This window comes from Pleurodeles waltl, unplaced genomic scaffold (genome assembly GCF_031143425.1).
Source record: "Pleurodeles waltl isolate 20211129_DDA unplaced genomic scaffold, aPleWal1.hap1.20221129 scaffold_37, whole genome shotgun sequence".
In the NCBI taxonomy this organism is placed as follows: Eukaryota; Metazoa; Chordata; class Amphibia; order Caudata; family Salamandridae; genus Pleurodeles; species Pleurodeles waltl.
This window is the reverse complement of record NW_027150076.1, coordinates 2,891,692-2,963,320: the sequence shown is the minus strand read 5'-3', so window position 1 is coordinate 2,963,320 and position 71,629 is coordinate 2,891,692. Positions and strand designations below refer to the sequence as shown.

The window sequence follows — 71,629 nt, the reverse complement described above, 5'->3', positions numbered from 1 at the left end:
TAATCCAGCAAATGCAAAGTCTTGTGCCCCACCGCTGATCCACCAATGTAGGAAGCTGTATATACTATTTCAAAGTAAGAAATAGTGTGCACAGAGTCCATAACTTGGCATCAGCAAAGGCAAAACGTCAGGGGGTAACCATGCCAAGTAGGCATTTCCTTACACTGGACTTTACTCCCTTGGAGTGACTCCGTTGCAGCACAGGCTGTAACCAGAGATACTGGACCTTACTCCCTTAGAGTGACTCCATTGCAGTACAGGCTGTAACCAGAGATACTAGTCGTCTCCCTTAGAGAGTGTTAGGTGAAGCACTGGCTGCAACTAGGGAAGCTGGACTTTAGTCCTTTAGAGCGACTCCATTGCAGCACAGGCTGCAACCAGTGATACGGAACCTTACTTCCTTAGAGTGACTCCGTTGCATTGCAGCAAAGGCTGTAACCAGAGATACTAGTCTTTTCTCCCTTAGAGAGACTTTGGTGAAGCACTGCCTGCAACCAGGGATGCTGGACTTTACTCCCTTAGAGCGACTTCGGTGCAGCACTGGCTGCTACTAGGGATACTGGATTTCACTCCCTTAGAGCAACTCTGGTGCAACACCGGCTGCTCCTAGGGATACTGGACTTTACTCCCTTAGAGCGACTCCACTACAGCACCGGCAGCTACCAGGGATACTGGACTTTACTCCCTTAGAGTGACTTTGGTGCAGCACAGACTGCAACCAGGGATGCTGGACTTTACTCCCTTAGAGCGACTCCAGTGCAGCACAGGCTGCTACCAGGGATACTGGACTTCGCTCCCTTAGAGTGGCTCTGTTGCAGCACCAGCTGCTTCTAAAGATATTGGACTTTACTCCCTTAGCACGACTCCGTGCAGCACCACCTGCTACCAGGGATACTGGACTTCACTCCCTTAGAGCGACTCCGGTGCATTACCAGCTGCTTCTAGGGATACTGGACTTCACTCCCTTAGAGCCACTCCAGTGCAGTACAGGCTGCTTCCAAGGATACTGGACTTTACTCCCTTATAGCCACTCCAGTGCAGCACAGGCTGCTACCAGGGATATTGGACTTTACTCCCTTAGAGCGACTCCAGTGCAGCACAGGCTGCATCTAGGGATACTGGACTTTACTCCCTTAGAGTGACTCCGTTGCAGCACCGGCTGTTTCTAGGGATACTGGACTTTACTCCCTTAGAGTGACTCCAGTGCAGCACAGGCTGCTTCCAGGGATACTGGACTTCACTCCCTTAGAGCGACTCCAGTGCAGCATTTTAAAAAGCAAAAAGCAATACTGGCTAGACATTTTGTTCCAGGCCCAGGTGGAAAGGAAAGCATGCACTTTATTTCTGCTTTTCCGGATGGCTTAACCTGTCTTTATTTAAAACGGAGTAAAGTATCAGGCCACTGGGTCAGTCCTCGGAAACCAGGACTGTTCGGTGAAGTCTGGCACATCGGGCCACCCTAGTCTAAAGGCTGATGCGTGCAGCAGATGTACTTTTGGAAAAACTGTACCTTCTGTGTAGGTGGGGATCTCTAAATATGCTGGTGGGGGCAGGTTTAGAGGGTAGAGGTGCTTTGGGGGCGTTCAGGGGAATGGGTAGGGGGTCTGCCACTGCACAGAAGGGGGATTGCCCCCACTGATGTGGTAGCCTTTTCTGCCATACCCTAAATTACCTCAAATGTCAGTAGGGGCGCTATTTCAGCCAATGAATTTGCCTCCAGATTTACCAAGTCCCCCAGAAATTGGAAGATTACTTATCATAAGTGGACTTCCAACCAACGCCAAGCACAGGCATTTTAAGGTAAGGGCACAATGAGTAAATGCCCAGGGCCCCCACCTTTCAAGGGCTCTCCTGGGAAAGAGAACTTTACACCTCCCTACTTCGTGAGTGTGGGACGCCGTTTTACGTGTGTACTGGACATAGGTCACTAGCTATGTCCAGCTACATAATGGTACCTCCAAATCTAGGCATGTTTGGTATCAAACATGTCAGAATCATACCCCATTGCCAGTATTGGTTGTATGATTCCATGAACTGTGGGGCTCCATGTGGAGCCGGCGTCAATGTACAGGCCCTGCATTCCGCTGGGCCGGCTGGCGGAAGCACTCTTTCCGCTCACCGGTCCAGCGTAATGATCATTATGTGGCGATCATTGTAGACCACCAGCGCCAAACTTGGCGGGTTTTCCCGCAGAGTTCATAATGATGGCCTATATGTTCTGCAGAGAGTGCCCATGCTGTCACTTGTGCTACTGTAAGCTGTACAAGAAACTCCCTCTTACGTTCAATGTCAGTAGGACTTGTCCAAATAGGACCTCTGCAGGGAACTGCCTGTAGGTAAAGTGTTATTGTACAACGTGCAGACATTTCCCTCTTACACTTATGTGCCTGCAGGATGTTTGTTATCTTAAGTTACACGTCAGTGGGTTTCGACTATAGTTCACAGACAGCCTGCTAATCAGGACCTCAGTGACTGTGCTCTCTCCCCTGAATGTGGTTGCTGATAAACTTCTTACACCCACAATTGGCATACTGGTGCACCCATGTAAGTCACTAGCATATGGTGCCTAGGTACCCAGGACATTTGTACACCAGGGGACCCCATGGGCTGCAGCATGTATTGTGCCACCCATGGGAGCCCACGCAAACTGTGTCCGCAGGCCTGCCATTGCAGCCTGCGTGAAATGGTGCATGCACCCTGTCACCGCCTAACCTGGCCACTGCACTTAGACACTATGGGCCAGATTTAAGAAAAGTGCCACTGCACCTAGTGCAGCACCACTTTTCTTGCGCCCTACTCAAGTCACCATGTGAGCGCTTTATCTAAGATATGGAGCACCATGGCGGTAGTTAGAGAATTAGCATCAAACGTTTTGACGCTAGTTCGGAGCTTTTGAGAATTAGCATAAAAAATGTTGACACCAATCATGCAAAACCCATTGAGGCCCATTCTAAATAATGGTGTGCTTCCTTTTGATGCCTGGCGCATTTTGGCCTCGGTGGGCCACATTTGCGTAAAAAAATACATTAATGTGGCGCAAGGAAGCACTAGGGGCTCTTAAATCTGCCCCTATAAATCACCCCTCTGCTAGACCCTTCAGCCCAAGGGCAGGGTGCATGTCCCTAACTGTAAGGGTACCCCTATAGACCCCAGACCAATTCCTGGACTCTGTAAGTGTGGGGAAGCCATCTTTAGGTATTTAGTTGACACTGGTCAACACAAGTGGTCCAACTTCATAATGGCTTCTCTGAACCCAGGCATGTTTGGTATCAAACATGTTGGAATCATGCAAGTACACCAATTCCAGTGTTAGTTGCATGATACCATGTATCCTGGTGGAATCCCCCAGTTCTGCCTATGCAGCCTTATGGGGTCCAGCTTCCAGCCCACGCTGCTGCTGATCCCAGACACTGTTCTGCCTTTCTGCTGGTGAGCCAGGTTCAGACCAGAGAAGCAAAACAAATGATTTCCTGCAATGGAGAGGTGTTGCAGGAAAGTACCTTCTTTTTGCCATGGTTACCCCCATTTTCGGCCTGATGTCAGTGTGTTTGACTGTGTTCACTGGGATCCTGCTAACCAGGACCCTAGTGATTATGCTCTCTCTCCTCTAAATGTTGTCACTGCATACTGGTAACCCAGTATTTCACCCCAAATTGGCATACTGGTGCCCCCTTATAATTCCCTAGTATATGGTGCCTAGGTACCCAGGGCATTGGAGTTCCAGGGGATCCCTATGGGCTGCAGCATTTCTTTTGCCACCCATAGGGAGCCCATGCAAGGGCTTCTGCAGGACTGCCATTGCAGCCTGCGTGAAAAGATGCATGCACCCTTTAACTGCCTTTTACACTGCACCAGGTCACTTATAAGTCACCTCTATAGCAGGCCCTCCAGCCCTTAGGGCAGGGTGAAGACTACCTGTGTGTGAGGGCACCCCTGCACTGGTAGGGGTGCCCCCACAACCTCCAGGACCATTTTCCCGGACTTTGTGAGTGCGGGGATGCTATTTTACGTGTGTACTGGACATAGGTCACTACCTATGTCCAGCTACATAATGGTAACTCCGAACATAGGCATGTTTGGTAACAAACATGTTGGAATCATACCCCAATGCTTTTGCAAGCACTGGTTGTATGATTCCATGTACTCTGGAGGCTCCTTAGAGGATCCCCAGTATTGCCATTCCAGAATTCTGAGGTTTTCCAGGCAGCCCCAACTGCTGCCACCTCTCAGACAGGTTTCTGCCCTCCTCCTGCTTGAGCAGCTCAAGCCCAGGAAGGCAGAACAAAGGATTTCCTTTAGGAGAGGAGTGTTACACCCTCTCCCTTTGGAAATAGGTGTACAGGCTTGGGAGGGGTAGCTTCCCAAAGCCTCTGGAAATGCTTTGAAGGGCACAGATGGTGCCCTCCTTACATAATCCAGTCTACAGTCGTTCAGGGAACCCCCAGTCCCTGCTCTGGCGCGAAACTGGACAAAAGAAAGGGGAGTGACCACTCCCCTGTCCATCACCACTGCAGGGGTGGTGCCAAGAGCTCGGAGGCCTCTGAGTGGCCTGTGCCAGCAGGTGACGTCAGAGACCCCTCCTGATAGGTGCTTACCTGGTTAGGTGGCCAATCCTCCTCTAGGGGCTATTTAGGGTCTCTCCTGTGGGTTTCTCGTCAGATAACGAATGCAAGAGCTCACCAGAGTTCCTCTGCATCTCCTTCTTCGACTTCTGCCAAGGATCGACCGCTGACTGCTCCAGGACACCTGCATAACCTCAACAAAGTAGCAAGAAGACTACCAGCAACATTGTAGCACCTAATACTGTTGGCTTTCTCAACTGTTTCCTGGTGGTGCATGCTCTGAGGGCTGTCTGCCTTCACCCTGCACTAGAAGCCAAGAAGAAATCTCCCGTGGGTCGAAGGAATCTTCCCCCTGCTAATGCAGGCACAAAATTTCTGCATCACCTCTGGGTCCCCTCTCATCTCGATGAGCATGGTCCCTGGAACACAGGAGCTGGATCTAAGTGACCCCGACAGTCCAGTGGTCCATATGTCCAAATTTGGTCGAAGTAAGTCCTTGCCTCCCCAAGCCAGACAGTAATCATTTGTACTGCGTGAACTGCAGCTGCTAGGGCTTCTGCGCACTTTTGCAAGGAATCCTTTGTGCACAGCACAGCACAGGTCCCCAGCACTCTGTCCTGCATTGCTCAACTCACTGAGTTGACCACCGACTTCGTGGGACGCTCCTTTGTAGTGTTGAGACGACCGTCGTGTTCAGTTTTCTTGAACCCCTGTTCAAGTGTTTCTGCGGGTGCTGCCTGCTTCTGCATGGGCTCTCTGTGTTGCTGAGCACCCATTCTGTCTCCTCCTCCAAGGGGCGACCTCCTGGTCCTTCCTGGTCCCCAGCAGCACCCAAAAACCTCTACCGCGACCCTTGCAGCTAGCAAGGCTTGTTTGCGGTATTTCTGCGTGGGAACACTGCAACCTTCAGCACGAAGTGGGACATCTTCCATCCAAAGGAGAAGTTCCTAGTCCTCTTCGTTGTTGCAGAATCCTAAGCTTCTTCCATCCGGAGGCAGCTTCCTTGCACCTTCATCTGGGGTTTCCTGGGCTCCTGCCCCCCCTGGACACTATTGCGACTCTTGGACTTGGTCTCCTTGCCTTGCAGGTCCTCAGGTCCAGGAATCCGTCTTCAGTGGTTTGCTGGTGTTTGTTGTTCTTGCAGAATCCCCTATCACGACTATTGTGTCCTTTTGGGGTAGTAGGTGTACTTTACTCCTACCTTTCAGGGTCTTGGGGTGGGGTATTGTGGACACCCTGACTGTTTTCTTACAGTCCCAGTGACCCTCTACAATCTCCCATAGGTCTGGGGTTCATTTGTGATTCGCATTCCACTTTTGGAGTATATGGTGTGTGTTGCCCCTAGACTTATCTCTACCTATTGCATCCTATTGTGATTCTACATTGTTTGCATTACTTTTCTTACTGTTACTTACCTGCCAGGTGACACAGGAGCGACAAAACCCCTTTGTGTCTTCTGACATATGGGGCCAGTGAAAATGTGGAATAAGTCTGTCCCATGTTTTACTCTGGCCTAAATGCTCAGCTAAAGGGATGTCATGAGCCAGAGTTAGGAGGAATTCCCTGTACTGAAGGGGGATGACCAGTCTCCTGGTGGCACCAGGTTTAGGGTCCCTTGCTTCAGTATAAAGGAGGTTATTCTCCCAATAAACTCTGTGTGTGTCAGTGGCATCACCATTTTGCTGTTTGACAGCTTGCTGTCTGAGGCCCTCCAATGTGGGACAGGTTTGGTGTGCCACACTCAGTTCTTCCCTGGCAGGCCCCCTGCACCCAAAAGCTCAGTGTAGGAGGCTGGACTGGCTTGTAGTGAGTACCAAGGGGTACTTGCACCTTGCACCAGGCCCAGTTATCCCTTATTAGTGTATAGGGTGTCTAGCAGCTTAGGCTGATAGATAATGGTAGCTTAGCAGAGCAGCTTAGGCTGAACTAGGAGACGTGTGAAGCTACTACAGTACCACTTAGTGTCATATGCACAATATCATAAGAAAACACAATACACAGTTATACTAAAAATAAAGGTACTTTATTTTTATGACAATATGCCAAAGCATCTTAGAGTGTACCCTCAGTGAGAGGATAGGAAATATACACAAGATATATATACACAATAGCAAAAATATGCAGTATAGTCTTAGAAAACAGTGCAAACAATGTATAGTTACAATAGGATGCAATGGGGACACATAGGGATAGGGGCAACACAAACCATATACTCCAAAAGTGGAATGCGAACCACGAATGGACCCCAAACCTATGTGACCTTGTAGAGGGTCGCTGGGACTATTAGAAAATAGTGAGAGTTAGAAAAATAACCCTCCCCAAGACCCTGAAAAGTGAGTGCAAAGTGCACTAAAGTTCCCCTAAGGACAAAATAGTTGAGTTAGAGGAATAATGCAGGAAAGACACAAACCAGCAATGCAACAACTGTGGATTTCCAATCTAGGATACCTGTGGAACAAGGGGACCAAGTCCAAAAGTCACAAGCAAGTCGGAGATGGGCAGATGCCCAGGAAATGCCAGCTGCGGGTGCAAAGAAGCTTCGACTGGACAGAAGAAGCTGAGGTTTCTGCAGGAACGAAAAGGGCTAGAGACTTCCCCTTTGGTGGACGGATCCCTCTCGCCTTGGAGAGTCGTGCAGAAGTGTTTTCCCGCCGGAAGGACGCCAACAAGCCTGGCTAGCTGCAAATTGTGCGTTTGGCGTTTTTGGACGCTGCTGGGGCCCAGGAGGGACCAGGAGGTCGCAAATTGGACCTGAAGAGAGAGGGGACGTCGAGCAAGACAAAGAGCCCTCACTGAAGCAGGTAGCACCCGGAGAAGTGCCAGAAACAGGCACTACAAGGATGCGTGAAACGGTGCTCGCCGAAGTTGCACAAAGGAGTCCCACGTCGCCGGAGACCAACTTAGAAAGTCGTGCAATGCAGGTTAGAGTGCCGTGGACCCAGGCTTGGCTGTGCACAAAGGATTTCCGCCGGAAGTGCACAGGGGCCGGAGTAGCTGCAAAGTCGCGGTTCCCAGCAATGCAGCCCAGCGAGGTGAGGCAAGGACTTACCTCCACCAAACTTGGGCTGAAGAGTCACTGGACTGTGGGGGTCACTTGGACAGAGTCTCTGGATTCGAGGGACCTCGCTCGTCGTGCTGAGAGGAGACCCAAGGGACCGGTAATGCAGCTTTTTGGTGCCTGCGGTTGCAGGGGGAAGATTCCGTCGACCCACGGGAGATTTCTTCGGAGCTTCTGGTGCAGAGAGGAGGCAGGCTACCCCCACAGCATGCACAAGCAGGAAAACAGTCGAGAAGGCGGCAGGATCAGCGTTACAGAGTTGCAGTAGTCGTCTTTGCTACTATGTTGCAGGTTTGCAGGCTTCCAGCGCGGTCAGCGGTCGATTCCTTATCAGAATGTGAAGAGAGAGATGCAGAGGAACTCGGCTGAGCTCATGCATTCGTTATCTACAGTTTCCCCAGAGACAGAGACCCTAAATAGCCAGAAAAGAGGGTTTGGCTACCTAGGAGAGAGGATAGGCTACTAACACCTGAAGGAGCCTATCAGCAGGAGTCTCTGACATCACCTGGTGGCACTGGCCACTCAGAGCAGTCCAGTGTGCCAGCAGCACCTCTGTTTCCAAGATGGCAGAGGTCTGGAGCACACTGGAGGAGCTCTGGACACCTCCCAGGGGAGGTGCAGGTCAGGGGAGTGGTCACTCCCCTTTCCTTTGTCCAGTTTCGCGCCAGAGCAGGGGCTAAGGGGTCCCTGAACCGGTGTAGACTGGCTTATGCAGAATTGGGCACATCTGTGCCCAAGAAAGCATTTCCAGAGGCTGGGGGAGGCTACTCCTCCCCTGCCTTCACACCATTTTCCAAAGGGAGAGGGTGTCACACCCTCTCTCAGAGGAAGTTCTTTGTTCTGCCATCCTGGGCCAGGCCTGGCTGGACCCCAGGAGGGCAGATGCCTGTCTGAGGGGTTGGCAGCAGCAGCAGCTGCAGTGAAACCCCAGGAAGGGCAGTTTGGCAGTACCAGGGTCTGTGCTACAGACCACTGGGATCATGGAATTGTACCAACAATGCCAGGATGGCATAGAGGGGGCAATTCCATGATCATAGACATGTTACATGGCCATATTCGGAGTTACCATTGTGAAGCTACATATAGGTAGTGACCTATATGTAGTGCACGCGTGTAATGGTGTCCCCGCACTCACAAAGTTCAGGGAATTGACTCTGAACAATGTGGGGGCACCTTGGCTAGTGCCAGGGTGCCCTCACACTAAGTAACTCTGCACCTAACCTTTACCAGGTAAAGGTTAGACATATAGGTGACTTATAAGTTACTTAAGTGCAGTGTAAAATGGCTGTGAAATAACGTGGACGTTATTTCACTCAGGCTGCAGTGGCAGGCCTGTGTAAGAATTGTCAGAGCTCCCTATGGGTGGCAAAAGAAATGCTGCAGCCCATAGGGATCTCCTGGAACCCCAATACCCTGGGTACCTCAGTACCATATACTAGGGAATTATAAGGGTGTTCCAGTAAGCCAATGTAAATTGGTACAAATGGTCACTAGCCTGTCAGTGACAATTTGGAAGTAATGAGAGAGCATAACCACTGAGGTTCTGGTTAGCAGAGCCTCAGTGGGACAGTTAGGCACCACACAGGGAACATATACATGCACACCTATGAGCACTGGGGCCCTGTGTGACAGGGTCCCAGTGACACATACATATAGGCCACAAACTTATGAGCACTGGGGTCCTGACCAGCAGGATCCCAGTGACACATAACAAACATACTGAAAACATAGGGGGTCATTCTGACTCCCGCCGGGCGCGGTCACCGCGCGCCCGGCGGGAGCCGCCAAAATACCGTACCGCGGTCGGAAGACCGCGGCGGGTATTTTGAGTTTTCCCCTGGGCTGGCGGGCGGCCTTCAAAAGGCCGCCCGCCAGCCCAGGGGAAAACGACCTTCCCACCATGAAGCCGGCTCGTAATCGAGCCGGCGGAGTGGGAAGGTGCGACGGGTGCTACTGCACCCGTCGCGTATTTCACTGTCTGCTATGCAGACAGTGAAATACAAGCGGGCCCTCTTACGGGGGCCCCTGCAGTGCCCATGCCATTGGCATGGGCACTGCAGGGGCCCCCAGGGGCCCCGCGACACCCCCTACCGCCATCCTGTTCCTGGCGGGCGAACCGCCAGGAACAGGATGGCGGTAGGGGGTGTCAGAATCCCCAAGGTGGCGCAGAGGATTCTGACGGGCAGCGGAAAACCGGCGGGAGACCGCCGGTTTTCCTGCACTGACCGCAGCCAAAGCGCCGCGGTCAGAATGCCCTGCGGGGCACCGCCGGTCTGTCGGCGGTGCTCCCGCCGACCCTGGCCCCGGCGGTCTGAGACCGCCGGGGTCAGAATGACCCCCATAGTGTTTTCACTATGAGCACCGAGGCCTGGCTATCAGGATCCCAGTGAGACAGTGAAAACAGTGACAAACACCCTGACATACACTCACAAACAGGCCAAAAGTGGGGGTAACAAGGCTAGAAAGAGGCTACCTTCTCACACAACCCCCCCCCAAACGAAGGACAATAAGGCTAACCTTGGCCAGTTGAGACTTTATTGTCTAAGTGGTGATAAGTAGAGAGTAGCTCTGCAATAGACTGGTTACTCCCTTTATCATCCACTATATGGTTACTTCCCTGTGGGGATGTAAACCACCCTGTTTGAAGTTTTTTAGCTAAGCAACAATGTGAAGATGTATTTTCAGAGTTTCTATCAGTAAGTTTTAGTTTAGAGCAGTGGGAATTGTCCACTGAACCTATTTGTACTGATGGAAATGCCAGACAGGGATGCTGTCTCAGAAAAGCCATAGCTGGGCAAAAACTTTGTCCATCTGGCTGGAAGAGAGAACAGGGATGCTGTTTCTCTTGAGTTGGAGCAGGGCAGGGATGCTGTCCTATGAGCTCCACACTAGGGCAGGGATGCTGTCCTAAGTGTTGTGAGGTAGTGCAGGGTTTCTGCACTAAAGTTTCTCTGGGAGGGTTGGAGGGATGCTCCATGTTAACTAAAATGGTGCTGTTTTTCTCACCAATGTTAGTTATCCCACAGAGAGGTACTTCCACCTCAGGGAGTCCAGCTTTGCCAGCTGATGATTCCCTTGGAACAGGTGCCACCCCAGGAGAGGTTTCTCCCACCACAGGAATGGTATCCTGAATGGTAGGGTGGTTAGGGGATACTGTGATACCCTTTTTACCTGTTGATGGAGAGGTTTCCTGAGTTTTCAGGCCTTCTCTCCTTTGCTTTTTCATTTCAGTAGAAATGAGAGGGAACAATTCCTCAGGGATGCCCAGCATGGCTGCATGGGCATAAAACTCTACATCAGCCCAACCTGAGGCCTCTAGGTCATTACCTAAGAGACAGTCTACAGGTAAGCTAGGTGATACCACCACCTGCTTAGGGCCAGTAACTCCACCCCAACTAAACTGAATTATAGCTAAGGGAAGAAACTTAGTGGAGTTATGGACATCAATAATCTTATACTATTGTCCAATGATGTGTTGATCAGGGTGCACTAGGTTTTCAGTCACCAAAGTGAAACTGGCACCTGTGTCCCTGTAGGCCAAGGCCTCAACACCATTTATTGAAACTGTCTGCCTGTACTTATCCATTGTAAGGGAACAAGCAGCCAGTGTGGCAAGGCCAGTGCCACTAGGTGTGACAGAAACTGTCTTGGGACTGATTACATCAGTTTCCACTATGGACCCATAAGTGAACCCAACTACACCCTTTGCTTGACTGTTGCCAGCAGTCCCACCACTAGTACCACTACTGCTAGGGGCACTAGAGCTTGATGTATTAGTGGTGGTAGGCTCAGGGGGTTTACCTGGACAGGACTTATCCCCTGGCCTATGGCCTCTATTTTTACACACAAAGCACCAAGGCTTTTTAATGTGTGCAGGTTGGGAAGAAGAGGAAGAATTTGTTTTATCCCCACCCTCTGAAGAGTGTTTAAGATTTGAAGTGGGATCTTTGGTTTTACCCTTATCCCCATGCTTATCTTGAGATTTTTCACCATCTTTCTTCTTATTGCCATCTTTGTCACCCCCTGTATGAACTTTTCTGTTCACCCTTGTTCTGACCCATTTGTCTGCCTTCTTTCCCAATTCTTGGGGAGAGGTCAGATCAGAGTCTACCAGGTACTGGTGTAACAAATCAGACACACAATTATTAAGAATATGCTCTCTCAGGATTAAGTTATACAGGCTGTCATAATCAGTAACTTTACTGCCATGTAACCACCCCTCCAAGGCCTTCACTGAATGGTCAATGAAATCAACCCAGTCTTGTGAAGACTCCTTTTTGGTCTCTCTGAACTTTATCCTGTACTGTTCAGTGGTTAAGCCATAACCATCCAGGAGTGCATTCTTAAGAACTTGGAAATTATTAGCATCATTTTCTTTTACAGTAAGGAGCCTATCCCTACCTTTTCCACTAAATGATAGCCATAGGATAGCAGCCCACTGCTTTTGAGGGACATCCTGTACAACACAGGCCCTCTCAAGTGCAGCAAACCACTTGTTAATGTCATCCCCCTCCTTATAAGGGGGAACTATCTTGTGCAGATTCCTGGAATCATGCTCTTTTGCAGGATGACTATGGGGAATACTGCTGCTGCCACCATGGGTTTCTAAACCCAACTTCTGTCTTTCCTTCTCTAATTCAAAAGACTGTCTATCCAAATCCAGCTGTTGCTTTTTAAGCTTCAGTCTGGTTTGTTCCACCCTCAACTTATTGAGTTCCCTCTCTAACATTCTGTCATCAGGGTTGGTGGGAGGGACATTTCTAGAAACAGAGCTATGATGGGAATGAATAGAAGGAGACCTGTCCCTTACAGGAGCCACCCTAACAGCTTGGTTTACAGAAACATTACTACCAGTATGGTGAGAATATATGCTTTTGCTATGATGTGAGACAACACTATTTCTATGGTGTGGCTCATCATCATTACCATCCATGCTAGACTGTCTAGTAATGGGCAGGCTAGGAAGTTTCTTTCCTAAATCTTTTCCTGGGGGAGTCCCTGAATCAGATTGGGAACTATTAGGTACTTTTTCAACAGATGGGGCACCTATGGCCTTATCCTGTTCTCTAAGCATGTTAAGTAACAGTTCCAAGGAAGGATTCTTCCCTACACTCAAACCTCTCTCTATACAGAGACTCCTTGCTCTTTTCCAGCTAAGGTTGTCATATGCAAGTTTGGACAGATCAACACTTTGGCCTGTGCCAGACATTTTTAGAGAGAGTTAAAGTGATAGAAAAAGAGAAAAAAGTTTTCAGAACTTTTTGGAAAGACAGAAAAAACTTTTTAAACTTTTAAGAACTTTTTGAAAGTTTAGAAGTACTTTTCAGCACTTAGAAAAGAGTGAAAAGAGGAAATGCTAAACTTTTTTGGCTATGTGTATATACACTGACCTTGTTTTGTATATTTTTCTCTTATGAAAAGTACAATGACAAGAGTGGTAAGTAGTCTCAAGCACTTATCCCACCACTGCACAACCAATGTAGGAGGCTGGACTGGCTTGTAGTGAGTACCAAGGGGTACTTGCACCTTGCACCAGGCCCAGTTATCCCTTATTAGTGTATAGGGTGTCTAGCAGCTTAGGCTGATAGATAATGGTAGCTTAGCAGAGCAGGTTAGGCTGAACTAGGAGACGTGTGAAGCTACTACAGTACCACTTAGTGTCATATGCACAATATCATAAGAAAACACAATACACAGTTATACTAAAAATAAAGGTACTTTATTTTTATGACAATATGCCAAAGCATCTTAGAGTGTACCCTCAGTGAGAGGATAGGAAATATACACAAGATATATATACACAATAGCAAAAATATGCAGTATAGTCTTAGAAAACAGTGCAAACAATGTATAGTTACAATAGGATGCAATGGGGACACATAGGGATAGGGGCAACACAAACCATATACTCCAAAAGTGGAATGCGAACCACGAATGGACCCCAAACCTATGTGACCTTGTAGAGGGTCGCTGGGACTATTAGAAAATAGTGAGAGTTAGAAAAATAACCCTCCCCAAGACCCTGAAAAGTGAGTGCAAAGTGCACTAAAGTTCCCCTAAGGACAAAATAGTCGAGTTAGAGGAATAATGCAGGAAAGACACAAACCAGCAATGCAACAACTGTGGATTTCCAATCTAGGATACCTGTGGAACAAGGGGACCAAGTCCAAAAGTCACAAGCAAGTCGGAGATGGGCAGATGCCCAGGAAATGCCAGCTGCGGGTGCAAAGAAGCTTCGACTGGACAGAAGAAGCTGAGGTTTCTGCAGGAACGAAAAGGGCTAGAGACTTCCCCTTTGGTGGACGGATCCCTCTCGCCTTGGAGAGTCGTGCAGAAGTGTTTTCCCGCCGGAAGGACGCCAACAAGCCTGGCTAGCTGTAAAGTGTGCGTTTGGCGTTTTTGGACGCTGCTGGGGCCCAGGAGGGACCAGGAGGTCGCAAATTGGACCTGAAGAGAGAGGGGACGTCGAGCAAGACAAAGAGCCCTCACTGAAGCAGGTAGCACCCGGAGAAGTGCCAGAAACAGGCACTACGAGGATGCGTGAAACGGTGCTCGCCGAAGTTGCACAAAGGAGTCCCACGTCGCCGGAGACCAACTTAGAAAGTCGTGCAATGCAGGTTAGAGTGCCGTGGACCCAGGCTTGGCTGTGCACAAAGGATTTCCGCCGGAAGTGCACAGGGGCCGGAGTAGCTGCAAAGTCGCGGTTCCCAGCAATGCAGCCCAGCGAGGTGAGGCAAGGACTTACCTCCACCAAACGTGGGCTGAAGAGTCACTGGACTGTGGGGGTCACTTGGACAGAGTCGCTGGATTCGAGGGACCTCGCTCGTCGTGCTGAGAGGAGACCCAAGGGACCGGTAATGCAGCTTTTTGGTGCCTGCGGTTGCAGGGGGAAGATTCCGTCGACCCATGGGAGATTTTTTCGGAGCTTCTGGTGCAGAGAGGAGGCAGGCTACCCCCACAGCATGCACAAGCAGGAAAACAGTCGAGAAGGCGGCAGGATCAGCGTTACAGAGTTGCAGTAGTCGTCTTTGCTACTATGTTGCAGGTTTGCAGGCTTCCAGCGCGGTCAGCGGTCGATTCCTTATCAGAATGTGAAGAGAGAGATGCAGAGGAACTCGGCTGAGCTCATGCATTCGTTATCTACAGTTTCCCCAGAGACAGAGACCCTAAATAGCCAGAAAAGAGGGTTTGGCTACCTAGGAGAGAGGATAGGCTACTAACACCTGAAGGAGCCTATCAGCAGGAGTCTCTGACGTCACCTGGTGGCACTGGCCACTCAGAGCAGTCCAGTGTGCCAGCAGCACCTCTGTTTCCAAGATGGCAGAGGTCTGGAGCACACTGGAGGAGCTCTGGACACCTCCCAGGGGAGGTGCAGGTCAGGGGAGTGGTCACTCCCCTTTCCTTTGTCCAGTTTCGCGCCAGAGCAGGGGCTAAGGGGTCCCTGAACCGGTGTAGACTGGCTTATGCAGAATTGGGCACATCTGTGCCCAAGAAAGCATTTCCAGAGGCTGGGGGAGGCTACTCCTCCCCTGCCTTCACACCATTTTCCAAAGGGAGAGGGTGTCACACCCTCTCTCAGAGGAAGTTCTTTGTTCTGCCATCCTGGGCCAGGCCTGGCTGGACCCCAGGAGGGCAGATGCCTGTCTGAGGGGTTGGCAGCAGCAGCAGCTGCAGTGAAACCCCAGGAAGGGCAGTTTGGCAGTACCAGGGTCTGTGCTACAGACCACTGGGATCATGGAATTGTACCAACAATGCCAGGATGGCATAGAGGGGGCAATTCCATGATCATAGACATGTTACATGGCCATATTCGGAGTTACCATTGTGAAGCTACATATAGGTAGTGACCTATATGTAGTGCACGCGTGTAATGGTGTCCCCGCACTCACAAAGTTCAGGGAATTGACTCTGAACAATGTGGGGGCACCTTGGCTAGTGCCAGGGTGCCCTCACACTAAGTAACTCTGCACCTAACCTTTACCAGGTAAAGGTTAGACATATAGGTGACTTATAAGTTACTTAAGTGCAGTGTAAAATGGCTGTGAAATAACGTGGACGTTATTTCACTCAGGCTGCAGTGGCAGGCCTGTGTAAGAATTGTCAGAGCTCCCTATGGGTGGCAAAAGAAATGCTGCAGCCCATAGGGATCTCCTGGAACCCCAATACCCTGGGTACCTCAGTACCATATACTAGGGAATTATAAGGGTGTTCCAGTAAGCCAATGTAAATTGGTACAAATGGTCACTAGCCTGTCAGTGACAATTTGGAAGTAATGAGAGAGCATAACCACTGAGGTTCTGGTTAGCAGAGCCTCAGTGGGACAGTTAGGCACCACACAGGGAACATATACATGCACACCTATGAGCACTGGGGCCCTGTGTGACAGGGTCCCAGTGACACATACATATAGGCCACAAACTTATGAGCACTGGGGTCCTGACCAGCAGGATCCCAGTGACACATAACAAACATACTGAAAACATAGGGGGTCATTCTGACTCCCGCCGGGCGCGGTCACTGCGCGCCCGGCGGGAGCCGCCAAAATACCGTACCGCGGTCGGAAGACCGCGGCGGGTATCTTGAGTTTTCCCCTGGGCTGGCGGGCGGCCTTCAAAAGGCCGCCCGCCAGCCCAGGGGAAAACGACCTTCCCACCATGAAGCCGGCTCGTAATCGAGCCGGCGGAGTGGGAAGGTGCGACGGGTGCTACTGCACCCGTCGCGTATTTCACTGTCTGCTATGCAGACAGTGAAATACAAGCGGGCCCTCTTACGGGGGCCCCTGCAGTGCCCATGCCATTGGCATGGGCACTGCAGGGGCCCCCAGGGGCCCCGCGACACCCCCTACCGCCATCCTGTTCCTGGCGGGCGAACCACCAGGAACAGGATGGCGGTAGGGGGTGTCAGAATCCCCAAGGTGGCGCAGAGGATTCTGACGGGCAGCGGAAAATCGGCGGGAGACCGCCGGTTTTCCTGCACTGACCGCGGCCAAAGCGCCGCGGTCAGAATGCCCTGCGGGGCACCGCCGGTCTGTCGGCGGTGCTCCCGCCGACCCTGGCCCCGGCGGTCTGAGACCGCCGGGGTCAGAATGACCCCCATAGTGTTTTCACTATGAGCACTGAGGCCTGGCTATCAGGATCCCAGTGAGACAGTGAAAACAGTGACAAACACCCTGACATACACTCACAAACAGGCCAAAAGTGGGGGTAACAAGGCTAGAAAGAGGCTACCTTCTCACACAACCCCCCCCCAAACGAAGGACAATAAGGCTAACCTTGGCCAGTTGAGACTTTATTGTCTAAGTGGTGATAAGTAGAGAGTAGCTCTGCAATAGACTGGTTACTCCCTTTATCATCCACTATATGGTTACTTCCCTGTGGGGATGTAAACCACCCTGTTTGAAGTTTTTTAGCTAAGCAACAATGTGAAGATGTATTTTCAGAGTTTCTATCAGTAAGTTTTAGTTTAGAGCAGTGGGAATTGTCCACTGAACCTATTTGTACTGATGGAAATGCCAGACAGGGATGCTGTCTCAGAAAAGCCATAGCTGGGCAAAAACTTTGTCCATCTGGCTGGAAGAGAGAACAGGGATGCTGTTTCTCTTGAGTTGGAGCAGGGCAGGGATGCTGTCCTATGAGCTCCACACTAGGGCAGGGATGCTGTCCTAAGTGTTGTGAGGTAGTGCAGGGTTTCTGCACTAAAGTTTCTCTGGGAGGGTTGGAGGGATGCTCCATGTTAACTAAAATGGTGCTGTTTTTCTCACCAATGTTAGTTATCCCACAGAGAGGTACTTCCACCTCAGGGAGTCCAGCTTTGCCAGCTGATGATTCCCTTGGAACAGGTGCCACCCCAGGAGAGGTTTCTCCCACCACAGGAATGGTATCCTGAATGGTAGGGTGGTTAGGGGATACTGTGATACCCTTTTTACCTGTTGATGGAGAGGTTTCCTGAGTTTTCAGGCCTTCTCTCCTTTGCTTTTTCATTTCAGTAGAAATGAGAGGGAACAATTCCTCAGGGATGCCCAGCATGGCTGCATGGGCATAAAACTCTACATCAGCCCAACCTGAGGCCTCTAGGTCATTACCTAAGAGACAGTCTACAGGTAAGCTAGGTGATACCACCACCTGCTTAGGGCCAGTAACTCCACCCCAACTAAACTGAATTATAGCTAAGGGAAGAAACTTAGTGGAGTTATGGACATCAATAATCTTATACTGTTGTCCAATGATGTGTTGATCAGGGTGCACTAGGTTTTCAGTCACCAAAGTGAAACTGGCACCTGTGTCCCTGTAGGCCAAGGCCTCAACACCATTTATTGAAACTGTCTGCCTGTACTTATCCATTGTAAGGGGACAAGCAGCCAGTGTGGCAAGGCCAGTGCCACTAGGTGTGACAGAAACTGTCTTGGGACTGATTACATCAGTTTCCACTATGGACCCATAAGTGAACCCAACTACACCCTTTGCTTGACTGTTGCCAGCAGTCCCACCACTAGTACCACTACTGCTAGGGGCACTAGAGCTTGATGTATTAGTGGTGGTAGGCTCAGGGGGTTTACCTGGACAGGACTTATCCCCTGGCCTATGGCCTCTATTTTTACACACAAAGCACCAAGGCTTTTTAATGTGTGCAGGTTGGGAAGAAGAGGAAGAATTTGTTTTATCCCCACCCTCTGAAGAGTGTTTAAGATTTGAAGTGGGATCTTTGGTTTTACCCTTATCCCCATGCTTATCTTGAGATTTTTCACCATCTTTCTTCTTATTGCCATCTTTGTCACCCCCTGTATGAACTTTTCTGTTCACCCTTGTTCTGACCCATTTGTCTGCCTTCTTTCCCAATTCTTGGGGAGAGGTCAGATCAGAGTCTACCAGGTACTGGTGTAACAAATCAGACACACAATTATTAAGAATATGCTCTCTCAGGATTAAGTTATACAGGCTGTCATAATCAGTAACTTTACTGCCATGTAACCACCCCTCCAAGGCCTTCACTGAATGGTCAATGAAATCAACCCAGTCTTGTGAAGACTCCTTTTTGGTCTCTCTGAACTTTATCCTGTACTGTTCAGTGGTTAAGCCATAACCATCCAGGAGTGCATTCTTAAGAACTTGGAAATTATTAGCATCATTTTCTTTTACAGTAAGGAGCCTATCCCTACCTTTTCCACTAAATGATAGCCATAGGATAGCAGCCCACTGCTTTTGAGGGACATCCTGTACAACACAGGCCCTCTCAAGTGCAGCAAACCACTTGTTAATGTCATCCCCCTCCTTATAAGGGGGAACTATCTTGTGCAGATTCCTGGAATCATGCTCTTTTGCAGGATGACTATGGGGAATACTGCTGCTGCCACCATGGGTTTCTAAACCCAACTTCTGTCTTTCCTTCTCTAATTCAAAAGACTGTCTATCCAAATCCAGCTGTTGCTTTTTAAGCTTCAGTCTGGTTTGTTCCACCCTCAACTTATTGAGTTCCCTCTCTAACATTCTGTCATCAGGGTTGGTGGGAGGGACATTTCTAGAAACAGAGCTATGATGGGAATGAATAGAAGGAGACCTGTCCCTTACAGGAGCCACCCTAACAGCTTGGTTTACAGAAACATTACTACCAGTATGGTGAGAATATATGCTTTTGCTATGATGTGAGACAACACTATTTCTATGGTGTGGCTCATCATCATTACCATCCATGCTAGACTGTCTAGTAATGGGCAGGCTAGGAAGTTTCTTTCCTAAATCTTTTCCTGGGGGAGTCCCTGAATCAGATTGGGAACTATTAGGTACTTTTTCAACAGATGGGGCACCTATGGCCTTATCCTGTTCTCTAAGCATGTTAAGTAACAGTTCCAAGGAAGGATTCTTCCCTACACTCAAACCTCTCTCTATACAGAGACTCCTTGCTCTTTTCCAGCTAAGGTTGTCATATGCAAGTTTGGACAGATCAACACTTTGGCCTGTGCCAGACATTTTTAGAGAGAGTTAAAGTGATAGAAAAAGAGAAAAAAGTTTTCAGAACTTTTTGGAAAGACAGAAAAAACTTTTTAAACTTTTAAGAACTTTTTGAAAGTTTAGAAGTACTTTTCAGCACTTAGAAAAGAGTGAAAAGAGGAAATGCTAAACTTTTTTGGCTATGTGTATATACACTGACCTTGTTTTGTATATTTTTCTCTTATGAAAAGTACAATGACAAGAGTGGTAAGTAGTCTCAAGCACTTATCCCACCACTGCACAACCAATGTAGGAGGCTGGACTGGCTTGTAGTGAGTACCAAGGGGTACTTGCACCTTGCACCAGGCCCAGTTATCCCTTATTAGTGTATAGGGTGTCTAGCAGCTTAGGCTGATAGATAATGGTAGCTTAGCAGAGCAGGTTAGGCTGAACTAGGAGACGTGTGAAGCTACTACAGTACCACTTAGTGTCATATGCACAATATCATAAGAAAACACAATACACAGTTATACTAAAAATAAAGGTACTTTATTTTTATGACAATATGCCAAAGCATCTTAGAGTGTACCCTCAGTGAGAGGATAGGAAATATACACAAGATATATATACACAATAGCAAAAATATGCAGTATAGTCTTAGAAAACAGTGCAAACAATGTATAGTTACAATAGGATGCAATGGGGACACATAGGGATAGGGGCAACACAAACCATATACTCCAAAAGTGGAATGCGAACCACGAATGGACCCCAAACCTATGTGACCTTGTAGAGGGTCGCTGGGACTATTAGAAAATAGTGAGAGTTAGAAAAATAACCCTTCCCAAGACCCTGAAAAGTGAGTGCAAAGTGCACTAAAGTTCCCCTAAGGACAAAATAGTCGAGTTAGAGGAATAATGCAGGAAAGACACAAACCAGCAATGCAACAACTGTGGATTTCCAATCTAGGGTACCTGTGGAACAAGGGGACCAAGTCCAAAAGTCACAAGCAAGTCGGAGATGGGCAGATGCCCAGGAAATGCCAGCTGCGGGTGCAAAGAAGCTTCGACTGGACAGAAGAAGCTGAGGTTTCTGCAGGAACGAAAAGGGCTAGAGACTTCCCCTTTGGTGGACGGATCCCTCTCGCCTTGGAAAGTCGTGCAGAAGTGTTTTCCCGCCGGAAGGACGCCAACAAGCCTGGCTAGCTGCAAATTGTGCGTTTGGCGTTTTTGGACGCTGCTGGGGCCCAGGAGGGACCAGGAGGTCGCAAATTGGACCTGAAGAGAGAGGGGACGTCGAGCAAGACAAAGAGCCCTCACTGAAGCAGGTAGCACCCGGAGAAGTGCCAGAAACAGGCACTACGAGGATGCGTGAAACGGTGCTTGCCGAAGTTGCACAAAGGAGTCCCACGTCGCCGGAGACCAACTTAGAAAGTCGTGCAATGCAGGTTAGAGTGCCGTGGACCCAGGCTTGGCTGTGCACAAAGGATTTCCGCCGGAAGTGCACAGGGGCCGGAGTAGCTGCAAAGTCGCGGTTCCCAGCAATGCAGCCCAGCGAGGTGAGGCAAGGACTTACCTCCACCAAACTTGGGCTGAAGAGTCACTGGACTGTGGGGGTCACTTGGACAGAGTCGCTGGATTCGAGGGACCTCGCTCGTTGTGCTGAGAGGAGACCCAAGGGACCGGTAATGCAGCTTTTTGGTGCCTGCGGTTGCAGGGGGAAGATTCCGTCGACCCACGGGAGATTTCTTCGGAGCTTCTGGTGCAGAGAGGAGGCAGGCTACCCCCACAGCATGCACAAGCAGGAAAACAGTCGAGAAGGCGGCAGGATCAGCGTTACAGAGTTGCAGTAGTCGTCTTTGCTACTATGTTGCAGGTTTGCAGGCTTCCAGCGCGGTCAGCGGTCGATTCCTTATCAGAAGGTGAAGAGAGAGATGCAGAGGAACTCGGCTGAGCTCATGCATTCGTTATCTACAGTTTCCCCAGAGACAGAGACCCTAAATAGCCAGAAAAGAGGGTTTGGCTACCTAGGAGAGAGGATAGGCTACTAACACCTGAAGGAGCCTATCAGCAGGAGTCTCTGACGTCACCTGGTGGCACTGGCCACTCAGAGCAGTCCAGTGTGCCAGCAGCACCTCTGTTTCCAAGATGGCAGAGGTCTGGAGCACACTGGAGGAGCTCTGGACACCTCCCAGGGGAGGTGCAGGTCAGGGGAGTGGTCACTCCCCTTTCCTTTGTCCAGTTTCGCGCCAGAGCAGGGGCTAAGGGGTCCCTGAACCGGTGTAGACTGGCTTATGCAGAATTGGGCACATCTGTGCCCAAGAAAGAATTTCCAGAGGCTGGGGGAGGCTACTCCTCCCCTGCCTTCACACCATTTTCCAAAGGGAGAGGGTGTCACACCCTCTCTCAGAGGAAGTTCTTTGTTCTGCCATCCTGGGCCAGGCCTGGCTGGACCCCAGGAGGGCAGATGCCTGTCTGAGGGGTTGGCAGCAGCAGCAGCTGCAGTGAAACCCCAGGAAGGGCAGTTTGGCAGTACCAGAGTCTGTGCTACAGACCACTGGGCTCATGGAATTGTACCAACAATGCCAGGATGGCATAGAGGGGGCAATTCCATGATCATAGACATGTTACATGGCCATATTCGGAGTTACCATTGTGAAGCTACATATAGGTAGTGACCTATCACAAAGTTCAGGGAATTGACTCTGAACAATGTGGGGGCACCTTGGCTAGTGCCAGGGTGCCCTCACACTAAGTAACTCTGCACCTAACCTTTACCAGGTAAAGGTTAGACATATAGGTGACTTATAAGTTACTTAAGTGCAGTGTAAAATGGCTGTGAAATAACGTGGACGTTATTTCACTCAGGCTGCAGTGGCAGGCCTGTGTAAGAATTGTCAGAGCTCCCTATGGGTGGCAAAAGAAATGCTGCAGCCCATAGGGATCTCCTGGAACCCCAATAACCTGGGTACCTCAGTACCATATACTAGGAAATTATAAGGGTGTTCCAGTAAGCCAATGTAAATTGGTAAAAATGGTCACTAGCCTGTCAGTGACAATTTGGAAGTAATGAGAGAGCATAACCACTGAGGTTCTGGTTAGCAGAGCCTCAGTGGGACAGTTAGGCACCACACAGGGAACATATACATGCACACCTATGAGCACTGGGGCCCTGTGTGACAGGGTCCCAGTGACACATACATATAGGCCACAAACTTATGAGCACTGGGGTCCTGACCAGCAGGATCCCAGTGACACATAACAAACATACTGAAAACATAGTGTTTTCACTATGAGCACTGAGGCCTGGCTATCAGGATCCCAGTGAGACAGTGAAAACAGTGACAAACACCCTGACATACAGTCACAAACAGGCCAAAAGTGGGGGTAACAAGGCTAGAAAGAGGCTACCTTCTCACACTCAGCTATGTCAGTTTCCAGCTCCCCTGGTGTAGGTTCCGCACAGGGAGAAAATTCCTCTTCCTCAAAAGGGGAATCTTCTGTGGAGGGAGGGATAGAGGACAAGGGTTTGCCCTTCTTACCCCTAGTTTTTGGGAGCACTTGGTCCATTGTTCCAGGATCCAAGTTTCCCTGTCCTCTTTGCTTCATGGCCTGAGTACTGGTAACAGCAAAGATGTGCCATGGAATGCCCAGCATTGCTGCATGGGCCTCCAACTCCACTTCAGCCCAAGCTGAAGTCTCCAAATCATTGCCTAGCAGATATTTTACAAGTAATTCAGTGGCTACCAATACGGTCTTTGGACCAGTAACCCCCCCCCCAATTGAGATTCACAACAGCATAGGGTGGCCTACAGTGTTGCTATGGGTGTCTGTCACTTGGTACTGGTGACCAAGTAGGTGCTGCTCAGGGGCAACCAGTTTGTCCATCACCATTGTGACACTGGCACTTGTGTCCCTGTAGGCCTCAACCTGAACACCATTAATCAGGGGTAGCTGCTTGTACTTATCCATATTAAGGGGATAAGCAACTAAAGTGGCTAGGTCAATGCCACCATTAGAGACTAAAACAGCCTCAGTGATTTCTCTAACTAGACCAACCCCAACTACACTACCAATGGTGAGCCCAGCTGCACCCTTTGACTGGCTATTAGTAGTGCTTTTCCTACTACCACTGCTATTACTAGGGGCACTAGTGGTTGCAGTTGGGGTTGTGGTAGTGGGAGGATCGGTGTTTTTCTTTGGACAATGATTGTCAGTTGCCTAATGGCCTTTGACTTTACACATTTGATACCAAGGTTTCTTATCTTTGTTAGAAGAGGATTTGGACGCACCACCCCCAGAGGATTTTTGTGGGCATGATGAAGACTTTGATGATTTTTTATCTTTGTCCCCACCCTTGTCATCTGACTTGCCATCCTTGTCACCCCCTGTATGAGCTTTTCTGCTCACCCTTGTTCTGACCCATTTGTCTGCCTTTTTTCTCAATTCTTGGGGAGAGGTCAGATCTGAGTCCACACGATATTGATGCAACAATTCAGACACACAATTATTCAAGATATGCTCTCTCAGAATCAAGTTATAAAGGCTTTCATAATCAGTCACCTTACTGCCATGTAACCAACCTTCTAGGGCCTTCACAGAGCAGTCCACAGAGTCTGTCCAGTCCTGCAATGACTCCTTTCTGGTCTCTCTGAACTTAAGACTGTACTGTTCAGTGTTTAATCCCAGACCATGTAAGAGTGCAACTTTAAAAATTTTGTAATTATCTGCATCATCCTCTCTGACAATAAGAAGTCTGTCTCTCCCCTTGCCAGAGAAGGATAACCAAAGGATAGCAGCCCACTGTACATGAGGGGCCCTCTGAACTTTACAGGCTATCTCAAGTGCAGCAAACCACTTATAGATGTCATCACTATCCTTGTAAGGAGGGACAACTTTGTGCAGATTTCTAGAATCAAAGGAAGGTTCCCTAACATTTGTATTTCTATAACTGCTGCTGCCACCATGGGGAACTAACCCCAAACCCTGCTTCTCTTTCTCCACAGCCAGGGATTACCTGTCTAAGGCCAACTGTTGCTGCATTAGCCTCAGTCTGGCCTCCTCTAACCTCAGCTTTCTGAGTTCCCTATCTAGGGACTGGTCCTCAGGGTTAGAATTATGTGAAGCCTCTGAAACAGAGGTAAGATGAGAGTGTACAGAGGCAGACCTATCTATAACAGGGGCCTATCTCTAAGAGGGGCCACTCTAGTGGCCTGGCCTCTCGGGTGAAGTGAGCCCTACTTGTGTGTGAACCCTTCCCACTACCAGTTATTCTAGGGGGCTTGTTGACAGATAGGTCTGTCGAAGGACCCTCCCCAGGATTGTCATTCTGCTCCTCTGGGCCTTCCTGGTTGGAGTCATCCTCTAACTCTTCCCCTGTCTGATCTGGACCAGTGCTGAGTCCCTGGTCATCTTGGAGGAGAAGATTTAAGAGGAACTCCTTATTGGGGTTATTCCCAATTCCTAAACTTCTTGCAATGCAGAGACCCCTCAAACTTTTAAAGTTTAGGTTTTCATAGGTAGTCTTGACAAATCTAGGGGCAGCTTCTACAGAAGACATATTGGAAGAAAAAAATGTTTAGGAAAGTGAGTAAAAAGTTAATAGAATAACAGAGCTAACTTATTAGAGAAAATAGAAACTTTTTAGAACTTTGTAAAAACTTTTGCATAGTTTAAAGAACTTTTAGAAAGTTAGAAAATGGTTTCTAAGTATATATTATATATGCTCTAAGTATTGGAGCAAGCTTTTCTTGTGAAAAGCACAGGTAACAAAGTGGTAAAGCAATTGCAAGTACTTATCACGCTACTGCACCACCAATGTAGGAGGCTGGCCTGGTTTGTAGTGGGTACCTTGGGTACTTACACCTCACACCAGGTCCAGTTATCCCTTATTAGTGAATGTGGTAGTGTTCTAGCAGCTTAGGCTGATAGAGGTAGCTATAGCAGAGCAGCTTAGGCTGAACTAGGAGACATGCAAAGCTCATGCAATACCACTTACAGTTACACAGTACTTATACACAAGTAAAGACAATACTCAGTGTTACAAAAAATAAAGGTATTTATTTGGGTGACACAGTACCAAAAATATCTTAGAGGCAATACTCCTTCTGGAGGTAAGTACTATACACAATATATACACTAGACGCCAAAATTAGACAAGTAAATAGTCATAGAACAATGCAAACAATAGGAAATGCTATAGAATGAATGGGAGAAAATAGGTCTAGGGCAGAGGTCTTAAAACTGGGGGGCGGGCCCCCCTGGGGGGCCCCAAGTGATCCAAGGGGGAGCGTCAGACTCTGGCCAAAAGAAGCATTATACAGATAACAGGCCTTTCTTTTAAGCAGAAGCATGTTTTTGCATTTAAAAAAAGTAGCTACTAAACTGCAATGTTTAAATAGACCTAGACATATTTAAACATTGCCATCCTTATAAAATAATTGTGAAAAATTCTGAGGGAGGGCCTAAGAATTTTTATTTTCCAAATGGGGGTGGCGCGGCATTAAAAAGTTTGGAGACCACTGGTCTAGGGGCAACACAAACCATATACTAAGAAAGTGGAAGGCGAATCACAGATTCCCCCCCTAGTGTAGTGTATGCAGAATCGCTGGGAGAGTAAGATTACAGTAAAGGTAAGTAAATTACCCCACCCCAGAGCCCAGAAAAGCAGAAGTAAAGTACTGCAAGTTTCCCTAGGACACACTACACCTTGTGATATTGCTTACTGCAGTAACCAACCAAATCTGCAATCAACAACTGCTGGATTCCTAGACCTGAAGGCCTGCAAAAAAAAGGAACCAACTCCAGAAGTAGAAAGAAGTTCCAGGATGGGCAGGAGCCCCTGCCAACCCAGAAGAGAGTGCAAAACAAGAGTCCCCGGTTAGTCGAAGACTGCCGGAATGCACCCTAGGAAGATGCCAGCGGGTTGCTGCATGATGCAGAAGATGTCCCACGACGTGAAGATGGATGCAGACGTGTTGGAAGTCGCCAACAAGCCTTGGTCAAAATGGCGCTGGCTGGACCCAGGAGGGACCTGGGGGCCTCAACTCTGTGTGAGGAGGAAGAGGGGGCTCTCAGCACTTAAGAGAGCCCTCAGGATGGCAGGCAGCACCCACGAGAGTCCTGGGACACGGGGACAAAGGAGGTGTAAAACTCAGTTGGTGCAGCACAAAAAAGGAAAGTCCTGCGCTGCTGGAGAACAAGTTGAGCGCCGCAGGATGGAGTGCTGGGGACCTGTGCCAGACTGTGCATGAAAAATTGTCCACAGAGGCCTCGGGAGGTGAAGAAGACGCAGTACACAGGGGTACCGTCGGTCTCTGGGAAGGCAAGGTCTTACCTCCTCCAAATTGCGTCAGCAGGACCTTAGGACAGTCTATGTCGATGGAGTCCACCCTCTGTGTCCTTAGGAGCACGCTCGGCACTGTGAGAGGAGTCCAAGGGTACCGGTCGTCATCTTGGAAGGTGCCTGCCACAGGAGATTTCTTCAGTCCTTCTGGTGCAGGATGAAGACAGGGAGTCCCCAGAACGTGCACACCGTGGAAACTATTGCAGTTGCTGGCTGAAGCTGATGTTGCAGAGGAAAAGTATCCCTTGTGGATACTTTGTTGCTGTTACAGCGGTTCCTGGAGCAGGCTGCGGTTGATCCGAGGTCAGAGGATGATGAAGTAGTTGCAGAGGATTCCTGAAGGAAACTTGCAAGCAGAATCTGAAGAGAACCCACAGGAGAGACCCTAAATAGCCCTGAGAGGGGGATTGGCTCACTTATCAGGTAAGGACCTATCAGGAGGGGTTTCTGACGTCACCTGCTGGCACTGGCCAATCAGAGCCCTCCAGAGTACACCCACACCTTGCAATGCAAGATGGCTGAAGTCTGGGACAAACTGGAGGAGCTCTGGGCACCACCCCAAGGGTGGTGATGGACAGGGGAATGGTCAACCCCCTTTCCTTTGTCCAGTTTCGCACCAGAGCAGGGGACAAGGGGTCCCTGAACCGGTGTAGACTGGCTTATGCAAGGAGTGCACCATCTGTGCCCTTCAAAGCATTTCCAGAGGCTGGGGGAGGCTACCCCTCCCCAGCCTGTAACACCTATTTCCAAAGGGAGAGGGTGTAGCACCCTGCTCTCAGAGGAAATGCTTTGTTCTGCCTTCCTGGGACAGAGCTGCTCAGACCCCAAGAGGGCAGAACCCTGTCTGTGAGGTGGCAGCAGCTGTAGCTGCAGTGCAAGCCTCAGAAAGCTGGTTTGGCAGTTCTGGGGGTCCATGGTATTGGCACCCCAATACCAGATTTGGAATGGAGGGACAATTCCATGATCTTAGACATGTTACATGGCCATATTCGGAGTTACCATTGTGAAGCCACATATAGATATTGACCTATATGTAGTGCACGCGTGTAATGGTGTCCCTGCACTCACAAAGTCCCGGGAAATGGCCCTGAACAATGCGGGGACACCTTGGCTAGTGCCAGGGTGCCCTCACACTTAGTAACGTGGCACCTAACCTTCAGCAAGTGAAGGTTAGACATATAGGTGACTTATAAGTTACTTAAGTGCAGTGTAAAATGGCTGTGACATAACATGTGCGTTTTTCACTCAGGCTGCAGTGGCAGTCCTGTGTAAGACTTGTCTGAGCTCCCTATGGGTGGCAAAAGAAATGCTGCAGCCCATAGGGATCTCCTGGAACCCCAATATCCTGGGTACCTAGGCACCATATACTAGGGAATTATAAGGGGGGTCCAGTATGCCAATTAAAATTGGTAAATGAAGTCACTAGCCTACAGTGACAAATTCAAAAGTAGAGAGAGCATAAGCACTGAGGTTCTGATTAGCAGAGCCTCAGTGACACAGTCAAGCACTACACAGACACACACATTAGGCCACAAATTTTGAGCACTGGGGTCCTGACCAGCAGGATCCCAGTGAGACAGGCAAAAACATACTGACATACAGGTAAAAATGGGGGTAACATGCCAAGGAAGATGTTACTTTCCTACACATGAGAGAGCAGCTCCACCTGGTGTTGCGCAGCCGCAGGCTCATGAGAAAGGGTCTCGCTGATACCTCCAGCAGCAGACATGGTCCCGGGCCCTCCCTGAGGACTTCGCCCTATTGCTCTGCAGCTCTGGGATCCCAAGTGGGCAAAGGCAGCCCCTCGGCCCTCTCCGTGGGCCACAGAGCCACTGGAGCTGTGGCGGTGATGGCCATGATGTTATGTTTAACCTGAGATCAGAAGGGGATTCATCTTCAGAAGTTTCGTGCCAGTACTAAGGATTGACCAGGCCTGTTCCAATGGCACCCCCAAGCAGAGTAACACCTCCCATGTCCAGGCTGTAGGTCTTAGGGGTTCATGATTTGAATCTTACTGTAATGGGGTGGTGGAAGGTCCTTTAGTGAACAGAAATGAGGAAGTGGTGATCAACATGCTCAAGACTAAAATCCTCTGGCTGAGTCTGTGCCCTCCATTTTAAGGGTTGACTGACCAACAGTGTTACACTAGGCTATTCACACCCATGAGGAAGACCCTAGACATACATTTCGGTATTCTCTATTCATAAATAAGAAAATCACAGAAGAGTTGATAAAATGTAAGTCAATGAATCAATCAGAATTCATTTTAGAATGAGTGTACATTAATGTATAGTCCGTGAAATTGTTACATCAGTTGTACAGAAGAATACATCAATGACAAAAATGCATATTAACATTACTTAATCAACTCATAAACAGTAGTAGGGAAACAAGGAACTGCTGCACCAAAAGTATAACATACATCTAATGCCTAAAATTTTTTATACATTTGATTAAGTATTCAAAGATTAACAGACTAATTTAAAGGAATTCATAGTTTAAAACACCAATGGTTAAATGAAACTTGCAGAAATATGTTTCAGCAGCTTCCTCCAACCTACGGATGACATGACTTTTTATGCTAAAGATATCAATTTATGACCTAAAACCCACATACTCAGACAATTCTTCTCTAGTTTCAGTATGTTTAATTGGCAATTATTATAGAACACTTGGGTCATGTTATTAAATATTTACAGCTTCTCACATTAGTTTATTTAAAATGTTATTTTGATTTTAAGGGCAACAATGCATTAGCAAAAGCAGCTAAGCCATTTGCAATTCTGTTTTCCTGTTATTTGTCGTCTACTAGTCACAGACCTGGGTCTGATAGCGACTATGTGTACCTTCTTATTCTGTACTTACTGAAAGATAGGGACAGATTTCTCATCAATCATCTAGATATTTAAATTATTCAAACATGCCATCAGCCCAGGAGTGAACTCCCACCATGTCACGCAGACAGATAACCATGTGACTAGGAAGAAAAAAGTGAATTACCAGTGGTAATGATATTTCTGCTTGATATTTGTATCTGCCTATAGTTTCATCACCTGTAGAATAACCTCAGGTGCCAGTCTGGATCCCGAAAGTTCAAAGTACTTACTTCACCTGTAGGAGAGAAGGTTTAGTCTGTATGTCAGCTTGAGAAGGGGGCATATCGAGAAGCACCAACAGTGGGCATAACACTCTAACTTTGGCCAATCCAGGTCATTAGAATGAATGGGGACGATCTTGGCGTACGTTCCACAGAACCCAAGGAATCAAGGGAAACGTGTAGGGCAGTTGAAAGTTCCACCTCAAACGAAACCGACCCCCAAGGCTCCCATCAAAGGATACTGGAGGGCACAGAACTGCTGATGTGCATTTTCTGAAGAAGGAAAAAAAGTTCACCAGAGGAGTAACTCACTGACGGAGATGTCCTGGACTGCCTCCAGCAGAATACTCCACTTCGATAACGTTGCTTGACGCGGTTTGCTCTGAAATTCAGAGATCAGGGCCTCATCTAGAAGGCACTACCGGCAAATTGCGCCACAGGAGCGTCGTCTTTTTTTTTACGCTCCGGTGGTGCAGTGTGCCATCCCATATTTACAAGGCCACGCAAAGCCACCTTGTGTGGCTTTTCATGGCCTTGTAAATATGGGCAACTTTCACGCATAACACTGCATGAAAGGGGCTTTCTATTGGTGTGGCTTTAGGTGTTCCCATGCAACACCCAGGGAACGCTAAGGAATCTGACGCATGCCCAGATTTACAAGACTCGGAATGCATCAGATTCCTTCACCACCTCAGAGGTTGGGCAGAAATGACGCAATGGGAGGAATATCTTTATTTCTCCCCGTTTCTCATCTTTGTAAGTGTGCTGCATTCTGCAGCACACATAGAAGCACTTCTCTTGATTGTTTTTTCTTTTTTTTTTTTAGGAAGGTGTCCCTTCCTGCACAAAAACAATCATCCCCACAACGCAGGCTTCCTTGCACCATGGCGCAAGGGTGCCTGTGTTGCCACTAGGCAGAAGTTTGTGCTCCAGCGGAGGGGAAGAGGACAGAAATGCACTGTATCTTGTAGATACAGTGCATTTCTATCCTTTCCCGGTGGCACAGGGCAGTGGAGCACAGGTATTGTAAATAAGCCCTCTAGTTGGGTGATTACTGGTAAACTAAATCCCTTGGTGTGGTGCCAAGACAAGTCTCAATGCTAGCAGGCAAAGGAGATGAGACCTTATTCCTCCTTGTTTATTGACATACAACATCGCTGTTGAGTTGTCTGTCAAAATCTAGATGGAGCAACCTTGGATGGGAGGAGGAGGGCCTTGAGTATCAGCCAATTTGCCTGTCAACCCAACCGGTTGATATGGAGAACCTGTTCTTCCAGAGACCAGAGGTCTGTGATCTCCAGATCTACTAGGCGAGCTTCCCATCCTGAGGAGAATGCATCCATTACAACCATAGCAACAACTGAAGGGAGAGCGAAAGCCATCCTGCAACTCAGGTTCACCGCGTGCCCCCACTACACAACTTCTGCAGCAGCACTGGTCCGGGATTATGATAGAGTCCAACAGGTCACCCCCATACTGTAGCCACTGCATGTGGAGGCACCACCTGAGGGCCCTCATGTGCCAAAGTGCATGTGGGACTAGGAGACCGGATTAACTTATCAGACTTATGGGAGACCTCTGGGACTAATGTGCCATGATGGAAAGAGGGAAACAATTTCTGAATGTCAGCAATCCTCTGAGGTGGAGGAAAGGCGTGGAGAAGGATGTTGTCCTGCACTGATCTAATAAACTGGGGTCATTGGGAGGGCTTCAGTTTGATGATCAAGATACCCAGGTCGAACAGCAAGGCTACTCTTGGCTGCACATGGCAAGTCACCAACTAAAGTGATTCAACTTTAATTAGCCAGTCAAACAAGCACGGGACAATTGTGTGCCCGACCTTCGTAGATGGGCTGCAACCAGTGCCATCATCTTTGTGAAAACGCAAGGTGACAATGCTAACTTAAACAGGAACACCTCAAACTGACAGTGTGTGGAAGCCACTACAAAACACAGATACCTCAGATGCAACCGCATGATCGGGATGTGGAAGTGCGCATGCTGCAGTCAAGTGACGCCATCCACTCTACAGCATCCAAAACCAGTAACACTTGAGCTAGGGTCTGTCTCTTTTCTTTTTTGAGGAAGAAGTTCAATTCTCTGAGGTCCGGGATGAGATGCAGAAAGCAGTCTTTGAAGAAAACAAAGAAGCTGACCATGTTCCAACTCTGATACTTGCACCACAGCTCTTTTCTGTAGGAGTACTGCCACCTCTTGCTCAGAATGCAAAGATAAATCCAGACAAGGGGAGGAAGACAGACATGGATGGGGCTGGAGCCTGGAGGAATGGAAGGGTGAAGCCTCCTTTTACAATTTGGAGGACCCACTAGTTTGAAGTAACAGCCTTTCAGGCCAGGTGAAAGGAGGCCAACCCCACCCCCTCACGCTGTGAGTGGGTTAGGATAAGTGACCTAGATCTGCTTTCCTGCTGGTGTGGGGGAGGAAGAGAAGGAAGAGGAGGTTTGCTGGATGGATCCATAGCCCTTTCCTCAGGCTCTGCCCCTTTACTGTTTGACCAGTGGATTTTGCTGCTGCTGGGACTAGAGCTGGTAATGTTGACATTAGGGAAAGGAGAATTCCCTTAACAAGCCACGAAAATGCCAAAATTGGTGATAATGTCTCGTAGGAGGTGACAGCTGAAGTCAAAAGGAGCGGACAGTAGCTTTGCTGGCCTTGAACTTCTCTAATACCAAATCCGACAAGATCTGTCCAGTCAAACGGGAGGTCTTGGGGTTGGCCTGGACATCAGGGCAGAAGGCAGAAGTGCGTAGCCAGGCGTGTCTACAGATGGAGACAGAAGTCCCCAGGGCTCTGACTACCAAATCAGAAGTGTTCAGTCCACATTTTATTATATGGAGTGATGCGTTCTTACCATCCAGGACCACCGCTAAGAAGTGCACTCTCATTTACTCTGGCACATGAGGCACAACAGTTTGAGCCCTATCCCATACGGCATGCGTGTAGCACGCTTGCAGACAGTTTGTATTTAAGAACTTAAATGCCATGCTTTCTGTTGAAACAGTAATTTCACCCCAGGTCGCCAGGCACTTACTTTCTCTGTCTGTGGGGACTGTTGGGAAGCTACCAGCCCACTGTCATGATGGTCATGACTCATGGTTTACTAAGCTTCCAGGTGAGGATGGAAGAGAGAAATGGAGGGTCTCCTGTGGCAGAGTGCTAGTGGTGTGCCGTGAGCCTGTTGGGGTGGAGGCTGGTTTCTCCCAGGGCTGGATCCAGAAGGGCATCAATGAAGGGCAGTAATGGTTCAGCAGTAGGCTCCGCCCGCACGAGGACCTCCATGAGAACGTTAGTTTTAACTTCGACTGTAGGGAGTTGAAGCTCTAGGACCTCATCTGCCTTCTTTACCACCAAACAGAAGGACATCACTTTCGGTGATGGCAGCCCAGCTGGAATGTCCATTTCCATCCCTGGAGAGGTGTCTAACCTGCTTGAAGAGGCAGGCCCACAAACTCTTACCCTTAGTCATTGCTGCCCAAAACTTATAAATTCAAAGGGTCTGAATCCGATCTGAAGAGGTCACAGATCTTATTTCTATATTCTTCTTCCTCCAACAGTTTTTGTGCTTTCCTCCGTGACCTGGTCGGAGGCACAACTTCAGGGATCGGCACTGGAAGCGGACGTAGTGGCAGCATCAGTGGAAGCGGGAGTAGTGGCAGCATCGGTGGAAGCGGGAGTAGTGGCACCATGATGGAAGCGGGAGTAGTGGCAGCATCGGTGGAAGTGCGAGTAGTGGCAACATATGTGGAAGCTGGAGTAGTGGCAGCATCGGTGAAAGCTGGAGTAGTAGCAGCATCGGTGGAAGCGAGAGTAGTGGCAGCATCGGTGGAAGCGGGAGTAGTGGCAGCATGGGTGGAAGCAGGAGTAGTGGACGCATGGGTGGAAGCTGAAGTAGTGGCAGTATCGGTGGAAGCGGGAGTAGTGGCAGCATCGGTGGAAGCAGGAGTAGTGGCAGCATCGGTAGAAGCAGGAGTAGTAGCAGCATCGGTGGAAGCGGGAGTAGTGGCAGCATCGGTGGATGCGGGAGTAGTGGCAGCATCGGTGGAAGCTGGAGTAGTGGCAGCATCGGTGGAAGCGGGAGTAGTGACAGCATTGGTGGAAGCTGGAGTAGTAACAGCATTGGTGGAAGCTGGAGCAGTGGCAGCATCGGTGGAAGCGGGAGTAGTGGCAGCATCGGTGGAAGCAGGAGTAGTGACAGCATCGGTGGAAGCGGGAGTAGTGGCAGCATCGGTGGAAGCGCGAGTAGTGGCAACATATGTGGAAGCTGGAGTAGTGGCAGCATCGGTGGAAGCTGGAGTAGTGGCAGCATCAGTGGAAGCTGGAGTAGTGGCAGCATCGGTGGAAGCGAGAGTAGTGGCAGCATGATGGAAGCGGGAGTAGTGGCAGCATCGGTGGAAGCGCGAGTAGTGGCAACATATGTGGAAGCTGGAGTAGTGGCAGCATCGGTGGAAGCTGGAGTAGTGGCAGCATCGGTGGAAGCTGGAGTAGTGGCAGCATCGGTGGAAGCGAGAGTAGTGGCAGCATCGGTGGAAGCGGGAGTAGTGGCAGCATGGGTGGAAGCAGGAGTAGTGGACGCATGGGTGGAAGCTGGAGTAGTGGCAGTATCGATGGAAGCGGGAGTAGTGGCAGCATCGGTGGAAGCAGGAGTAGTGGCAGCATCGGTAGAAGCGGGAGTAGTGGCAGCATCGGTGGAAGCGGGAGTAGTGGCAGCATCGGTGGATGCGGGAGTAGTGGCAGCATCGGTGGAAGCGGGAGTAGTGGCAGCATCGGTGGAAGCGGGAGTAGTGGCAGCATGATGGAAGCGGGAGTAGTGGCAGCATCGGTGGAAGCGCGAGTAGTGGCAACATATGTGGAAGCTGGAGTAGTGGCAGCATCGGTGGAAGCTGGAGTAGTGGCAGCATCGGTGGAAGCTGGAGTAGTGGCAGCATCGGTGGAAGCGAGAGTAGTGGCAGCATCGGTGGAAGCGGGAGTAGCGGCAGCATGGGTGGAAGCAGGAGTAGTGGACGCATGGGTGGAAGCTGGAGTAGTGGCATTATCGGTGGAAGCGGGAGTAGTGGCAGCATCGGTGGAAGCGGGAGTAGTAGCAGCATCGGTAGAAGCGGGAGTAGTAGCAGCATCGGTGGAAGCGGGAGTAGTGGCAGCATCTGTGGATGCGGGAGTAGTGGCAGCATCGGTGGAAGCTGGAGTAGTGGCAGCATCGGTGGAAGCGGGAGTAGTGACAGCATTGGTGGAAGCTGGAGTAGTAACAGCATTGGTGGAAGCTGGAGCAGTGGCAGCATTGGTGGAAGCGGGAGTAGTGGCAGCATCGGTGGAAGCAGGAGTAGTGGCAGCATCGGTGGAAGCGGGAGTAGTAGCAGCATCGGTGGAAGCTGGAGTAGTGGCAGCATCAGTGGAAACTGGAGTAGTCGCATCTATGGTGGTGGGGCTGGCCATTTAGCAGGCTGAAACAGCTTGAAGTAACCAAGAGCTGAACTGAAGGATGGATGAGTTGTTGTTGGTCCAGATGGGATGGAGAATAACAGCGTCAGAGCCAAGGGCATAAACATAGGGAGCGTGTACAATGCTTAGGCTTGAAGGAGTGCCAGATGGTACTGATGCCCTGGCAAAGACTAAGTACATCCCATAAAAAAATGTTGTCGGATCAGAACCTGGACCCTGGAATTCATACCTGCCGGGAGGGACGGTCCCTGCAGCAATAGATCCAGGAAGTTCAGGGATGGACCAAGTGGAAGTCAAAGCTCTTCTGGGCCAAGTCCAGTGGAGTAACCAGAGCAGGGCTGGTTGGAGAAGGAACCACTTCCATGACAAATAACTGTGGTTCCAGAGCGGATATACTGGGGGAGTCAGAGGACATTGAGGTGACTTCCCTTAGCAATGCTTCTTGTGCTTTCCCCTCGCTCTACCTGAAGAGTAGAACGGCTGTGACCTGGAGCGAGGATGGAAGCAGTGTCGACTGTGCTTCTCATCCGTTGCCCAGGGCATGAAGAGCTTCACCTCATGGTCCTTGGTAGCCCTAGGGTGCATGCTCTGGCACAGGACCTGGAGTTGTGGTCCGAACTGAGGCACCAGAGGTAGTGGGGATCCGTTATGGGCACCTGACCCTCACAATCCCTAGAGCAGTGGTTCCCAACCTTTTGATTTCTGTGGACCCCCACTTTAACATTAATGGAACCCAGGGACCCCCACTGAATCATCATGGGAATCCGGGGACCCCCACCTATGTCATTACTGGAAGCTGGGGACCTAATTTAGCAATATTTGTTAATATGTTTTAATTTTCTAGGCTCTCGCGGACCCCCTGAGAAGGCTTCGCGGACCCCCAGGGGTCCCCGGACGACAGGTTGGGAACCACTGCCCTAGAGGGTTTGACACCTGGAATAAGATTTTTTGTATACAATTAATCAAAACACAATTGTTAAAAAAAGTATACTTAATAGAACAACCTTTTAAGTCGTAAAACTAAACACACAAAGGTTACAGTTTTGCAATAAACGAAAATGCTAGTGCAGAAACACAACAGGCAGCAATATCGCCATCAAGCAACAACTATGATGCTGCGTATACTTCTCAAGCATATAAGATGGTTTCAAAGGATGACAAGAGGGGGTCTTGGTCAGCGGCAAAGTGCTGGTGCAAACCAGAAAGCAGCAGCAGCAACTGGATAACTTGAAGATGCAATCTAACACGATACATCATACATCAACCCCTAATCTCTTGGGAGGAGACATGGTACAGCACTCAGAAAAATGTCTGTTTCGAAAACTCAAGACTCTTCGAGAAAGCACGTGGCGGATCTGCGCCAAAGGCACAGAAAAAAAGGGAACAGATGTGCTTGTTCCGGGGTGAGCGCTTTATGTCTTGGGTGATGTCACTGGATGTCACTAGCGGTGCCGATGCAAAGCCTGCGACACCTACAGGCAATATGATGGCTTTGAAGATTTCAGATCCAGACTGGTGCCTGAGGATTATTTTATAGGTGCGGAATCTGCAGGTTACTATCAATCAGAAGTGGTCTCTCTTTAGTCAAAGGTGCGGAGACTCTCACAAAACCTTCAATATACGAAAAACGCCTGCATGGACAAATCTCTGGGGCATAGATGTGCTGTGCTCACTCTGGTATTTAGCAGCAAGTAACAGTTTTTTTTTCTAAATTCTAAACGTGACCTCGTCCCAAACTACCACTACTAGGTGCTGGTGATGATGGTCGGCAGCAGGGACTCAGCACTTTGTTAAAATGAATTCAGTGGAATGCATATGTTTTTACCATCTTTGGCTACTGAAGATGTTTCCTTTTCTTACTACTGACATGCATATTTGATTGCTGAATTCCATCCTTTATGCAAGGGGTTACAAAGTGGCACAATGCTTGCATTGCATCCCTTTATAAATCTTTGTACGCCGCCTTAGCGTAAAACAATCTGAAAAGCCACTAGGGCGGCGCAAGGGGCTTGTAAATATGCCCCTGAGTACTTGAGGATTCCAAGGATGCAGCTGTGGGCACCTCTGGGGAAGCGCTACTATAGTGAGTACATTTACAGACGGATGTGATGATGGAAACGAGCATCACTTCTCACATTTAACTACTTTCACTTCTACTTTCTGACAGTGTTCTCTGGCTGCTGTCACAGAACCACAAATGCTACATAAAATGAAGAAGCACCACAATCAGCTACAAAGATTCCACAGTGTGCGCTTGTTAAATCGGTTCAAGTGTGTTGGGTTTATGGGTTTTATCACTAATCCCTCCAGTTAGCTGAAAATACCCTTGTTAGTCTAAGCATTGTTCACAGTGTTTACACAGGTAGCGTGATCCGGCGTGCTTGGATGTTTTTCTTTAGATCTCTACTTCAATGAATAAAAACCAACACAGTATCTTGTTTAAGTGCCCACTGTGCCAAAGTCCCAATGTGTTTCATGCTATTTCATGTCTTTTTCTTATCTGTGGAGAAATGAGCAATCGCTGAGAACAGACACTTTTATGATTTTATGGATATTTGTTTTTTTCATGCACAGGGTGATGCAGAGCCTTGCAGAGCCACACTGAGCTGTCTTCGCATCAAAGTCATAAGGTAAAACGTCCAGCAGGATAAACCTAGTCTTTCATCCGGCCCGCGCTCCATCGTGATCAGCCTGAACTTGTCCCGGTTTGGTGCAATTAGATAGCCACAATTGGTGCTTTTTTTTTACTAAAACAAACATAACACTGATTCTCCTGATTGGATTTTTATTGTCATGGTACCAGCTTATTTATGAAAATATCCTCTATTTTTCTAAATTGGTTTGGGATTCTTATTCTTCTTGTGTGGCATTTTCACTTTATTACTCTTAGAGTGTTACAAGAGTACTTTACACGTTGCCCAAAAGTTAAGCTCGACTGCTTTACCAGAGGGTTAACCTCAGGTTTATTTAGTCCCTTTTGTGGTTCACCCTGACAAAAACTGTGATTATTATTAGAACAGGACTGTCACCCCTTCAACAAATAATCCTATTTCCTACAGACACTTTTATAATCCTATAAAGATCCCTGCTTTTCTTCATTCTGAGTAGTCTGGTCTTCTATCATCTGCTTTTTATCACCTAGTATTTGAATGTTCCACGTATTTGTAATGTTATCACTCTCTGTAATGCCTTCATCTCACACAAGACTGCACTTTTTTGCTCCTGTGTGTATCCACAGATGGATTAGTATTATTGTTGTTGAACTCAAATTCTTGCCAAATTTGCTGCATCTCTATAAATTATTTCTATGTTTGTTCAGTGATGGTGTGTGTTCGCTGATGTGTTTGTAGTGTTGAGAATCGAGTAAAGCTCTTCACACATTCACTGCACTTGAATGGCTTTTCTCCTGTGTGTATTCGCTGATGATTCCTTAATGTTGATGCGTCACTAAAGCTACTTCCACACTCACTGCATTGGTATGGCTTTACCCCGGTGTGTGTTCGCTGATGTTGTTGCAGGGTTAATAAGTGACTAAAGCTCTTCACACATTCATTGCAATGGTATGGTTTTTCCCCAGTGTGTGTTCGCTGATGTATTCGTAGGTGTGATAACAGACTAAAGCTCTTCACACATTCACTGCAATGGTATGGTTTTTCCCCAGTGTGTGTTCGCTGATGTATTCGTAGGTGTGATAACAGACTAAAGCTCTTCGCACATTCACTGCAATGGTATGGTTTTTCTCCAGTGTGTGTTTGATGATGTCTTTGGAGGTCTGATGATTGACTAAAGCTCTTTACACATTCACTGCATCTGAATGGCTTTTTCCCCATGTGAATTTGCTGATGCTCTTTTAGGAGTGCATATTGACTAAAGCTTTGCACACATTCAGTGCAATAGAACAGATTTTCTCCTGTGTGCATTCGTTGATGACAATGTAGGTTTGATAACCGACTGTAGCTTTTTACACATTCAGGGCACTTGAATGGTTTTTCCCCTGTGTGCGTTCGCTGATGATTCCTTAATGCGGAAGAGTCATTGAAACTACTCCCACATTCACTGCAATGGTATGGTTTTTCCCCAGTGTGTGTTCGCTGATGTCTTTTTAGATTTGATAAATGACTAAAGCTCTTCACACATTTATTGCACTTGAATGGCTTTTCCCCTGTGTGTGTCCGTAGATGTGTTTGCAGATTTGATAACTGATTAAAGATTTTTTCACATTCACTGCACTTGAATGGCTTTTCCCCTGTGTGCGTTCGCTGATGTGTTTGAAGGTTTGAAAAACATCTAAAGGTCTTCGCACATTCACTGCAATGGTATGGTTTTTTTCCTGTGTGTGTTCGCTGATGTCTTTGAAGGTGTGATAACAGGTTATAGCTCTTCACACATTCATTGCAATGGTATGGTTTCTCCTGTGTGTGTGTTCGATGATGTCTTTGGAGGTCTGATAAACAGCTAAAGTTCTTGACACATTCATTACAAGGGTAAGGTTTTTCTCCTGTGTGTATTCGCTCATGTAGCTGTAGGTGTGATAACCGACTAAAGCTCTTCATACATGCACTACAGTGGTATGGTTCTTCTCCTGTGTGTGTTCGCTGATGTCTTTGTAGGTGTGATAATAGAGGAAAGCTCTTCACACATTCACTGCATCTGAATGGCTTTTCCCCTGTGTGTGTTCGCTGATGCTCTTTCAGGATTGCTAATTGACTGAAGCTTTTCACACATTCAGTGCAATAGAACAGTTTTTCTCCTGTGTGTGTTCGCTGATGCTCTTTTAGTGGTGATGACAAACTAAAGCTCTCACTGCACGTGTATGATTCTTCTTTCTTGGTTGGTGTCTCTGGGTTGGGTATATATTTGTCCACTTCCCACGACTGTGTTTCCTGACGGGCCAACATGCTTGATAAAGCACTTGTGCTATTCTCACATTTCCTATAAGAGCTGATATTTAGGACCTTTGATTTCCATATTAAAAATAAAATGCAACGGTCACTAAATTCTTGCCACACACACAATATGTGTCAGGCTTCTTTGTGAGTGACTGCGTCTTTAGAATGGATAACAGTTTCTGACGGTTGTGATTAAAGATTCATCTTCCTTCTGGTCGGTACAAAAGGGGACTGTACTCTGTATTTTAAACAGCAGAACCCCTCTTACCTTCACCCTTCAGTTGTTTGTCTCCACTCCATTGTGATTTTCTCCGGTTCTGTGGTTTGGCCAGAAAGAGTTTACAATTCACCTAGAGCACTGAATGATGGTCTGTCATCATTTTAGGAAGCAGAGCACTGCGGTAACCAGTTCATACAGATCCATTCCAAGCTGGGGGTTTATGAGGGTTGTTGCCTTAATTTTCTAGAGTTAATTTCTTTGGTCGTGTAGCGTGAAGGTGCACAGCTCAGAATTTCACTGAACTGCCGTTGACTGATTCTTCCAGGATCTGTCAGTTTATGTTCAGACTCCTCTCTCTCTGCCTGCACTGATGTTTACCGGAATACTGAAACAAATTGTTTCATACAGCTGTTTTGCAGATTTCAAGTATTACCTTCATTATTCAAAATAATTTTGTGCATTCAAGGTGTTCCTGTTGATTGCAAAGAGATTCAAAATTAATAAATGCAAACGTAATGTACTGTGAATACACAATAGTTATCTGGCTGTAAAAGACATCTCTTCTTTGATATCTTTGAATTGTACCAAAGGATATTTCACCATACACAGATATTCCAATAAATGCTCTGTTGAATACGTCTCATTGTATTTACTTCAGAAAAGGAGGTGATTTACTGTTCACAGCGGAACTCAGTAAAGAACGGGCGCTCAGGGAGCCCACACATGCTACAGGTACAGCTTTAGAAGATGCACATGGACAGGATTTCATTTATACAAGAACAGACTGTGGAAAAAGAGATGGAGCAGGATATGCTGCTGATACTTAAGTTTCAAGAAGTGAATAACAAAGATAACTCTTCAGGAAATATACAACAAAGGTAACTGCATTCACAAACTTCAATGCTTTTTTTGTTCGCTTCGTATCAGCTTAAGTGCCAATTCATGTCTTTACCTTGCTGTTTGTTAAGTATCCTTTGCCACTCTCCCATTTCCCCTCTGGTTAGTTCAAGCATTTCAGGCTTCTTCTAACCTGAAAAATTAAAGCATTACTGTTCTTTGAGGGGGATTTGTTTTTGCCGTAGCATCCATATTTCTCCCTAAAACTAGTGCCTGGTTCTGGCCCAAACACAAAGAAAAGAGATACTTTAGTTCTTCTTAAAGAAAACAAAGTTCAGACCTTGTTGCATACCCAGCTGCAGCTCCTTCCAGGACTTTTCTTGTAAAGCAGAGCGAGGGGTTCATTGCTATGTCATGCTTTTACATTATGCGCGCAGATAAGGCAAAAAAACATTGATTCATAATTTAATATTAATTAACGATATCAGTCATTCAAATTTGATAACATAGAATGTATGACAACCAACACTTTACTTGACAAATCCCTGCATCTTCCATATTAATCATTTTTTCCTAAAGCACCACAAAGCACAAAATACAATGGTATCACCTGTAGAACCACAATGCAGCACTGGTCAGATACACTAACCAGGTTTGCTGCGGTCACAGATTTTACCTCCTGGCTTTATTCCTTCAAATTCCAACTAACCACATGAGTACACTTCGAAAGCCCCCCCAGGACCTCAGCCGAGGCAATTAGAGACTTACGAGGTGTCCAGCAGAGTCCAGCTCAGGCCCAGTTGCCACTGATCAACTGGAGAGTTGTAGAAAGGTTTTTTTATGGATCCCTGCAGCTTGAACAGGAGGTCAGCACCCTTGCAGTCCACTTCTTTGTCCTGGGTAGAAGAGCGAGAAGGCCCAGTTCTCTAGGGATCTTCTCAGGCAGGGAAGTTTACCATCAAATTGAAGTCTGAAGATTTCTTGAAAAGAGTTCTTGAATTGTTTTTCTATCTGCTTAGATGCAATAATGTAACCCAGTGGTTTCCTACGGAGCACACAGCCTTGCTAGAGTAAAAATGCCTTTTAGATGTTTTTCATTGCACTGACATATAGAACAATAAACCTTAACATGTCCTACTTTTAAATGCGGTGTACTATACCTTATGGGGAATAAGGCCTAAATAGGGGGGTCTTATTCATATTTATAAGGAAAGCAGGACCTGCCAAAAGGAGTTATTTTGTTGAGTCAAATTTGCAGTTTAAAAATGCATGGCTAGACTAAAATGGTAAGCCGAGAGATCTGCTTAACAGGACCACTGCAGTGGATGCCCCAATGTGTGCTGAGACCAATGGTAGCATTTAATTTACTGGCCCGGGGAACACTTTGTACCATATACTAGGGACGTATGGGAAATTGAACAAACCAATCTGGTGTATACCAATTGTATAGTGTGGAAAGGAGGAGTAAAATCCCTTTACTACTGGTTGGCAGGGGTAAAGTGCACTAAGTTTTTCAGCGAAGAGTTACTCCGCCACGTAGACACAAACTATCATAGACTGATCAGCACCCTGTTCAGGCGATGGAATGTGGTCAATTTTCTTCTGCAGTGGAACATGTCTGTTCTAGGCTCCTTTGAACCTATCTGTACTCCTGTCACCGCCCTCCTGGGCTACTGGGCAACACTTATCATCTTCAGACATCATCTGTGAGGCTTCCTCTGTGATTCCACTAAGGAGATAGTACCACTATGTCCAACTAGGTGGTGCAGCCCATTCTGCCCCTGAGTCACATTTCTGTGCTCAACCCAAAAAAACGTCTGTCCCCAAAGACAGTAACCAACAGAGGGCACTGACATCAGTGTCAAGGGTCAGGCCAGGTAAAAGTTCCAGTCTGGAGGCTTTGGGCAGGCCCCACCTCCAGGCCAAAGTCTAGCAACAAGTCCCTCCCATTCTCCTGAGGTCTCCCTGGCCTTTTAGGTTTCTCATAGTGGGGGGTGGGCTACACCCTCAGATGGTAGACACCCTCCTTCCACTCACAATGCTGCCATCTCAGGGGTGGTGGCTTGAGACTGATTTCTCCCCCAGGGCCTGTGCCCTGAGTCCAGGACTTCCAGGAGGAGGAACAGTCCCGCTCAAGGGTGACGCAGGTCTACCTAGAGCATGTGTCCTGTCCTCTGTCTCTGTGAGAGCACAGGTAGCACACCAGGTCAAGAGTGGCATCACTGGAGACAGTCATAAGGTGCTGTTCTCTAGCAACAATTAACCAGCTCAGATGTGATGCACAAACACTCACAGTACAGAGTGAAAATATACCTTGACTTTAGATACTTCAAATAGATCCCTTAGTCAAAATATAGTGCTTGTATCACAGTATTTAACCGCAATTCCACAAATTCCACGTGTTACCCATACATGAAGGTAAGAACAAGTTCCACCACCCCGCTCTGCGCAGCCTGCAATGTTTTACCCATACAAGAAGGTAAGAGCATTTTCCACTGCCCCGCCCGGCCTTCAATGTTTTACCCATACATGAAGGTGAGAGCATGTTTCAACCCCCCCACCCCACACAGTCTGCAATGTATTACCCGTACATGAAGGGAAGATCGTGTTTCACTGTCTGTCCCACACAGCCTGCAATGTGTTACATTCAGATGTGTGGAATTTAATAAAATATCTACTTGTCCATGGGACAGGTTGCTTCATATATCTACTTGCCCCTTTGGTGCCACATATTGGGGTGACAAATTATGGAAGCAATCTCTTTTTATAATAGCTCTGATAATAGCCTCTCTAATTATGTCAGGCCTATTATTATAGCACGGTTTGAATTCTAGCAATTCCCTTATTTTGCCACATTTCCATTGATACTGGAGCTGGAGGTAGTGTTCAGCAATAGTTCCAGGGATGGAATGCGCTTTGCCAGATATAACAGAGGAGAAAGCATGAGCCCAGGCTTTCCTGTCAGTGTGACAAGGAAGGGGTAGAAAGAGAACCATCTCTGCACCCACTGTATAGCAAGTGTAACAGAAGAGAGACCCAGAGACACCAGGCTCTGCACCCGGTGTGACAGAGGAGAGAACCAGAGACGCCTGCACCAACTGTGATAGAGGGGTGACCCAGGCTATAAACCCAGTGTAATGTAAGAGAGAGACCTGGAGAGGCCAATCTCTTCACTCTGTATGATGGTAGAGAGGTTCAGAGTGGCCAGGCCCTACACTGTGTATGGAGAAGAGACCCGGAGATGCCTGGATTTGCACCCAATATGATGGGAGAAAAACCTGAAGAGGCTTGGATCTGCACCCATTATGAGAGAGACACTTAGCAAAGCCAGGTTCTGCCCCTAGTGTATCGGAGCACAGACCTGGAGAAGCCAAGCTCTGCACTCTATGTTATGGTAGAGATGTCCAAAGAGGCCAGTCCCAACTCTGCATCTGCTATGAGAGCGGATGGACCAAGCTGTTCACCAAGCATAGAAATGGGAACATAGAGACTTTTTCTCGGTGACTGCACAGGGGACTATGAAATCAAGAAACAATCTTTCTTAAACTATGTGAAAAGTTATAAGGCTTGGCAAGGAAAAGTGCAAAAATATTGTGCCTCCTTACAGTAGAACAGTGAGGTATGTCAGGTATGTTATCTCCTGCGACTAGGTCTGATTTCCCCTCTGTCCCACTGAGGGTGGAGGGGCATAGCTCCAGGTCACCAGCAGAGAGACAGCAGTCAGTGTGTGTTGTAGGCTACAGTGCTATCATTCAATACATTTTAGAATGCAGTGTGCCAGCTTTGCAACAACAGATTTATGCAAAGCTTTGAAGCCATGGCCAGTCACTAAGTGAGGCTGCTTTGAGTGGTCCATACCTGTGCCTCATTCTTGCCTCCTCCATACAGCTATGGCCATCACTGAGTGAGGCTTCTTTGAGTGGTCCGCTGAGTGAGGCTGCTTTGAGTGGTCCGCTGAGTGAGACTGGTTTGAGTGGTCCACACCTGTGCCTCATTCTTGCCTACTCCCTACAGCTATGGCCTGTCACTGAGTGAGGCTGCTTTGAGTGGTCCTCACCTCATTCTTGCCTACTCCCTAAAGCTATGGCCTGTCACTGAGTGAGGCTGCGTTGAGTGGTCCATACCTGTGCCTCATTCTTGCCTCCTCCAACATCTATGGCCATCACTGAGTGAGGCTGCGTTGAGTGGTCCGCACCTGTGCCTCATTCTTGCCTACTCCCTACAGCTATGGCCTGTCACTGAGTGAGGCTGCTTTGAGTGGTCCATACCTGTGCCTCATTCTTGCCTACTCCATACAGCTATGGCCAGTCACTGAGAGGCTGCTTTGAGTGGTCCATACCTGTGCCTCATTCTTGCCTCCTCCATACAGTTATGGCCAGTCGCTGAGTGAGGCTGCTTTGATTGGTCTGCAACTGTGCCTCATTCTTGCCTACTCCATAAAGCTTTGGGAACGTTAGAGACAGAACTTGACTATAGCAGGAAGGAGACGGCTGCTAGAGAAAAGAAGATGGTGTAACGTTCACTTTCAGATGCTACTGATTATTACCCCATTTTATATTCTTATTGTGTTGTGTAGTATTTAGTTTTGCTGTGTCATTAAATACTTTATTTTCATGTAAAAGATAAGCACTAGGCTGCACATCATGTTATTGCGCCTGTAGCAGATACAAGCTTCGTGGGATTAGACCTTGACGTCAGTGTAGGAGGCTGGACTGGCTTGTAGTGAGTACCAAGAGGTACTTACACCTTGCACCAGGCCCAGGTATCCCTTATTAGTGTATAGGGGTGTCTAGCAGCTTAGGCTGATAGAAAATGGTAGCTTAGCAGAGCAGCTTAGGCTGAACTAGGAGACGAGTGAAGTTCCTACAGTACCACAAGTGTCACTTGCACAATATCATAAGAAAACACAATACACAGATATACTAAAAATAAAGGTACTTTATTTTTATGACAATATGCCAAAGTATCCCAGTGAGTACCCTCAGTATGAGGATAGCAAATATACACAAGATATATGTACACAATACCAAAAATATGCAGTATAGCAATAGAAAACAGTTTAGTTACAATAGGATGCAATGGGGGCACATAGGAATAGGGGCAACACAAACCATATACTCTAGAAGTGGAATGCGAACCACGAATGGACCCCAAACCTATGTGACCTTGTAGAGGGTCGTTGGGACTGTAAGAAAACAGTGAGGGTTAGAAAAATAGCCCACCCCAAGACCCTGAAAAGTGAGTGCAAAGTGCACTAAAGTTCCCCAAAGAGCACAGAATTCGTGATAGGGGAATTCTGCAGGAAAGACCAAAACCAGCAATGCAACAATGGATTTCTAGGCAAGAGTACCTGTGGAACAAGGGGACCAAGTCCAAAAGTCACGATCAAGTCGAGAGTGGGCAAATGCCCAGGAAATGCCAGCTGTGGGTGCAAAGAAGCTGCTACTGGACAGTAGGAGCTGAGGATTCTGCAACAATGACAAGGGCTAGAAACTTCCCCTTTGGAGAATGGATGGCCCACGTCGTGAAGAGTCGTGCAGAAGTGTTTTCCTGCAGAAAGACCGCAAACAAGCCTTGCTAGCTGCAAAGCTCGCGGTTAGGGTTTATGGATGCTGCTGTGGCCCAGGAGGGACCAGGATGTCGCCAATTGCGTGAGGGGACAGAGGGGGCGTCCAGCAAGACAAGGAACCCTCTCAGAAGCAAGCAGCACCCGCAGAAGTGCCGGAACAGGCACTACGAAGTGGAGTGAAATGGTGCTCACCCGAAGTTGCACAAGAGAGTCCCACGCCGCCGGAGGACAACTCAGGAGGTCGTGCAATGCAGGTTAGAGTGCCATGGACCCAGGCTTGGCTGTGCCAAAGGAAATCCTGGAAAATTGCACAGGAGCCGGAGTAGCTGCAAAACACGCGGTTCCCAGCAATGCAGTCTGGCGTGGGGAGGCAAGGACTTACCTCCACCAAACTTGGACTGTAGAGTCACTGGACTGTGGGAGTCACTTGGACAGAGTTGCTGAGTTCAAGGGACCTCGCTCGTCGTGCTGAGAGGAGACCCAGAGGACCGGTGATGCAGTTCTTTGGTGCCTGCGGTTGCAGGGGGACGATTCCGTCGACCCACGGGAGATTTCTTCGGAGCTTCTAGTGCAGAGAGGAGGCAGACTACCCCCACAGCATGCACCACCAGGAAAACAGTTGAGAAGGCGGCAGGATCAGCGTTACAGTGTAGCAGTAGTCATCTTTGCTACTTTGTTGCAGTTTTGCAGGCTTCCAGCGCAGTCAGCAGTCGATTCCTTGGCAGAAGGTGAAGAGAGAGATGCAGAGGAACTCTGATGAGCTCTTGCATTCGTTATCTAAGGAATTCCCCAAAGCAGAGACCCTAAATAGCCAGAAAAGAGGGTTTGGCTACTTAGGAGAGAGGATAGGCTAGCAACACCTGAAGGAGCCTATCAGAAGGAGTCTCTGACGTCACCTGCTGGCCCTGGCCACTCAGAGCAGTCCAGTGTGCCAGCAGCACCTCTGTTTCCAAGATGGCAGATGTCTGGAGCACACTGGAGGAGCTCTGGGCACCTCCTAGGGGAGGTGCAGGTCAGGGGAGTGGTCACTCCCCTTTCCTTTGTCCAGTTTTGCGCCAGAGCAGGGCTGAGGGGTCCCTGAACCGGTGTAGACTGGCTTATGCAGAAATGGGCACCATCTGTGCCCATGAAAGCATTTCCAGAGGCTGGGGGAGGCTACTCCAGCCCTGCCTTAATACCATTTTCCAAAGGGAGAGGGTGTAACACCCTCTCTCTGAGGAAGTCCTTTGTTCTGCCTTCCTGGGCCAAGCCTGGCTGGACCCCAGGAGGGCAGAAACCTGTCTGAGGGGTTGGTAGCAGCAGCAACTGCAGTGAAACCCCTGAAAAGGCAGTTTGGCAGCACGCGGGTCTGTGCTAGAGACCTATGTGTAGTGCACACGTGTAATGGTGTCCCCGCACTCACAAAGTCCGGGGAATTTGCCCTGAACAATGTGGGGGCACCTTGGCTAGTGCCAGGGTGCCCACACACTAAGTAACTTAGCACCCAACCTTTACCAGGAAAAGGTTAGACATATAGGTGACTTATAAGTTACTTAAGTGCAGTGGTAAATGGCTGTGAAATAACGTGGACGTTATTTCACTCAGGCTGCACTGGCAGGCCTGTGTAAGAATTGTCAGATCTCCCTATGGGTGGCACAAGAAATGCTGCAGCCCATAGGGATCTCCTGGAACCCCAATACCCTGGGTACCTCAGTACCATATACTAGGGAATTATAAGGGTGTTCCAGTATGCCAATCTGAATTGGTGAAATGGTCACTAGCCTGTTAGTGACAATTTGTAAAGAGAGAGCATAACCACTGAGGTTCTGGTTAGCAGAGCCTCAGTGAGACAGTTAGGCATCACACAGGGAACACATACATATAGGTCACAAACGTATGAGCACTGGGGTCCTGGCTAGCAGGGTCCCAGTGACACATAACAAACATACTGAAAACATAGGGTTTTCACTATGAGCACTGGGCCCTGGCTGCAAGGATCCCAGTGAGACAGTGAAAACACCCTGACATACACTCACAAACAGGCCAAAAGTGGGGGTAACAAGGCTAGAAAGAGGCTACTTTCTCACAGTCAGTCAGTTAAAGAATTTGGCTCTCATTATGACATTGGCGGTAAATCCCACTTACCGCCATGCCGACTGCCACTAACATACCGCCCTCGCCGTGGATATCCGCTTACCATATTATGACATACACATAACAATCCGTCACTATACAGCCACACACAAAAGTCCACCAGCCCAAAGGTTAGTAATAAACTGGCGGTATCAAAACACACACCGTTACGCCAACAGAACTACGTCCACAACATTATGATCTACGAATCACCACGGCGGACATTCAATGGCGGTAAACCATTGGCACTACATACCGTACCTGACACCTATACACACACACACCACACCCACACCACTATAAAACACAAACCCACATTACCCACAACCCCTTACAACTACAAGCAATTGGCACAAGACTGACACCACGACCACAGACAAGACCACAGCCACACACCACCATCACCTATACACCAACCACGCACCCCACATCATACACCCCAACACACCATCCTACACACCCTCATCCACACCACTCACACTACACTCATGGCACCACAACGACACCTGAGGTTCTCTGAGGAGGAGTTAAGGGTCATGGTGGAGGAAATCATCCGGGTAGAGCCACAGCTATTTGGATCACAGATGCAGCAGATATCTATTGCTAGGAAGATTGAGCTATGGCGGAGGATCGTGGACAGGGTCAATGCCATGGGACAGCACCCCAGAACAAGGGACGACGTCAGGAAGAGGTGGAACGACCTATGGGGGAAGGTGCGTTCCATTACAGTAAGACACCAACTGACTGTACAGAGGACTGGCGGTGGACCCTCATCTCCTTCCCCACAACTTACAACAAGGGAGGAGCAAGTCTTGGCAATCATGCATCCTGAGGGCCTGGCAGGAGTAGGAGGAGGACTGGACTCTGGTAAGTCAACTCCTTACTACTTTCACCCCCCTACCTGTATGCCATCACATACCACCACCCTTACCCTCACTCCCATCACCCCACCATCACAACCAACTCATCCCAATGCCAAGCCCTGCATGCACACCACTCACAAACCTGCATGGATACCTATCACTAAAGCATGCACACTAGAGAGTATTACCTAGCCCACCAAATAACAACTCACACAAGGCAAATCTGCCAGGGCAATAACAACCATAGAGGGCAACATACCCATGCACAATATGTCACATGCAGAAACAAAAACACTGCATTTACATCCCCACAGGTAACCCAGCCAATGTCACTGGCGAAGAGGTGCCAGCAACATCCAGTCCCTCCCCAGAAGAGGCCCACAGTGATGACAGCAGCTCTGGTCGCCTGGATCTTGATGACCAACCTGGCCCATTAAGGACCTCCGGACAGTCGGTTACCTAGGCACACTCTCACACCACCACAGAGCCCCCCCCCCCTCAGGAAACACCACCACAGCACCCACCCAGTGGGCCCATACCTCTATTCCCAGGACACGTCAATCAGCAGTGTGTCCACCACTACAGGGACACTAGGCCACCCCACAAACACAGGACAATCAGGGACCTGGGGTCAGTGGCAGTGGGCTAGGAGACAGTGGCACAAGACAACAGAGAAGCTGGGAGGACTGCTGTGCGACAGGGGGAGGACAGGCCCAGGGAACTGACCCTCCGGGAGGCACTCACTGCGATCCTGGGAGCATATCAAAATTCCAAGGATACGCTGGGCCAGATCATGGACAAGATGCAGGAGAACATGCGGCTGCAGGAGGGACAGTACCTGGCGATCAGGGAGGACTTGAAGGCCATTAACACCACCCTGGTCTCCATTGCAGGGGTGCTGGCAGACATGGCCAACAGTATGAGGAAGGCAGTGGCACGCCAGCTCTTCACTCTGTATTATGGTAGAGAGGTTCACAGTGGCCAGGCCCTACACTAGCCACACTACTGAACAGCCCTCCACCTCCGCTGCCGCCAGTGGACAGGAGGCCCCAACACAGGACCAACAGGCCACCAGCACCCCTCCCCCTGCAGAAGAAGAACCACCCCACAAACGTTCCCTGTGATCCAGGCAGAAGCCAGAGACCACTGCCAAGACCCCGCCAGGAAATAAGATTCTCCTGATTGTCACTCTTGTGTCCCACTCTGTCACCCTGTCCACCTTGAACTGCCATTGCTCCCCTTCCTATGCCCCCTTGGACACTGCACCTATGACACAAATAGACTGGACTCTAACCTGGACTTTCCTCCATCATCACCCCAGCCCATTACACTACCTCCTCTTCTTCAGAGCACTGCAATAAACACACTTTGATAAAATGCAAGTATGGTGTATGTCAAATGATTTCAAAATGTATTTGTTTAACAAGGTTCAAACATTGCAGTTCAACTGTACAGTAATGTTTACATAGGAAAGACCTGTAGTTGGCTGCACTGTACACACCAGGAGCTATAGTGGGGCACTAACATCTGCAAAAAGAGATGCCAAAGAGTACAGTGAGTGGGCATAGAAGTAGGAATCCACAGCCTGCCACTGACAATGTCACACATCAAACTGTCTATAATATGCGAAATAACACTGTCTTACCTGTGTCTCATTGGAAAAATTTACAAATGACTGCACTCCTGTTGTCCTCATCCTCATACTCTGCCTCCTCATCTTCACTGTCCACAGGGTCCACTGCTGCCACACAGCCATCTCCAGCCTCCTCCTCCTGCAGAAAAGGCACATGGTGTCGCAAGGCAAGGTTGTGCAACATACAGAATGCCACGATGATCTGGCAGACCTTCTTGGGTGAGTAGCATATGGATCCACCAGTTAGATGGAAGCACCGAAACCTGGCCTTCAGGAGGCCAACGGTCCTTTCCATAATCCTTCTTGTTCGCCCATGTGCCTCATTGTAACGTTCCTCTGCCCTTGTCCTGGCATTCCTCACAGGGGTCAGTAGCCATGAGAGGTTGGTGTAACCAGAGTCATCTGCAAATATTGAGTGACAACTGTTAGCCACACACTCACCCTTAGGGCCCACACCATACCCATACACCAACTGGTTGGGAACCAGGGCTCACCTATTAGCCACACCCTGTACCTCTGTAGTTGGGCCATCACATTTGGGATGCTGCTATTCCTCAGGATAAAGGCATCATGCACAGACCCAAGATACTTAGCATTGACGTAGGAGATGTACTGGCCCACCAGGCACACCATCTGGGCTCTTTCGGTTTCTGGACACCTGTTCATTTCGCCAGGGGGGGGACAAATGCAATATGTGTTCCATCTATTGCCCCAATGACATTGGGGATATGTCCCATTGCACAGAATTCAGCTTTCACTGTGGCCAAATCCTCCACCTGGGGGAAAACGATGTAGCTGCACATGTGTTTAATCAGGGCAGACAACACTCTAGTCAGCACTATTGAGAACATTGGCTGTGACATTCCTGCTGCTAAGCCCACAGTCACTTGGAAAAAAACAGTTGCCAGGAAATGGTGCCCAGATAGAGCTTGCACAAGAGGGGGGATCCCGGTGGGGTGACGGATAGCAGATATGAGGTCAGGCTCCAATTGGGCACACAGCTCAGTGATTGTGGCCCTGTCAAGTCTATAGGTGAGGATAATGTGTCTGTCCTCCATTGTTGCCAAGTCCACCAGGGGTGTGCACATGGGGGGATGTCTCCACCTCCTATTTATCCGCAGAGGTTGCAATCTATGAGTGAGCAGCTGGTCATTATCTGTACATTCGAACCACTACAGTGCAATGCATATTGTGCATGTAACATGATTGTGGTGGGATATGTCCATAATTTTAATTTGTGTACTGTGACGCAGTTAGGATCTATGGCCTGCCCAACCCTGAAATAGCGTCCACCTGTCCAGTATGGAGGGACAGGTAGAAATTAGGTAATTCCGCTGGCGTTGTGCACTGTTGCGGGAGGCGGCCGAGAACCGCCGTGCAACTCCTCATTGGTTTTCATTGGCCCCTATGGGGTACAGTGGCCAATGGTGATGTACGCCGGCGGTGACGGTATGCACCGCCGCAGACGTCACTGCCATTTTCTATCTGTTCACTCACTTGCTACCTGACCTTCAACAGGAGAGGACCTACACTGCATGTGCTGCTGTGGCCTGTGTCTGGAACCGACCATGGCTCCTGTGACTGGGGAAAGGGCTCCCGCCTTCACCTCGGCGGAGTTGGAGCGACTGGTGGATGGGGTGACTACCCCGGTACCGACTGCTTTATGGGCCTCCAGACCAACAGGTGAGTACACCATGAGTACGATGCATGGAACGTGGAGGGGGTAATTGTCCCACATCGCGATGAAGCTTGCAGAGGTGTTCCCATGCAGAAATACCGCAAACAAGCCTTGCTAGCTGCAAGGGTCGCAGTAGAGGTTTTTGGGTGCTGCTGAGGACCAGGAAGGACCAGGATGTCGCCTTTTGGAAGAGGAGACAGAATGGGCGCTCAGCAACTCAGAGAGCCCTAACAGAAGCAGGCAGCACCCGCAGAAGTACCTGAACAGGCACTTGGAAGATTTGTGAACCGGAGTCCTCACAGAGTTACAAAAGGGGGTCCCACAACGTCAGAGGCCAACTCAGCGGGTTGAGCACTGCAGGACGGAGTGCTGGGGACCCAGGCTAGACTGTGCACAAAGGAAATCCTGGAAGAGTGCACAGAAGCCGGAGCAGCTGCAAATCACGCAGTACACAAGTTTGCAGTCTGGCGTGGGGAGGCAAGGACTTACCTCCACCAAACTTGGACTGAAGAGTCACTGGACTGTGGGAGTCACTTGGATAGAGTTCCTGTGTTCTAGGGACCACGTTCATCAGGATAAGAGGGGACCCAGAGGATCAGTGATGCAGCTTTTTGGTGCCTGCGTTAGCAGAGGGAAGATTCCATCGACCCACAGGAGATTTCTTCTTGGCTTCCAGTGCAGGGTGAAGGCGGGCGACCCCCAGAGCATGCACCACCATGAAACAGTAGAGAAAGCCGGCAGGATTAGGCGCTACAATGTTGCTGGTAGTCGTCTTGCTACTTTGTTGCGGTTTTGCAGGCGTCCTGGAGCAGTCAGTGGTCGGTCCATGGTAGAAGTCGAAGATGGAGATGCAGATAAGCTCTTGCATTCGTTATCAGAATTCCCCAAAGCAGAGACCCTAAATAGCCAGAAAAGGAGGTTTGGCTACCAAGAAAGGAGGATTGGCTACCAAGAAATGTAAGAGCCTATCAGAGGGGGTCTCTGACGTCACCTGCTGGCACTGGCCACTCAGAGCAGTCTAGTGTGCCCCCAACACCTCTGTTTCCAAGATGGCAGAGGTCTGGGACACACTGGAGGAGCTCTGGGCACCTCCCCTGGGAGGTACTGGTCAGGGGAGTGGTCACTCCCCTTTCCTTTGTCCAGTTTTGCGCCAGAGCAGGGCTGGGGGATCCCTGAACTGGTGTAGACTGGCTTATGCAGAGATGGGCACCATCTGTGCCCATCAAAGCATTTCCAGAGGCTGGGGGAGGCTACTCCTCCCCATCCCTTCACACCTATTTCCAAACGGAGAGGGTGTAACACCCTCTCTCAGAGGAAATCCTTTGTTCTGCCTTCCTGGGCCAGGGCTGCCTGGACCCCAGGAGGGCAGAAACCTGTCTGAGGGGTTGGCAGCAGCTGCAGTGGAAACCCCGGAAAGGCAGTTTGGCAGTACCCGAGTTCTGTGCTAGAGACCCGAGGGATCATGGAATTGTCCAGCCAATACCAGAATTGTATTGGGGTGACAATTCCATGATCTTAGACATGTTACATGGCCATGTTCGGAGTTACCATTGTGACGCTATACATAGGTAGTGACCTATGTATAGTGCACACGTGTAATGGTGTCCCCGCACTCACAAAGTCCGGGGAATTTGCCATGAACAATGTGGGGGCACCTTGGCTAGTGCCAGGGTACCCACACACTAAGTAACTTGGCACCCAACCTTCATTAAGTGAAGGTTAGACATATAGGTGACTTATACGTTACTTGTCTGCAGTGGTAAATGGCTGTGAAATAATGTGGACGTTATTTCACTCAGGCTGCAGTGGCAGGCCTGTGTAAGAATTGTCAGAGCTCCCTATGGGTGGCAAAAGAAATGCTGCAGCCCATAGGGATCTCCTGGAACCCCAATACCCTGGGTACCTCAGTACCATATACAAGGGAATTATATGGGTGTACCATTATGCCAATGTAAATTGGTAAATTTAGTCACTAGCCTGCAGTGACAAATTTGGAAAGCAGAGAGAGCATAAACAGTGAGGTTCTGGTTAGCAGAGCCTCAGTGATACAGTTAGGCACCACACAGGGAACACATACAGGTCACAAACTTATGAGCACTGGGGTCCTGGCTAGCAGGATACCAGTGACACATAACAAACACACTGAAACATAGGTTTTTCACTATGAGCACTGGGCCCTGGCTAGCAGGATCCCAGTGAGACAGTGAAAATACCCTGACATATACTCACAAACAGGCCAAAAGTGGGGGTAACAAGGCTAGAAAGAGGCTACCTTCCTACAGGAAGGAAGGGCAAGGAGGCAGCCCCATCTGCAGGAAGGGCAAGGAGCCAGTCCCAGCTGCAGGAGGGAAGGGCAAGGGGCCAGACCCAGCTGCAGGCAGGAAGGGCAAGGAGGCAGCCCCAGCTGCAGAAAGGAAGGGCAAGGGGCCTGCAACAGCAGGCAGTAGAGTCAAGGGGCCTGGTGCTGGGACTCAGTCGTATCCACCACCAACAGCCATGGTGGTGCAGCCGTCCGAGGCTGCAGGGGATGGCCTTGAGCCTCCCCCACCACTACCATCTCCACCAGCAGCACCGCCACCAGCACCACCACCTGCAGCAGCAGCCCTAGTGGGCAACCTGTCCGAGGCTGCAGGGGATGGGCTGGAGCCTCCCCCCACCACTACCAGCTCCACCAGCAGCACCACCACTGCCACGTCTGAGCAGCCGTCACCGCCAGCGGACAGTGTGTAGTCCTGCGTCCATGGGCTGTTGTGCGGCCTGGCCCCTGCAAATCCTGTGGGTCTGACACCCACCTGAGAGACTGTGACCTTGCACTCACCAAGATCTACATCACAGGTCACAATGCCCCCTCCAGAACCAGTGGAGAAGCCTTCCACTCACCCCCATCCTCCCCAAGATGAAGCTTACTGGGCACGATGCCCCCTCCCGAACCAGTGGAGTAGCTTCCACTCACCCCATCCTCACCAGGATGAAGATCTCTGGACACAATGCCCCCTCTAGAACCAGTGGAGAAGCCTTCCGCTCACCCCATACTCCCCAGGATGAAGCTCACTGGGCATGTTGCCCCCTCCAGAGCATGTGGGCAAATCACCCACTCGAGAGACTGTGGCCTTGCATTCCCCAGGACCTAGGACGAAGCACAGGGCATGTTGCCCCCTCCAGAGCATGTGGGCAAGTCACCCACTTGAGAGACTGTGGCCTTGCACTCCCCAGGACAGGGCATGATTCCCCCACCTGGACCAGTGGCGTTGTACCATCTTCTGGCTGAGGTGCCCCCAACCGTTCCCTGTCCCCCTGAGGTGCCTGGCTATTTTCGACCTGACGCCCCGGGCAGTGTTCTCTCCGTGTTATTGCAGGAGTGAGGTGGGGCCTTGGACTTTGTGATGTGGCCCTGTGTCCCACGAACATTGTGGACTGGGCAGTGTCCCTTGATTTGTAAATATGTATATACTTTTTGATTTGGATGCACATCTTGCTACTAATTTATCTTATTACACTCTTTTTACTCTATAGTAGTTGTCCTTGCATTATTCCGTGGTGCCTGTTGATTCCACCCTGGTGGTCGGTGTGTTAAAGTGGCTGTCTGTCAGAGCTGTTTCTGCCGTGGTCATAATTCCGCGGGTATTACCGCTGGCCTGTTGCCGGTATTAACGCCACTTAATCACCGACCGCCAGGGTTGTAATGAGGGCCTTTGTCTTTTGAGGTAACATGGAGGAATCTCAGAAACGAGGGTAGGAAGATTCTTGTGCGTTTATTAAGGACAATTTGGGAAACTGGAGTGCTGTGGCGTCAGTCTGTCTTAGTCTCTTACCACAGGTTTTCATCAGACGCACCTCATGTTTCCTTTCTAAGGTTTCCTACAGACATTCTCCCTCCCTTCAGATTTCAAGGGTACCACTGTCACAAACTCCAGGAGTTATTCCCTCGGGTGGGTTATGTCTGACTGAGACCCTGAACTATCCATAAAACTAAGACTGAGAAAGGTGAGAAAGCCAGAGAGTCTGAGAGGGAAAGGTGGGATTAGCTCACCAGGGACAAGAGGAAAGGAGAGAGAAGGTAAAAGAAAGGGGAGGAATGTGCTCAAGGAAAGAGAACAGGATCTGACGGGGGCGAGACTACCATACCCTCAACTTCCTCTCTATAGAGAAAGAGATTCCTATATGCAGGCGCACTGCAATTATGAGATTCTGCAGCCATGGCTTTTGTTTGCATAATTATGGATCTGTCACATGATCCCTGTTCTGCTGCATAATATGCAGATTTTGCACATTATGGAGATTTCTTACGCAAATGGATCACACGTGACCACCCGTGTTTGCGCTCAGTGGAAGGCCCTTCGCAAAGGTTAACAGTTCATCTTTCTTGCTTTTCTCTGCATTTGGTTGTTAAACTGGTGCTAATGATGTGAAATCTTTGCCTAGACAGTATTACCATTTGTAAAAATTACAAAATAATGAAGTAATACTATGAAAAATGTAATGCATACTTTGCCTTTACGTGCCACACAATTTAGACAGCCTTGCCACACAGTTCCAGAGGCCCTGACTATATCCTCAGGTGATTCTCTTTAAGCGGTGAAACAGCAAAAACTTTAAATACTTCTCATAGGATTGGACAACATTAGTATCTTTGTGACCAACATTCATTTCCCTAACTATACGCGGTTACCATTTGTACTCACCTGCTGCTGTTTGGGCACTATCGCCAACTCACAGTTCCATTATATTAAGGTTTAACCCACCACCCAAGGCCTACTCACCTTACCGCAGGGTTCTTTTACAACCTACCTTTCTGGCCGGACGGCCCAGCCTTGATGAAGTCACCTGAGTGACGAAACACGTGTTGGCTGTATCTCGACGAAGGCACAATCCTTTGACCAATAGTACCTACTAATAAAGACACTTTCTACCAACAAGATTTGGGACTTTTACAACTTTTAGCTTTCTCCGACCTCAAATACACCATCAGGGATACTTATCCTTGCTACACACTGGACTATACACTTCTGTGTGCTGTGGTCATCTTGTTCTAACATTCATTTCATGATGTGGTTAACAGGAAAAAATGTGTTGGGAGCCACATCTCAAATACTTGAGCTGGCAATCCCCTAGAGTTGGCCATCGGAAATGCCTTTCATCAACTTTTGCCCATGACTCTGCTGGATTTCTCTTCCACTAATGTATGTTTCATTGCCCTGAATCCCACCACCAATTCAGTGAGTTACATGTGACAGGCCATGGCAACTTGACCAACATACTTATGCGAGTCCAAGTCGGTGTCCTCCAGCCACCACCATGATCGGCTCTCTGTGTAAAGATATTTATCTACGCAGATGGAACTAGGAAGAAGGTTAGGAGAGGGACACCAGAGAAGAAAGCAGTGTGGTACACAGATATAATCCACGCTAAACACCCTCAGTGTGAGTAATATTCAGTGCATTACAGATCTGTAAATATCATTTATAATGCAGTAAAAAGCAGTGTGCTGTGCACAGATATAATCCACGCTAAACACCCCCTTAGTGTAGTAAAAGAGCAGAGCAGTATGTACAGATTCACCCTTTTGTAAACACCCCTCACTGTGTTGTAAAAACACACTGCAGTGCGCACAGTTTTCCTCTGTAAATGTCCCTCGTAGTGAAATAAAGAGCAATGCACTGTACACAGATTTCCGCCTGCCTCTCATAGTGCAGGTAAAAGCAGTGTAAAGTTTACAGCTTTTCTCTGTAAAGGCGTCTCACAGTGTCAGTAAACAGCACAGCACAGTGTACAGATTAACTCTTGTAACCACTCTTCATTCAGTTGAAAAACAGATTTCCTCCTGTAGCTGTAAACACCCCTTCCAGTGCTGGTTAAAAAAATATCACAATGTGCATATTTAGGCCCATATTTATAGGAAAATGATGATGTGCAACGCTGCGCCAAAGTTGGCAGCGCCGCGCTCCATCATTTTCTCAACGCAGGGATGTGCCATATTTAATTGAATACGGTGCACCCCTGCGTTTCCCCCTGCGCTGGTGCTACATTCAGCTGCCAGTGCCAACGCAGGCATCCTTGCACCATCGTGCAAGGACGTCTGCGTTGAAGGGTGTGATTGCTTATGTGCGGAAAGGTGTCCCTTCCTGCACATAAACCATCACTAATGGTGATTTGGCACTTCTGTGAGTGCTGCATTCTGCAGCACACACAGAAGTGCCAAAGCGTCATTTTCAAATGATTGTTTGTGTTTAGTAAGGGACATCTTCCCTCACATAATCATTTCTGGCATCTTGCTCTTTCTATGTGTGCTGCAGAATGCAGCACACATAGAAAAAGAAAAAAACAAGGAGGAATAAAAGTATTCCTCCTCGTTGCGCCTTGCTAACGTCACTCCTGGAGTTGCGTTAGATTTTGCTGCTGCCTCAGGTTTATGAAAACTCGTAAATCTGAGGCAGCGTCAAAATGCAATGGGTGTTGCTGTGGCACGCCCACAGCAATACCCATTGTACGCCCCTTCCTCGCAAAGGGCTGCTTGTGAAGGGCTCGTATTTGCAAGGTGGCGTTAGGGGCTCAAAAACATGCCACTTAGTCTTCTGTAACTGCTCTTTGTAATTTAGGAAAAAGAAGTGCAGTGTGCACAGAATAACTGCTCTGTAAACACTCCTCATAGTCTAGGAAAAAGCAACGCATTATAGAAAGATTACCCATAGCGTGAGCAAAACAACGTACGGTGTGCACAGATTTTCTCTTTTTTAATCACCGCGTGTAGTGCAGTGCAGACTTCCTACATGCTGGAAACACTCCTGTTAGTGTGGCAAAAAGCAGAGCATCGTGTGCATCAATTTCCGCTTTCATGGGACAGTTAAAAGCAGTGCAGTGTGCCCAAATTTCCTCTTCTATCAATGCCCCCACAAACTTTAAAAAGCAGTGCTATGTGCAGAGATTCCTCATAGTGCAGTAAGATACAATGTAGTGTACCCAAATTCCTCATAGTGCAGTAAGACGCAGTGCAGCGTGCACAGAAATCTCACAGTGCAGTAAAGAGTATTGCACAATGAATAGATTTCTCATAGTATAGTAAGAAGAAGTGCAGAGTGCACATATTTCTCACCATGCAGTAAGACAAAGTGCAGTGTGCACAGATTCCTAATTCTGCATTAAGAATCAGTGTAGCATGCAGTTTCTTCAGTGCAGTAAGACGCAGTGCAGTGTGCACAGATTGCTCAAAAGTGCAGTACGATGCAGTGCAGTGGACACAGATTGCTCAAATTGCTGGAAGATGCAGTGCAGCATGCACAGATTGCTCAAATGTGCAGTATAACGCAGTGTAGTGGCAGAGACTCCTAATAGTGCAGTACGATGCAGTGCAGCATATACAGACTGCTTATAGTGTAGTGAGCAGTAGAGCGTGCACAGATTCTTCACAGTGCCGTAAGATACAATGTAGTGTGCACAGATTCCTCCCAGTGTAGTAAGATGCAGTGCAGCAGTCTCACATTCCTCACAGTACAGTAAGATGCAGTCCTGCATGCACAGATTCCTCACAGTGCGGTATGGTGCACTGCAGTGTGCAGAGATTATGCACAGTGCAGTAAGATGCAGTGCAGTGTGCACAGATTCCTAACAGTGCAGTAAGATACAGTGTAGTGGCACAGCTTCTTCATAGTGCAGTACAATGCAGTGCAGTGACACAGATTCTTCACAGTACAGTAAAATGCAGTGCAGCGTGTACGGATTACTCACGGTGCAGTAATATGCAGTGCATTGTACACATACTCCTCACAATGCAGTGTGATGCAGTGCAGTGTGCACAGATTCCTCATAGTGCATACAATACGGTGCAGTGCACACATTCCTCACAGTGCAGTAAGATACAGTGCAGCCCACAGAGATTCCTTCTTTAACACAAGTGATAACACCTGCAGTAAGATGCACTAAACAGATCCCTCACAGTGAAGTAAGATGCAGTGCACAGATTCCTCCTAGTACAATAAGGTGCAGTATACAGATCCCTCACAGTGCATTAAGATGCAGTGCAGTGCGCACAGATTCCTCATACTGCAGTAAGATGCAGTGCAGTGTGCACAGATTCCTCATAGTGCAGTACAATACAATGCAGTGCAGTGCACAGATTCCTCACAGTGCAGTAAGATGCAGTGCAGTGCACAGGTCCCTCACAGTGCAGTAACGTGCAGTGCACAGACTCATCACAGTGCAGTAAGATGCAGTGCACAGATCCCTCACAGTGCAGTAAGATGCAGTGCAGTGCACAGACCCCTCACAGTACCATAAGATGCAGTTCACAGATTCCTCACAGTGCAGTAAGATGCAGTACACAGATTCCTCACAGTGCAGTAAGATGCAGTGCACAGATTCCTTGCAGTGCAGTAAGATGCAGTGCACAGATTCCTCGCAGTGCAGTAAGATGCAGTGCAGTGCACAGACTCCTCAAAGTGCAGTAAGATAAAGTGCAGTAAGATGCAGTGCACAGATTCCTCACAGTGCAGTAAGATGCAGTACACAGATTCCTCAGTGCAGTAAGATGCAGTGCACAGATCCCTCACAGTGCAGTAAGATGCTGTGCAGTGTGCACAGACTCCTCACAGTGCAGTAAGATGCAGTGCGCAGATTCCTCACAGTGCAGTAAGATGCAGTGCACAGACTCCTCACAGTGCAGTAAGATGCAGTGCACAGATTCCTCACAGTGCAGTAAGATGCAGTGCAGTAAGATGCAATGCACAGATTCCTCAGTGCAGTAAAATGCAGTGCAGTGCACAGACCCCTCAGTGCAGTAAGATGCAGTGCAGTGCACAGATCCCCTCTTTAACACAAATGATGACACAAACACCCCCAGGCCCGGAAGGAAAGCCCCCCAGAGGCCCCCGGATAGAAGAGCCCAGCTCAGCCCGGCTCCTGGCAGAGATTTCCTCCAGGATTATTCAGTCTATTTCTACAAACACAGCAGAAGGTGCTGACAATCTCCTACCTGAGTAAGAACCTGTGCAGACATTTCCAGGCTCTCTCCTCCTCCTGGGGCGGGGGGGCAGGTGCAGATTTGGGATCTGAGGGGGGGTCTGTGAGGGTCTGAAGATGAAGATAATTGCACAGACAGACAGGGGGTCCTTCCTCCTCTGCAGCAGGCTGGACACAGAGGGAGAGGCCGGAAGTAATTGCTGCTGGTGCTGTCTCTGCCGCCGCTGACCCGGAAGAGGAAACTCCCTTACATACAATGTGCTCAGTTATTTTATCGGCAGGCGAGGAGCGCCCTCTGGTGGCTGCTGACGGAACCGCTGCCTTCAGGCTCCAGCAGGGAATACAAATGACACCTTTTTTTTTTTTTTACATTTATTTAATGTGTTTTTATATAGCGCGGACTTTACCCGAAGGTGTCAGAGCGCTTCACAATAGGCAAAGTAAAGATACAAGAGGAGACAAATTACAAGTGAGCCTGTTACAAAAACAAGCGTTACATTACAAGAGGCAATCGTGATAATTGTGCACGTATCAAGAGCAAAAATAAACGAGGTAGCAAACGATACGTTATGAGAGGAAAAAGTGACGTGTGCAGGTTACAAGAGTAAATAAAGTACGAATAGAGGTAAAAAAGTTGCAATCAATGGTAGACACTCAAAACACTAAAACAATAGTTACGTTACATGAGGCAGTGGTGGCCGTTGTGCATGTATCAAAAGCAAACAAGATATAAGAGGTAGCAAATGATACGTTGAAAAGGACAGGTGCTGTGTGCATGTTACAAACGAGTACAAGATACAGGTAGAGATAAAATACTGCACTAAATGGCAGACACTCAAAACACAAAAACACCCTGGGAAGGCACTTCTACAGGCATGGAGAACAGAATATCCTATAATGGAAGGACTTCCTTCTGAAAACAGAGGTCTTGAATTAACTTAGGAAGTGTCTTTGAAGGAGGAGAGCTTTGAGGTCAGTTTTGAAGGCCTGGGAAGAGGTGGTGGTCCGAAGCTGAGGCGGAAGTGAGTTCCAGATTCTCACCGCGTTGCCTGAAAAGGATTGGGCCATCAATCTTTCCTTCTTGAAAATGGGAGGTTCAAGCAATAACTTTTCTGCATTACGTGATGGTCTGGAGCCCCCAGAGAGTTTCAGTTTATTCACCAGGTAGCGAGGGGAGGAGGAGTGCAAGGCTTTGTGGGTGATACATGCAGTTTTGTAGATAGATCTTGCCTCTATGGGAAGCCAACGGAGGGTGGATAAAATGGGTGTGATGTGGTCGCTTCTTTTGGCCCCATATATGAAACGAGCTGCTGAATGGAGAATAGACTTCAGGGGGGAAAGGTGGGATTTGGGAAGGCCAGTAAGAAGAGAGTTGCAGTAGTCCAATCTGGAGAGAACCAGCGCTTGGACCAGGGTTTTAAGGTCGTACTCCGGGAAGAAGCGACGAATCCCCCAAAGAAGGCGCAGTTGGTGTCGAGCAGACTTTGCAATGGAGTCGATGTGGGAGAGTAGATTAAGTTTTTTGTCTAGAATGACACCCAGGGATTTTGCGCTCTCGACAATGATGGGCTTATTGTTCATTAGATTGATCTGATCCATCCATGTTTGCACTGGGGGATGAGAAAGGGAGGAGGAAAGGAGGAGGAATTCTGTTTTGGAGGGATTCAGGATCAGTTGATGAGTTACCATCCAGTTTTGAATGGAGTCGAGGGTAGAGCTAAGGAAGGAGAGATCGTGATTGGAGGCCACCTTAAGGTAAATCTGAGTGTCATCCGCATATAGATGATAGTGGATCCCGGATTTACTCAGCAGATTTCCCAACGGTTCTAAATAGAGATTGAACAGTGTGGGTGCAAGTATGGAGCCTTGAGGAACACCTTGACTGACTGCTACAGGAGCTGAAAGACTGTTAGCTATTTTGACCATTTGGGATCTATCAGAGAGGAAGGAGGCAAACCATTTGACCACAGTGCCCTCCATGCCCATTCTCTGTTGAAGAGTGTTAAGGAGAGTGTTGTGATTGACAGTGTCAAAGGCTGCAGAAAGGTCAAGAAGAATTAGAAGACAAGACTCCCCTGAATCGAGTATCCGCAGCGCGTCATCAATCACTAGCAGCAGGGCTGTTTCAGTGCTGCGGTTTTGAATGAAGCCAGACTGGAAATTGTCAAGAAGATCATTTTCCTTGATATGGCGAGAGAGTTGTTTCGCTACACATTTTTCTGTGATTTTCGCAAGAAAGGGTAGGTTAGTGATGGGACGGTAGTTGTTGAGGTCGTTTGCATCAGCGGTGTTTTTTTTTAGCAGAGGGGTGACCTGCCCAGTTTTGAAGGACACAGGAAGGGAGCCTTGACTGAGGGAGAGGTTGACCAGAGTGGTCCAGTAGGAAAGAGAATTAGTATAGAAGTCAATGGCAATGGCACTAGGGATGGGGTCAAGAGAATGGTTAGAGGGCTTTGTATCGAGGATGCATTTAAGGAGAGCATTGTCAGAGATGGGGTCAAAGTTTTGCCAAATGGTTAAGGATTTGCACTCCTCTGTGGGGGTAGGATGAATGACCTGATCTACAAGTGATTTTACCTTTTCATCAAAGAATATAGCGAATTCCGCTGCTTTCTTTGTGGAATCTTCCAATTTGGAGGTTGGGGGAGAGCTGTTAGGGTTCTTGATGAGGTCGAATAGTTTTTTGGGTCTATTTTTGGCTGAGTCAAGGAGGGATTTGTAGTGCGACGCTTTTCCAAGGAAGATGAGATTGTGGTACTTGGATCTTGCTGAACGAAGCGTGGCCAAATTTTCAGTGGAGGGTGCTTGTCTCCATTCTTTCTCAAGGGCTCTTATGAGCTTCCTTTCTTCATAGAGGGATTTGTTGAACCAAGGTGCTGAGGGAGTGGGCCTTTTCTTTTTGCTTTGGAGAGGAGCAACATTATTGATTTCGACTGCAAGGACTGTGAGGCATTGGGAGGTGAGTTCGTTGACCTCTAGGTCCGGGTCTAGCCTTGGAAGTGATAGCAAGGCAGAATTACAGAGGGTACTGAGGTCAATATTTTTAGTGTCACGGAACCAGGAAGTAGCCCTCATAGGCTGGCCCAGAGTTATAGAGTGTGATAGGTGAAGAGAGAATGGGATGAGGAGGTGGTCCGACCAGTCTACATGAATAGGGGTAGCGATAGTCAGCAAGCCTGCTTTAGAAATGACAAGGTCTAGGATTGAGCCTTTAGAGTGTGTTGTTTCTGTGCAGTGTTGGATAAGATCGTTTGCAGAGAGGAAGGTGGCCAGCAAATTTGCATTTGTGTCTTGAGGCGAGCCCCAGTGGACATTGAAGTCACCCACGAAGATCTGATTGTCACCTTGCGTGAATTGGTCGCTGATGCAGTCCGTGAGTTCCTCCATAAACGAAGGGCTGCTACCAGGCGGGTGGTAAATAGCATGGAATCTGAGAGGTGAGCGGTGGTGCAATTGAAGCTCAAGTGATAGGCATTCAAAAGTGTGGCAGGAGCTGTTAGGAAGAGCCTTAAGTTGAAGGGAGTTTCTAAAGATGACCGCAACACCTCCCCCCACTTTGTCAATTCTGTCATTTCTAAGTATAGAATAGCTTGTGGGTACAAGGAGATCAAACATAGAGTGAGAGGTATCGTTGAACCAGGTCTCTGTGAGGAAGATCATGTCAATATTGTGCTGGTTGATGGTATCGGAGATTTCAAGTTTGTGTTTTATTGCAGATCTGCAGTTGTGGAGCAGACAGCGCAGCTCTGACGCAACTGTTTTGGTGACGGGGGCACTTGGGCTATGAGGGGTGATAGGGATATTGTGCTTATATGAGGGCGCTCGGGAGGATTTAGGTGGGCGAGTGGTTCTGACAGAGGAGATGGTCGGAATAGTGTAGATTACAGGGTTACTGGGAAGTGGAAGTGAAGGAAGAGTGGCGTTCGAGTGCTTGTGTGGATTTGCAGACGACTGGCTATGTTTAGCTATAGTGGGGTGTGGTGGTGAGGTGCATCTCGTGGAAGGGTGAGTGTTAGCCAAAGGAATTGAGGTGTGTGGAAAAGTCGAGATCTTGGAGCTTAAAACTAAAATGGTAGCTTCAAGTTGGGAGATGGCGGTGATTAGAGAGCCTAGCTTTTTTTCCAGAGAGAGTAAGGAAGAGCACGGCGTAATGGGTGGCTCGATGGAAACAGGAGGGGGTGCACTAGGCAGTGTACGGCAGGAAGAGGTGGGGGAACGGGAGGGGAGTAGGGGTATAGGGTTCAGAGGTGGGGAAAGGTTTAGGGTGAGAGCAGGAGTTGGTGTACCAGGGGTGAGAGGAGAGTTGTCGTTGTTGGCGTTGCAAGAAGGATAGGAATTAAGGGCAGAACTATGGGGCGATAGTAGAGGAGTGGGGCGGTGGGGCGATAGGAGAGGGGAGGAGTGTGAGGAGTCATAGGGATTAGGGAGGTATGAAAGGAAGGGGGGGGAGTTGGATAGAGTTGGATAGGTCCTGGCAGCTAAGTGAGGTGGCTGTGATGGAGCGGGTATCGGGCAGAATGGGGGGGATTGGGAGAAAGGGAAGATGAAGAAAGGAAGTGATTCTGCTCGGTCCGAGGGAGGGAAGGGGTTACCAGGGGAGGAAAGGGGGTAGCACAGCAGTGCTGGAGGAGAGTGGGGAGGGAGAGAGATGGAATGTATTTGCGGGGAAATCGGGGTACATAGTGAGGGGAGGAGTGGGCGGAAAAGAAGAGCGGAGGAGGGAACAAGGGGAGCGTAGGGAACATAGACAGGGGGAGAGGGCTGGAGGAGAGGTGGTCTAAGGAGGGGGGTGGCTGGAAGGGATAGGGGGGAGGAGATGAGAATGGAGTGCCGGGACGGTGCGGAATGGACGAGGAGCGTGTTAGCTAGAGGTAAGGCTGAAGTGAAGAGGGGAGGGGCAAACTGTGAGGGGGGAAGAATGCGAGGCGAGGTCCGAGGGGAGAGAAGAGGGTCAACCTGTGCCTCCCCAGGGTGCAGCCTGTTGGAGAGTGGGGGGGTCAGGGGAGGAGAAAGGGAGTAATTGGTGGAGCTAGATGGAGAGTCAAGGGATAGCCCGGTAGCAGGGGAGGGGAGTAGGGAAGGGAAGAGGCGGTCAAAGAGAGAGAGACAGGTATCTTTGGCTTGGATCATAACAGTACCGTTGTTATAGAGTGAGATAGTGAGGGAGCCGTTAAAACACGCAGAGGGGGACATTTTTAGCTGTTTCCCATGGGGGATAGAGGAGGAGGAGGTGACGTTAAAGGAATTGTAAAAGCTGGTAGACCAAGAGGGTATGTCGTGCGTGAAAAAAATTAGATCATTTTTGAGCCCCCCATATCAACCATTGTAAAACTGATCGACAAAAAGGGAATCGGGGAAATATTCAATGGTGTTATGCTTGAAACGTTTTGTTGCAGCTTTAGACAGGTTAGAAGGGTAGATGATTTTGTAGCAATTAATTCCAGACTTCATTCGAGCGGTGGCCATGTTGGGAAATTGTGGAGGAGGAGGGTGGTGGGGAAAAGGGAAGGGTGTTACTAGGACGGTGGTGGTGAGGACAGGTATGAGGGCAAGAAGGGGGCACGTAATCCAGACATCGGGTGAAGGAACCTGAGTTATTGTGGAGACAGGAAAGTGAGGCGATTAGGGATAGGTTGTTACTTCAGAACAGGGCTGATTCAACAAGATGGAATAGGAGATGAAGTGGTGTAAGAGGAAAATCACTGTACTTATCATCCTGAGATATAAACCACATAAAGCACAGCATCACAATAGGTATCAAAGACATTGTACGCCCCAAATCTCAACAGTCTAATATTAGATACTTATCTCCTAAGTATCGGCATCATTATGGGCAAAAAGCACAGGGTGGAACATAATTTCACTAGCATAACCCAAAGTATGCCAGAACCTCAAAATCATAAAACACAATTTAGAGGTAGCCAGAACAGGGTCTGAAAATCAAACTACCAGAAATACATTTCCTAGCACCACAAATACATAATGGGGCCTGGCGCCCTACAAACCACCAGGAACCCCTAGTCAGCTGGCCAACCCAAAGGGGCTCAAATGCCCTGTGTCCAGAATGTTGGGGCTGCTGCCAATACAGTGAAAGACCAGCGTGCGTGCTTGCGCAAACCTAAACGTTGCAACTGGCACTAAGTGCTGCACAGCTGTGAAGAAATGGTGCAAGGAGTGCATCTCACTCCTACCTCAGACAGAACTACCTCCAAATGCCCTAAGAGTCTAGAGGACTGTACTGCATGGTGTTGGCCCGTTTTACCCATTTTGCGGTGATGTGCATGTGCCAAATGAAGGTGGTTTCCCTACAGATCGTTGTAGTTTGCTCGAGTGATGGGGCAAGGTGTGGAGTTACTCTCAGAGCCCACAATCCATAGTTGGGGTCAGAAAGAAACTGGGTGGATCGCTTTTACTCTTGCTTTGGTCTTGAAACCCCCCTCTTAGTGCAGAGACTTGGAAATAGTCCCTGCTGGGATCTGGTTCAATTCAACTCGCCAGGTGATTCCCCGGACCAGGGGTGTTTCCATTATATTCCCAGAGGCTCTCACCTTAATGCTGCGTTTGTACAATCATGTCTTCAGGTGCCCCCAGTGGTGCTCTGTCGGACCTCCGAGTAGGGGTCTCTAGAGTTAGTTTTCCAGGGGCCCCAAGTCAAGGGGCCTCGCCAGTTTTGTTCCTTGACCCCGATCAGGTAACCGGTGTTCCGCTTTCCTTCTCTCCGCAGGGTGTCAGAGGCAAGCACGGCTCAGCTCAGCGGAGTGGGGCCAGCCGCTTCGGGTCCTCCCTGGGGACTCGTCTATTTTACGGGCTCCGTAGTCCCCGGGATGGCGCAGTCGTCACAGAAGATGGGGTACGTCCTTATCCAAGATGGCGCAGTCGTCACAGAAGACGGGGTACGTCCTTATCCAAGATGGCGCAGTCCTCACAGAAGACGGGGTACGTCCTTATCCAAGCTGGCGCAGTCCTCACAGAAGACGGGGTACTTTTCCAAGATGGCGCAGACTTCACTCTAGACGGAGTACGTCCTTATCTAAGATGGCGCAGTCTTCACTCTAGACGGAGTACGTCCTTATCCAAGATGGCGCAGTCTTCACTCTAGACGGAGTACGTCCTTATCCAAGATGGCGCAGTCTTCACTCTAGACGGGGTTCGTCCTTTTCCAAGACGGCCGCTAATGCAGATGTCTCCAGTGGAGAGGGAGCGTGTCATCACCAAGATGGCGTACGACCTCACTGGCGACGGTTGTGACCCTGTGGGAAAATGGCTCCTACGGTTACCCGTTCAGACGCCAGGTACGGAGTGGGCGCGTTCGCTGCTCCCTCATCTAAAATGGCGGCTTTCACTGCAGGGCACAGCTGACGTCCCGACTCAATATGGCACAGATCCTTACCCAAGATGGCCGCAGCCGAGCTAGTATTCGCGCAACGCGAAAGAAACAAAGAGCCGAGGCGGAGGGAGAGACGGCGGCGGCGGGGCCGGGGCGCCGGTGAGAGGGTGCCGGGCGGGGAGGAGCGGAGCTGACAGTCGGGGATAGGAGCCGGACAGTTAGTTCTGTTATTTGGAGTTGTGTAGCGCTTGAGCCTCCCTTCTTTAGCTTGGCCCCGGGTTTTAATAGCTCTAGTGACTGTCCCCTCGTAACTCCAAAGGGGTGAGGTCTTTTGTGCGCCACTTATTGGAAGTTTAAAGTATTTACCAGGTTGTCGATGCTGTAGCTAGGGTTCCCGCGGTTGAGAGCCGCTTGGAATGTGGCATTTACACTCCGTTCATCTCAGTTTGTGTCCCCCTGGCCTTCGTTCCATTCGGGTTCAGATCTAATCAAAGAAGGGGCTTTTCAGGTTTGGTTGCGAACGTCAAATTTGGGCTCAGCAAGTCCCCGGGCGTCCCGCTGCCCCGCATCGCTCCCCCGGCCGATACTTCGGCTCCAGCGGTCGACAAAACCTTGTGTTTCTTTATTACATATATGAAATTGTAGACAGCTGCTGCATTTAAACTGCACTTTGTACTCATTTTTATCGTTCGTGTGTGATATTATTTATATTTAATACAGCTGCTCATCTTCATACATCTTTGTGGCAGTTTGGCCCAAACTGAGTTTGGCATGTGGGTTGAAGGACATTATTTGCTTCTTAAAGTTTTAAACCCGAGGCCTCTGTTCACCAGGCTTTGTAACCAGAGACTTTATTTCTCTTTATTTATTGCATTGTCAATGTGAATTAACATAATGACTTTTAATTCATTGTTAAAGTGTGAAAATGGAGGCAAGTGCAACAATTAAACTGGACAGTTTTTTTCTAATTTTCCTTTTCTTTATATTTATTACGCTGTATATCCCCAAACAACGCACCGAGGTTTTGGCCCGAAATAAGTTTTCATATCTGTGCTGTTTTGTTGACCCCTTCCATCCCTTCAAGGGTTCACTTATAAAACACAAACATATCTTCCAAGCTCTCAGGCTACTTATGTGTGACATTTTCATAATTTCAGTGTAATTAGGAGCAACATTCAACGACCATGAATGACACCTTCTCACAAGCAAAATGAAGCAATGAAGACTAGGGAAACATAAAAATATCAGAACCCATCTGAGTGTAGTGGCAAGTATGAAGGATGCGAGGGAGCCGGATTTCATGATAATATCTTTTATTCTTGCCACAAGAAATAAGGCCCACGAGGAGCCGGCCGGCCGCAACACCGCGCTTGTTCGCGCCTCTCTGCTTTCCGCTGCGCCGCCCCCTGACGTCACCACCGTCCTCGCTAAGGATTGGTCGTGACGTCATGAGGTGCCTAAACATAGAAGACAGACCAGTTCTGTCCCTCCGGCCTCGTACGTTAACTCACGTACGACATCTCCCTTTTCAACAGAACAAGAGAACTTAAGGAACTTCACCTCATAACAAAATCTTCGAACCTCTTGGGGGCTCGGATACGCCTAGTTTGTTACGACTCGGTCGTCCCATTTCCAGGGGGCGCTGTAAGGGGACTGTCAGAAGCCTGGGAATCACCTTGAACACCTATCTAGAGTCCCTTGCTGACTCCTGTTTGTTTCTCTTTTCTCCATGGTACACTTGTGTAGGACTACATTTGCTTCTTGGGACTGCAAATCCCATAATGCACAGCTTGGTTGTCAGGAAAACCCGGATTCTGTTTCCCATTGTTTTCAATGGGAGAAGTCCAGTTGCTCCTTTTCACTGGATCCTCTCCTCCAGGACTTGCAAGTGTCCGAAACTACACACACCTGAAACCTCTCCTGTGCAGCCCAGCTTGGAACTGCTTATAAGCAGCCATTTCCTCAAGCTCCCTGTCGTGCATCGGACTTCAATTCCTTTGTGTTACAGACCCCTTGTCGGATGGTGTTCCAGTTTTGTTCCTGTTCTGTTCCAGCCTGATCCTGTTTCCTGTTTCTTGTTTCTCTGCCCTGCTCCTGATTGTTCCAG

At 48.7% G+C, this 71,629-nt stretch overlaps 3 protein-coding genes across 3 annotated transcripts; 2 read left to right on the top strand and 1 right to left on the bottom strand.

The window, feature by feature from the left end:
* The first annotated feature begins 34,364 nt into the window (after window positions 1-34,364).
* On the top strand, window positions 34,365-34,799 carry LOC138276126 (antifreeze protein Maxi-like). The gene has a single exon (XM_069219172.1). It carries the CDS (start codon window positions 34,365-34,367, stop codon window positions 34,797-34,799), a length of 435 nt encoding a protein of 144 aa, XP_069075273.1.
* Window positions 34,796-35,440, top strand: LOC138276125 (antifreeze protein Maxi-like). The gene has a single exon (XM_069219171.1). It carries the CDS (start codon window positions 34,796-34,798, stop codon window positions 35,438-35,440), a length of 645 nt encoding a protein of 214 aa, XP_069075272.1.
* Window positions 35,441-38,683: 3,243 nt separating this feature from the next.
* Window positions 38,684-40,340, bottom strand: LOC138276124 (zinc finger protein 271-like). Its single transcript, XM_069219170.1, has one exon. It carries the CDS (start codon window positions 40,338-40,340, stop codon window positions 38,748-38,750), a length of 1,593 nt encoding a protein of 530 aa, XP_069075271.1. The 3' UTR covers window positions 38,684-38,747.
* Window positions 40,341-71,629: the final 31,289 nt, after the last annotated feature.

What these genes read in the sequence shown, in the direction of transcription:
- LOC138276126 (XM_069219172.1), top strand. Translation starts at nt 34,365, where the DNA reads ATGATGGAAGCGGGAGTAGTGGCAGCATCGGTGGAAGCGCGAGTAGTG.
- LOC138276124 (XM_069219170.1), bottom strand. Translation starts at nt 40,340, where the DNA reads ATGTTGGCCCGTCAGGAAACACAGTCGTGGGAAGTGGACAAATATATA.
- LOC138276125 (XM_069219171.1), top strand. Translation starts at nt 34,796, where the DNA reads ATGATGGAAGCGGGAGTAGTGGCAGCATCGGTGGAAGCGCGAGTAGTG.